Raw genomic sequence first — 72,089 nt, forward strand, 5'->3', positions numbered from 1 at the left:
CCAGATTTTTAGAATCATTTTGTTGATGGCGTTCCTAAAACCATAGATTGGAGTTATGTAAGAAAGATAAGAGATTTATTAGAATTGTTTAAGCTCAAAACCACTAACGCTTCTGTAACTAAACATGTAGGTTAACATGTTTTATAGTGAAATGATGGATATTTACAGGCATATAAGAAAAATGAAAGATACAGACCTTGAGAGTAAACTTATGGCGGAAAGGATGCAAGATAAGTTTGACAAATATTGGGGAACAAGTAACCGAGGTTTTAACTACATCCTCTACTTTGCCGCTATATTAGATCCTCGGTTGAAATTGCGTGTTATATCATTTGGCTTTAAGGAAGTATTTACGGCTGAAAATAGGAAGGATGAGACGGCTGATCAACTTAAAAAAAGGATCGAGAAATCAGTGAAATTAGTAACAGAAGAACTGGAGATATTGTTTAAGCACTATGAGTTAAATTGTGAAAGGCCAAGTTCGAGTCAGGTTTCACAAAGGGCAAGTAACGTTTCAGGTTCATCACATGGATCGAGTAGTTTTTTTGCTCAGTTTAAATCGGCTGGCGGTTCTACCTCGTATGAAACTAAAACAGAACTGCATAAGTACCTTGATGACATAGAGGAGCCAGATTATGAGGGATTTGATATTCTACAATGGTGGAAAGCTTCTTCTTCAAAATATCCTATTGTAGCGAAAATGGCGAAAGGTAAGTTTACGAGGTTACTAATATTTATTTTTTTCCAATTAAATTAATGTATCATCCATTATAACTTTTGTAGATATACTAGCTATCCCGGTTTCTAGTGTTGCTTCGGAGTCTGCTTTTAGTACGGGCGGAAGAGTTGTGGAACCATATAGAAGTTCTTTGGCCCCTTCGCTTGTCGAGGCATTAATATGCACAGAGGATTGGATTGGTGTGTCAAGTAAGAAGATAAATGATACGGAAATCCCAACAGACTTTGACGCTATCGGAAAAGGTAAGGTTACATACATTATGCACACCCTTTTGTATTCCATTACTTCGTTTATGTTGTTTTATTTATTGTTTATTATATGTATATTTTTTTTGTAGAAATTTGTGAGAAATCGGAACCATGTCACACGAATCCCGAGGTCGAATAATCGGTGGAAGGGGATGAATATTGAAAACATAAAGGCCATTTTTATTATTTTGGTTTGATTGTTTGTTTATTTGGATTTCAATGGATAGTACTATTGTTCTTTTATTACTTATGGTTTTGGTGAATTTGACTATAAAACATTAGAGTTGGTTAAATTTGCATTCGAATATGACTATATTTAATTAAATTTGCAGCCATCAGGTTATGAATTACCAGGGGTAATTTGGGGATTGAAGTCCTATTATTTCAGTTTGATGCTCCAATGGTTTCTAGTAATTTACTATTTTGATAGTAGTAGCCAAAGTTGCAGGTCAGCAATTGGCAAACTTGCTACACATCAATTGAAAAACATGTCACAGGGGTAAAGTGCAGCACTATGAGATTACTTCATGGCTTAGATACATTTGAACTTAAATAAATTAATCTCATGAATCAATTCACTTTTATTGTCAAAATGTTATCTTTGTTTAAGAAAACAATATTTGTTTATCACCATCGAACTTCGATCATTTTTTACTCTTCAAGTGTGTAGGCAAATACTTTTTAGCACCAGATTAATTTGTGTGTGAACTTCCAGTCCAACTTATAAGCTGCATTTTAATTTCCACTTTCGATATATTATCTATCTCACCGCTCGGTTTAAAATTCAAATATTAAAAAAGAACGAAAATATATATAGTTAACGATAATTTTGGAAAACCCAAAAAAATAAAAAAATCACACATTAATTTTAATATATTTTTAAAACAAGTAACTAAATATTGTTAATATATGGGTGGTAACATAACTAACCCTAAAAAAATCGGACACTCCTCCTGCATAAATTGCTATTTGCATAATTCATTCTAGTATTCTACAACCACATATTTGCAGAGAATTAAGGATTTGGAGAGATAATAAAGGTATGTTATATTAAATTCTAAACTGTTGTTTGTTTTAAGTAAATCTCTTGTTTGTTTTTCTTGTTGATGTTACGTAGATGGATCCATTGAATGCTAGAAAAAGATCAAGTTATAATGTTTGGACCGACTTTGAGAAGTTATTTGATGAGGACGGAACGCCTAAAGCAAGATGCAAGCATTGTTCTTCAGTTTTCAGGGCAGATGCGAAGAAGAACGGAATAGCTATGTTGATAAGACATCATAAAATATGTCCACTACGCCCGGGTAATCCAGAGATCAATTAATCGGCGGCTGCGGATGTCTTAAATAACACCTTTGATTGCTTACTTTTTATTGCATTAGTTGGATTGTTTTCTTGTTTCTTTAAGTTCAGTTTTAATGATTTTTAAAGTTTCATTGGTGAATTAGTTTCATTAGTTCATTGATATCCATTAGAAGTTCATTAAGACATTTCATCAAACAGTTGGCGGGCGTACTAAATCGAACAATAAATCAAGCCTATGATGATCAATTAAGCACCAAAATTGTGAAATCACATTGTACTAATCAAGTTTTAAGGAACAATCATGCACCAAATTAACCACACACTTCAAATTTTGCAAAAAATAATGGTCAAGCATGAAGATAAAATAAAAAAAAATTACCTGATAACAGATGTTTGTATGCATAATCATCTGGAGCTTGTAATTGACATGTATCCGGATCTTATTTGCTTCAGTAACACCATAATCAACAGCGCGTAGTGAAGCCAAGACACGGGTCGGTCTTGATTGCAAAGAACCGAGAGACCGTAGATGGTAAGAACCAATGCCCGATTATCCATGTCGGTCATACTTCGGTCTCTAAAATCCTTATATGTCGGTCTTCGGGTCGGTCCGGTCCTCTCACGGGTCGGGTTTCTTGCTTTGCACAGCCCTAAACGCAAGTGCAAAAACATGCTCGAGAACGCTCAATTTATTGAAAATTTTATTCTCAGTATCAAATATGTATAAATGAAATAATTTTGGTTATGAACCAATTTCTTAGAAGACTTCTCATACAGTAATAGTTCCGAGCTACACTATGAAAAAGATTTTGATAAGTTTGAGGGGCCTTCTCGACTTCACCATAATGACAACACATAAAAATATCACATTAACCCGTTCAATTTTGTGAGTGTTTTGCTTCACTTATGCGTGATTTAGTATGGAATTCGTGAGGAAGAAGAACAAGAGAATTGTCGATCAAAAACGAACCGATGTTTTATCTTAAGGGTGGTTTCATTATAGATATTCAAATTTAAAAAACGTTAATAAATAAACTCAAAAAATACTTATGAGTATGTCATGTGTGACATAAATAAATTTATTTTTCTATTGAATTTTTAATGAAGCAGGGCTGTTGTCACACCCCGATCAAAGGCGGCGGAACATGCTGGGGTGCAACCGATTGCCCAAATACACAAGACACTATTTAAAGTGACAATATTTAATTAACTCATTTTATTTCAACGTATCAATAAACAACACATCTCGTCCACACAAACAAGTTGTATACAAGTAGCAATTATATTGTTCGTTTTACTAATATCCTAATAGTCCTGGTAACGTTGTCGTCAAGTCCTCAAGTCAACAAAAGTCAAACCTGTAACATTTCATAAAATAAAGTTTGTCAACACAAAGGTTGGTGAGCAATTCATAAGTTTGAGCATATAAGTATATAGTAATAAAAAGCCACAAAACTTGTATACGAAACGATAAATAAAAGCAACAATATGGATAATATGAGATCGCTAACACATTAGCGACACCTGCCATAAGAGAATACCAGATGGTTCAGGATTTTTATATGAGGTCGTTAATAAGAATACATTAACGGCACCGTCTATAAATAGATTCGGATTTCATGAGGTCGTTAATAAGAATACATTAACGGCACCGTGCTATAAGAGAATACCAGATAGTTCATGGATTTATGAATCAACCTTTCAAAAGCGGTAAACACATAAGCATATAAGCATGTAAGCATAGAACACCAACTCGAGCAATTATTAAGTAAAGTATACAATCACGTTTGTGGATTTAAGATTCAAGTAAATAAAGCATTTAGTTTGATAAGTATGAAATGTCACCCCAAAACGAAAGATGAAAAAAGGGGTATGAAAGTACTCACCTCGACTGATGAATCGAGAAAACTAATAAGTGATCGACATAAGAAAGCTTGTAAACGAAACAAACGAATCCGACTTGAAAGCTAATTGAAAACGAATAAATAAAATACATTAATGAACTTGATCTTTAGTTGAAACTACATTTGAAATATTGAACGAGGAGGTTCGGTTGTAAATCGGATTACCGGTTAATTTGTTAATGATTAGGGACTCGTACTTAATTAATAATTTAAAATAAAATAATATTATTTTATTGGACTTTTAAATAAATTAATAATTTAAAATAAAATAATATTATTTTATTGGACTTTTAAATAACTAAACCAATATTAAATAGTAACGAGACGGGTTTTAAATCAAGAGTTCGTTTTATAAGAATGAATTGATATTAAAGCTTATAATAATATTATTAATTATAAAGATAGAAATGATAATAATAATAATGCTAAAAGATATGTTGGATATATATATATATATGATAATGATGTTAATAATAATAACAATAATTACTTTTAATAATACTAATATACAAGCGAATGTCATTTTTTTCCCCTATCGGTTGACTGGGCTTCCCCAGTGTCGTCATCGACCCGCTCCTGCACATCTCATCCTTAGTGAATAAAAAGGGGTGCTTGTGCTTCTTAAGTAGCATTTACTTACCTTCTTCATCGAAGGCTTCCATTGATAAGGAACTGTTCTATCTAATGTGGCATTATCACGTGTGGCAAGTGTTTCTGCCTCATCCCCACCCCGATGGCTATAGTCAAGCAGAAATGACTTATCTATTTAGTAGCTGAACCAAAGAGAAAGTAAGCCCCGCCGCTATCACTACAGCCTTTCTTAACCGGGCATAGGACCTCTTTCCTAATTCATCTACGGTCTTATCTTACAAGCACCAGAATGAGAGAAGGACTTCCTGGCTTGACTTTCTCACATAAAAACTTCATTAGTATAGATTTGTAGCCCGTTCTGGGTCTTTAACCGAAACTGGGACTAGGCATGGAAAAGCTCGATCAACGTCCTTCTCTCCCGAAATAATTACTATTAATAATACTAATATTAATAGTTGTAGAATAGAAAACTTGGTATTAATTATAATGTTGTTGATAAAAATAATAATGATAGTAAATAGTATTGATAGTAATAATGACATCATACTCGATGTTGGTTCAATTTCTAGACGAATTCACAAAAAAAATATAATAATATTGTTGTAAATAAATAAATGATAAAAGTATGATTTTAATAAATAATAATATGATCCTTATTAACAATAATAGCAACTTTAATAATAATAATAATAGTAATAATAATAAAAATCGTTAAAAAGAATGAGTTATATATATTTTAAAAGTTTTATACTAAATATACGACTTTTAACAATGGTAACACGAAATCGGTTTTAACTTGGGACTCGAACCCGGGTCTTGACGAGACGACTCATCAATCAAATTTCCGAAACACAATCCAATTCTATATTTTATATAACAAATTATAACTAAACTTTTCCCCAATTCAAAACGACCAAAAACCCATCCAACTTGTTTCAAAGAATATAACCCCACAATAAAACCGATTTTTGACCATTTAAATCTAAAAATTCGATATATGAAATTTAATAACACCAACACCCAAATTAATTTAGTGTTCACAAGTCATCGGAGATGTAGGCTGCCGGATATGAAGAACAGCGGGTCGCCGGAGTTGATTCCGGCCGCCGGAAAATGTAATAGAGAGAGAGAAGAGAGAGAGAGAGAGAGTCGGGAAGAGAGAGAAAGACGGAGAGAGTGAGAGAGATACGAGATAGAGAGAGAGACAGACGACGAGAGATAAAGAGAGAGAGAGTCACGGCGGCGATGGTGGTGCTCCGACCTCAGCGGCAGCGGCGGCGCACGGGTGATGGCGGCCGGAAAAACGAACACCGAGGGGAAGGGCTACGGGCTGCCGGAACAGGGAGAGAAAGAGGGTGATGGTGTCGGGTTGAGGTCCAGAAGGGGAGGAAGGTTAGTGGTGGTGCGTCGGAAGTCTGCCGGAAATCCGGGGTCGCCGGAAAACGGTAGGGGGTGGGGTGGCGGCTGAATGTGTAAGGATAGGGTTAGGGTTTTATACTTATACAGGTAGTTTATAAGATGTTACATTTTGGCCCCTCAAGTTTTGATCAATGTTTAATGTGAGTTTAAAAGTTTTCAAAGTTTATAATAACTTTGCCAAAACTCAATTTGAACCCTTTATGTGTTTCTTAACGACACTATAATGTGACAAACATCGTTTTATTTATGATCTAGTTCTAAAGTACTATTATATAATAATTAAATAAAGTTCTAAAAAAATGTTGGATCAGTTTTACAAAATAAGGTTTACAAAAACTAATACAACTCGAGACTCGAATTTGACGGATGTCACAGCTGCTGGCCCTAGGACCTCGCAACCGGGCGCTTGTTCTTTATCATAACAAACTAAAACAAGTGTTCACACTGCACATCCTTACCTTGCTTATTGTTTATTATGATACATTTTTTACCAATTAATCCAATTATACAAAAATACCAACATTAATAAGCAAACAAAGTAATTTTCTTCAAAGCTAAAAATGATATTTCCGGTGTCCATCGATGAAAACGTTTCATTTATGGGTTCACACGCATGATGATTTCAGATCCGTATCGTGTACGTGATCACCATAAGTTTTCGGGTGGATCGGTGTATGTCACGTCAGCTTGTCAATCCGTAAACACGACCCGTTTAATCACCGATTGACATGTGCTAATGATTTCACTTCTATAACTTTCTATTTCTAGTTTATACCATACACATTATTTATACTATATATAAAGAGAATCCCATGGGCAAAACTAATAGCAAACTTTTAAGAGTTTTACAACTCACAAAGCATATGGTACCTTAAAGATGGGCAAAATAGTATTTGTAAAATATCACGTTTTTTATAATTTTATTTAAATAGTTACAGTTTTACCCTTTAATTTTGGTTAACTTTTGTTAATTTGAATAATAGTTACACTTTTTCCTCTTATTCTAAACAAACTACCCCGGTGACTTTTAAACAACCATAACTTTTTCACACATTAATATTTTTTAATAACAATTACACCATAAAAACGAGCATTTTGTTCTCTTTAATTTGAGTATGGTCCTGTTATAGCTTATTAGTTTTAAAGCTAACATATTACGTGATTACCAGTTTGTACCAGCAATGAGTCGGGCGGGTTTGGCTGATGGATAATTTGGTTCGGGTCGGGATGAGTTCAGGTAAAAAACGGGCTTCATGTTAAAACTAAGTCGGAACGAGTTTCACGTCAAATCAAATTGTGTTAAAAACGGTTTATTTGAAATTACTTTACATTTCATCTTTGGTTCTTGATTTTTGTCACCGGTAACGCACGTTCAGGCATCCGTTATACGGATGATATTGTATATACATATCGGGTTGCCCACATTTAAGCATTGTGTGATGCGCTTACGGATACCGGTTACATGTCTGATGCCACGTTAAACGCATACCATCATCGGGTTACGCATGTACCAAGGTTACGAGCGTACTAACATTGGTCGCGTAGACCGCTGCATCGCGCGGGGACATGGGTTAATATTATTACATTATTACTTACGCCCACGTTCCTTTGATAAACAGGTGACCCGTAACGTAAAACCCCCAAATACCCAAATTACAGATCTCTCTGTTAGCCATGGAATCCTCTCAGACCACCGGCGGCAACGGTACTCTCAACCCCCAAACTACCGACGCTTCACCCGGCACATCCACCACGTCATCCTCCGACGATCCGAAACAAAACCTTAACCAAGTCATTAATTCCATCCAGAAAACCCTAGGAACCATACACCAGCTTTACCTCACTGTCTCATCCTTCAATGTCTCATCTCAATTACCTCTTCTCCAACGCCTGTAATAATAATATTATTATTCTATGTTTTAGGGTTTTGATATTGAAATTGTTAATTGTTAATTATATATATATGCAGAAACGCACTTGTTATGGAGATGGATAACATGGCCAAACTGTCTGAGAAGTGTAACATTCAGATTCCAATGGAAGTGTTAAAGTAATATTTTTAATTTTAAATTTATATTTAGAATTTATATATGTATCTTAATTTGTGTGTAATTGATTGAATTTGTAGCTTGATTGATGACGGAAAGAACCCGGATGAGTTTACGAGGGATGTTTTGAACAGTTGCATTGCGAAAAACCAGATTACCAAAGGCAAAACTGATGCCTTCAAGGTTTGCACAAAGCTAATTCTAGAAGTGTCGGTTTGGGGTGTTCGGTTATCGAATCGGACTCAAAAGGGTTCAAATTCGATTCAAAATGGAATTCGGGTTTTGAATATTTCGAGAGTAATCGAATTTGAGAATATTTGACTCGAAATTCGAAATCAAATTATGTATAGAAATAGAAATCAGTTACGCTGTATCAATAAATGTGTAAAATTGTATATGCGGAATTTAGTAATCGGCTTTAAGTTTATGTAGTTGATTTCTAGTTCATTTAGTTTGTTACTTCGTTAAATGTTTGGCATAGGTTATTCCCACACCATATAGCTTATTTGGACACCTCTATACGAGCCGTATAGGTGCAAAATTTTGTTCTTTTGTGTTAGAGAGTATCAGGTGTTTGAAGCCTATACGGCTCGTATAGGGGCTAAACGATCCGTAGAGACTGGAAAAGCTGCCATTCGTACATTAGTTAGTCATGTGAGGGCTATACGACTAGAATAGTCCCTATACGAACTGTATAGAGTTGTTAACACACCATGGGGTTGGTGTTAATATAACGAAGTGTTGGACTTGAAAAACTCGACATTCGATTTAATTCAGTTCTAGATTAATAATCGAATTCGAATCCAGCTTCAAAATTTCTAATCAAATTTGAATTCAGTGATTGAATTTCAAATCCAGCTTCAAGATTTTAAAATTTGAATAATTCGATTCGTTTAACATCGCTAGTTATATCTGTGTGTGTGCAACTGTGCATATGCCATATGTATGACTCATTGACTCACTGTTTAGTGTTTACATCCGTGCAGGCTTTGAGGAAGCACCTTCTGGAAGAACTTGAACAAGCGTTTCCTGATGAAGTTGAAGATTACAGGGAGATTCGTGCGGCTTCTGCAGCTGTAAGTTCTCTTACCTTTTGATTTTGTGTCACTGATTTGATCTCGTATTTACTTCTTGTGGTATAACTTATATTATATCTTTAGTACCATTTAATTTGTTTCCTGAAACTAGTATTGCAAGCATTGAAAACTTTCTTATTTTAGTGGATAGTTTATTAAGAAGTTAATTACTCGGATACGCTCTGTGGTTTACGTATATTGCACGTTTGCTCACCTTTTTAAAATTACAAATATGCACCCCCAATAGTTTGTAACGGGAAACATTGGTTCTCCCTAGCGTGGATGACCGTTAGTTTTTTTCAGTTAAGTGTGTGAAATGTCAATTTTACCATTAATACTAAAAAGCAAAAGAATTTAAAAAAATTAGAAATGTAATCTTTGTGCCAGACATCCGATCATATTCTCCGGCTATCTTTGGTTACCGGCCATATTCTCCTTAAAACCTTCTATTATTAATTCCATTAAACCTGTGACTGTTATTACTCACAAATCCATTTGAACTGAAACTTAGATATCTTATTTGGCTTATAATCTTGTGAACAATAGAATTTTTGGGTTAAAACCAACTTACCAAATTTGATGAACTTGGAATATGATAATCTTTATATTCCTTCCTGATTCAGCCTATCGAACATTGACACACTGCCACAATTGATTATTTCATATTCTAATTGCTGCAATACAAGTTTGAGGGTATGTATTAGGATGATATTCAATTCACAGCTGCATTTGTGGGGTTTTATACTTTTATAGTGTTTATCGACATAAGCTTGAAATGTGTTGTTTTGGCACGAAAGGTGTTGAAAAATTCATATGCTCTGTTCTATCGCTGGTGAAGAAGACCCTGTTTTTTCTGGCAGTCTCTAGTTTTTCTGAAGACGACCATAACCCCACGGTCCACACTATTTCATCTCTCTCTCTCTTCTCTGATCGGTAACTCAACCCTCACCACCACACTATTTTAACATCAGATCGAGAAGATTTATCCGATCAGTCCTCATCTTTCTACTTTCGATGAATCTTTGCTAAATGGGCGGCCGTTTTGTTGATCCGTTCCATCTCCGGCAATCCTACAACTTCACCTCCCTTCTCTGCATTAGAAGTCAACGTGTTGGGGTGGAGGGGCGGTGGATAAACGGAGAAAAGGCAAAATGGTTTTGCAAGTTCACCTCCATGTGGGCCCTGACATTATTAATTTAATATTTGTTTTTTTAAATAGGTGGTGCAATCTATGCAGTCGACAACATATATCGGTTATCGGCCCTTTGATAAATCATCATCATCATCATCATCATCGTACTCAGTATATCCCACCAATAGCAATGCTATGGTAGGGTCTGAGGAGGGTAAGATGTAGACAGCCTTACCTCTATCCCTATGGGATAGAGAGGCTGCTTCCAGTGAGACCCCCGGCTCGATAGTAGTTTTGCATCAAGCCTTGGACATAAGGCACATAGCACTCAATCATCGGGACACCGGCTGATTGGTGCATGTGCCCTTGTCTTTCGGCTATCAACGCCACCACATGATGCCTGATTAACCTTCCGCCACTTTTAACGTTATTTTCACGAGATTAGTAACGGCCCTTTGATAAATATCGACGCAAAATATGGGCTCCAATATTATCGGCTATATTGACCAATATTTGACCACTATTGAACCGATATATCACCGTTGTTTCCGATATCAGTGTTTAAAGTCTTAATTCTCAATTTTTAGTGTTTAATGTTAGTATTTTAAGTCTTAATAAGTTCCTACTTGCTACAATTGTTAGTGATTTGCAAGTTGTAAAAGGTTAGTTTGTTAATGGTAGGATAGTATACTAAATTGTTGGTGTTAAATTGCCATATATATAAATTCTGTATGATATTAAAATAAGTATTTCCCACCACGATGACCGATATCTCAAATATCGGTTCTTGACCGATATCCAAATTTTTTCCGCATTAACTGCATAGGGTGCAATTGTAATTTTATATCCACTTAACTGAAAAAATAAATGGTCATCCACGCTAGGTAGCGACAATGTTATCTGCAGCGTACTTATAATTTTAGATCGGTGGGGAGCAAACCCGCAACATGCGTAAACCACAAGGAGCATCCTAATAGTTAACTTTTTATTAAAAGAACTTGTTAACTGTTAAATGTTAATCAAGCACCCTTGACAAATTAAAGCATACTTTCTGACCTTAAACTGTTACAATATTCAGGAAACGATGCGCCTTGCACAAGCACAAAGCATGTTACCAAATGGAGATGTGAAGCTTAAACCTGAGATGTAGACTCAATGTTATAGTTATTGTTAAGCTGGATTGTGTAGTTATTAATATCTTGTTTTAAAACTATATAAACAGTCAGTTCAATAAAGCTTTTTAACTTCTATATGTCTAGTTTTGTAACCTTTATGTACAAGTTCTGTAACCTTTTACTTGTTCACCATGTAATTGGTATACTATTGGTTCCTTGAGTAAAAAAGACTACATTTGGCTGGGGCAGTTTTAGGCTATATATGACACATCAGACAAAACTCATTGCTGGTCTACAGTATAGATACTGGACCATTAGTAATGCCTGATCTAAATATTATCAACATGTTTTTAGTGCATTGACTATGGACAATATTGACCGACATGAGGTAGGTACCTGTAGAGGTGCACAAACCGGGAATTTTTAGAGTATGGTCAATAAAAGTTAAAACCGGACTGGGTTTCCGAGTATAGTCGGGTATTTGACCGGGTAAAGGTGGAACCAGTTCAGGTCGGGTGCGGTTCTGGGTACGGGTATGGGGAGAAACTCAAAACTAGGTCGTACCCACGGGTTGGGTACGGGTAGGAACCGGTTCCGGCTGCGGGTTGGGTAGAAACCGGTTCTGGGTCGGGTCCAGAACCGGGTATTTTGTGCACCTCTAGGTACCTGACGTTACAAACTTATTATAAATTGTTCCATTCTTGTACGATAAACTTTTACTGTTTTGATTTGTCTGTGTGACACGGTTTTTTCTGTTTAGTTAAATATTTTGAATATTTTACAAGATGAAATATTGGTCTCATTGCGCCTCTATATGGGCTTGTTAGTTGAATTATTCTGTGAACACTCTGATAAGTAAGTAGGGCTGTCAAAATCGCTCGTCACTTGAACTTGCTCGTCGCTTGCTTGGAAATTGTTCGGAAAATGTTCGCTCGATTGTAAACGAGTCACTCTGCTCGGTTCGGTTTGTAAATGAGCACAGGTCTGCTCAATTCGGTTCGGTTCGGCTCGTATATTTTTAATTTGTTCTATATATAATTATATATGAACAAATATATAAATATACAGACTACACATATAAAATACAGTATACAATTTTTTAAAACCTTTTAAAATTTTCTTATTTCGTCAATTTTATAGTTTATTAGTTCGATTCAAGATTTAGAATATTAAAAATTTGTTTACATGTTCATTATATTTCACTTTAAACTTTTTTTCTCCTTAAAAATTACATCTTATTTTACGTTTATCTAAAAACTGCTAATTTATTTACATAATATATTATTTACATCATTCTAACTTGTTTCTTATTAAAACTGAAAAAAATAAATAAATAATGTTCGATAGAAAAATGCTCGATTCGATTTTAGCTCATTTCGATTTTCTTGGTTTGAAGTTCAGCCCTTCGGTTCAGATGTAAAAGAGCCAAGCAACGAGCAACCCTCCGCTCGGTTCGGCTCGTGAACAACTCTACTGATAAGTGATAACATCAAAGAAGCATCAACTGAATTATTCTGTAAGCACTCTGATAGCATCAAAGATGCATTCATTTATGTGGTGGTGATATATACAAGTGTAAACTAACTACTTGTTTTTATGTTTTTATGTTTTACTCTGGAACCAAAAGTGAAACTACTCTACGATGTTTTTATGTTTTACTCTGGAAACAAAAGTGAAACTACTCTACTGCTTCTACAATATCCTTCCTTAATTAACCTCTTTAAAACTCCCACCACTTTTGCAAATCTGGCAATTGTTCTTCAATCTCCAACAAACTGTTTCCTTCTACAAAGTATGCGAAACCGTCACAAAACGGAACATTCATTTCTTGACCAAACATGTCGTCGGTCGAGTTAGTTAATCGATCATCCGACTCTTCGCCACTCGCACTGCTGCTACTTTTTTCTTGATGCTCTTTTGCTACATTTCTCAACACCTCCAACTGTTAATTAAAACAACAACATTAATTCATGTTCATTAGGATCGGTTTTGTAATTCAAAAGGGGTGGCAGCGCAGCCTGCCTGCCTATGTATTGTAATTGAATCCATTTTTTAGTTAAATGAAATATGTAACATTTATTAAATAAACCGAACCGAAAAAAACATTATACCTCACCTGATTAAGTAGTGCCTGATTCTCTTTCTTAAGCGACTCGGATTTCAACGCTAGTGTCTCATAATTATGTTTTAACGTGTTATACTCTTGCTCAATTTGCCTAGACTTCGACCTGGCTCGTTTATTCTGAAACCATATAGCCACTTGACGCGGATGAAGCCCGAGCTTATGTGCCAACTGATGTTTCATCCTTAACTCGGGTCTCGACTGTGTCTCAAACATGTACTCTAGGAAACTTATTTGTTTGTCGGTAAATCTCTTCCGACCCTCATTTCGGTTTTTCCTGATTTCGGATGCCAAATACATTATTATTATTATTCTCGGTCGAATAGGGATATGCGAGTATAATGGTAACTGGTGTATGATAATAAGATATATAATATATATAGTGAGTGTGAGGTTTTAGATGAAGCACAGGTGTACGCGTTGAATTTGACAAGAATCCTACCACTTTTGTCTTGTTACAAACTTACCATGCATTAACCGACTTGTACAATTACACGTTTTCGTTATGTCGATTCATGTCACACTCGCTAGAGTTAAAACTGATGTCCATTTGGTTTTGATATTTTATGGAAAGAGTTGTGTTGGAATAAAAGTACAAGTGTTTATAGCGTGAGTAATAAGTATTAAATAAGGGAAACATTTCAAAATAAGCGTTTATGAAAACATTTTTTAGGTTTTAAGTGTCATTTGCAAGAAATTTTCAAAATAGGTATTATAATCTAATCGTAAAGAGTAGTTTGTATAACCAATTAAAACTTGACACGTCTTTAAACTAAACGTAACGAGCAGATTTAGTAATCATTTACTCGTCACGATTAAATAAGTTTTATGCCTCGTAATCAACGCCCACGAGTAATCCAAAAGTTCTTTAGTCGCGACGAGTAGATTGTAAGGTTAAACTAGTCGCAACAAGTTAACTACTAATAAACTACTCGTGTAGGGAATGTAAACCAGGTAAACTAGTCGTCGCGAATAAATGACTTATGAATTACTCGTGGGCGTTGATTACGGGACATGAAATTTATTTAGTCGTGACGAGAAAATGATTAATGTACCTGCTCGTACGGTTAGTTTAAGGACACATGGCAGGTTTTAACTAGTTCTACAAACTACTCGTGTGTAATCATAAACTACTCGTTACGGCTTATTTATAATACTTGTTTTAAAAATTTCTTACAAATGACACATAAAACCTGAAAAACGTTTTCATAAACGCTTATTTTGAGAATTTTTCCTTTTATAGAAAGAGTTGTGTGAGAATAAAAGTACAAGTGATTATAGCGTGTGTAATAATAAGTATAAAATAATAATATTAATAAGTGGGAATTGGTAGGTAATGAGTGTGTGGGCCTGTGGCTTTTAAGATGATTGACTAAAAGAAAAAGAGGTGAAGAATGAAATGACACGTTTGTAGGTGGGGTGTGTTGGAAACGACAAAAGGGATAAGATACGATGTGCCAGATGGGCCAATTAGATGAAGACTAGTGTGTGGGAATTAGCTGATGTGTTACTTTGTGGTTTATTGTTTTTTAAGGAAAAACGTGTAAATAAAACTATGGACAGGTCTTTTTTTGAAATAGGTATAAACATAATAGGAGAGGCCACTTCATGGTTATGGATATGTATGGTGATGTATCATGGGCCCGGCCCATAGTAATTGGTTTGTATGTATGTAATTATGTATGCAGTGTTTTTTAAGTTGTTATGTAGAGTTTGTTAATGTTTTCTATTTGACTTAGACTAGGGGTAATGGGGCGCGGTGGATGGGGGTGGTTCAGGTGGCTGATCATGTGGATCGCGAACACCACTACACCCTTCATGTGATTAGGGGCGCGGACGAGGGGGTGGCCAGGACCGCGGGGCGGAAACTAGCCGTTGGCTAGTGTGGTTTTAAAAAAAGTAGTCGTTGGCTATTATTAACGTAAAAAAAAACGTTTTTTATTACAACCTCACTATAAATAACTACCCCATTTTATAACAATAACACACCATTCTCACTACATTTCTCTCTAATAATTTAAAAACCTCTCTAAGTTTCTCAAATTAAAAACCATGTCGGGCTCAGGTTACAGTAATATCAACACACAACCGGAGCCGGCCCCGCAGAACAATCCCACAAAGGTAAGGAGAAGAAAACCGGAGAAGCGGGATTGGTGAAGCTCGAGATACAATTTAACGAATTGTCAAGTAGCCTCCTCTCGATTGGTGAAGCTCGACATACAAAAAATCGGTTCAAGAGTTTGACATTTCTAGCCAAAGATTTTAGCCACCTACCGCTATCCGACAAAGCGATAATGGAGGAAGAAAATAATCTTATTCGGAAGAAATTGGCGGAAAAAAATAAAAAACGCTATTTTTATGTATTTTAAATTTATGTTTTTATTTTCCTTTTTTATTTATATTTTAATGAAGTATTTTAATTTATGTTTTTATTTTTCTTTTTTATTTATGTTTTAATGAAGTATTTTAATTTATATTTTTGTGTATAACAATAAAAAAAATTAAATCAAGCCCCGGATCACCTGGACCACTACACCCTCTGGGGCTTGGTTGAGAAGCTTGATCCAGGGCCATGTCATCGCCTACGTGTCGGGTTTTGATTGAATCACTTGGGCTCAATCAAGCCTCATTACCCTTAGCCTAAGAGCATGTGTTGGGCCAATGGCGAAGCTTGGACTAAGACATTGAAGGGGGGGCTCAAAATGTATACAAAAGATCATAAACAAGGGGGGCAGCTCAATTTTTGGCCGAAAAAAGTTAAATTTACACTACGTATAAAAGAATTCTGTTGAAAACTAGTAAATTTACACTATTGCATAAAAAATAGGGGGGCCAGGGCCACCCTGGCCCTACGTTAACTTCGCATCTGTGTTAGGCTACATACTGCCCCTGGCTACAAGTGGGCGATTTAAGATCAATGAATTAGATTTTTTCTCATCCTTCTTATTTTTGTTTTACTTTGTATTTTAATCTTATGTATGTGATGGTTGAGCCTGAAATATCTAATCCCAGAAGACGCTCAAATTTGATTACAAATAATGTAGAAAACAACTAACTATTAAGTGGCATGAAGAAAATCCGTTTAAAAAATGAAAACATGGTTGGGAATCAAGCTACTGTTGTTAAAAACATGTCTTGAGGATCAAGCTATTAAGAATGAATCTTTTGGTGTTTATAAGGAATCTGATTTTTATATATAGTTGATGATGTGGAAGTTGACATGGATGAAATTAAATCAACTTTTGACATGGGTGAAGTATCTTTTAAGAAGAATGATAATTTTTTTTTATGAGAACAGTATTGATGCTTTTATATATAACACAAACCGAACTACATCTGGATAATGGGTAAGCGAGCAACAAGCTGCGCCGCTATCCCCTTTTGAATCGCAAAACCTATTCTACTAAATATAAATCCTTGGTTTCTCGGGCTCTGCGAGTCACTGTGGACCACCTTCTGCACCCACTCCAAGAAGCGAACCGCCTCGGGAGCTAGGGATCCAAAAGTGTCGAAGGCAAATGGAATGAACACGTGCTGATTCTCCAAACACGATGTCTCATGCTTAGCAACCTTCCTACTCCGCTCTCAAAACCGCCTGTCCCGGTATAAAATGATAATATAAATAATGATGATGATTTAGATGACTCTGATAGTCAAAGACCCAAAGTGATTATGAAACACACTTTCCATATAAAAGAGTAGTAAAGAAGCTTGAAGAAACAATAAAAGGTGGCTGCAGTAGTCCCATTTTGTATTATACAAGCTTATTGTAACAAAAATGACATCAAATACTCTAGTAAACGGTACGGGTGTTTGAATCAGACTCGAATATGTTGAAATTCGAACCGAGTTTGGGTTTGGATTTTAGGTTATTCGGATCGAAGTTTCATTAGATTCAAAATTCTAATTTGAATGCAAATCGAATTCAGATCCTAGGTATCTCACATTGATTTGATTCGCGTAATCCACATTCGCAATCTATGTATGTCTCTCTATATACACACACTTATGGTTTATAGTTGGGCTTCAAAATTACTTAGAATTCAAAATAATACCCATGATGGTTTTATAGGCTAAAAAATGTTTGAATAACAGTGTTTTAAACTCTAACTTTAAAGTAATGATCCTTAAAGAATCATGGACACTATTTTGCATTATCCACGGTAACTACCAGACGTGGTTTAAAATTTCTAATATTGGATGATATTAAGAATACAATACTTGTAATAAAAAAACAAATGATGTATATAACGAGATTTTTCTCAAATTTATACATTTGAGATCATAGATTTTTTATTTTGTCTAATTCAATTTATACGAATATTACCAAATTCAAATAAGCTTATTCAAATCAGTTGTTTTTTTTCTTTTTTTTTTACAAGTTTTATTTAAATTGGAATTCGGTTTAAAATTTTTAAGTTTGAATAACTCGAATTCGACAAGATGAACACGTCTAGCACAAAGGCATGCAACTAATAGTAGAAGACAACTAGAGGATTTATGGACAAATTAAAAATATTTTGTCAAGCCACAAAAAATGAAAACAACAGTCAATTTTAGATTTTCTCTGACCATTAATAATAATAAATTAATCTATATATTTTTTTTCTTATGAAAATTAAATTCCTTTTGACATTGAGCAGTAGGAGCTAGTTACCCAAGATGGTTACTTGGTTAGTGGTTACTCTTGTTTTTAATACTTGTTATCGATCTAGAACCTAGACATTTGGGAACCTCAAGGGGTTTGGATTGAGGTAATTATGATAGGATTGGATCGGATGCGGTCAGATTGTTGACTCGTGAATCGATCACTATATATAGTTAATCCGTGACTTGCATTTGATTATACATGACACATATCCAAGCTATATATTTTCATATGGGAAAATTCCCATAATAGGCCATTTAAAAAACGTGTTTCCAAAATTATCCTCAGTAATTCAAGTTTTCAATTTTGTCCCTTTGTTATCTCGTCGCCGACGACATGATAGCGAACACCGACGATACGTTACTGAAACAAATAGGATAACGACACGTGTCCGGAATCTGGCCGGAATAGGTCGTCGACGATGCGTTAGTGGATAACACATCGCTGCTACCCTACGTTAGCAACATAACGCGACGACCTATTCCGGCCAGATTCCAGCCACGTGTCGTAATCCTATTGGTTTCAGTAACGCATCGTCGGTGTTCGCTATCATGTCGTCGGCGACGATATAACAAAGGGACATAGTTGAAAACTTGAATTATTGAGGATAATTTTGGAAACACGTTTTTTAAATGGGCTATTATAGGAATTTTCCCTTTTCATATTATTTCCTATAATTACGCTACCTCACATTCAAACAATTCTTCATTCTTGCACGAGATAAAAATACTGTTACACCCAAATTCAAATATGAAATATATACTATTGTCACATGCACTCAAAAACTATTGTTATCAATTGTCTTATATGATAGAGTTAGAAGTGCATGTCAAATGGCAATCAAGATTATTAGCCAAAAGCTAGGAACCAAAAGGTTCTAAACCTTCAAGGTTTACAATGTTTATTCAAAATCCCAAAAACTAACTATAACAAATAACCATACAACCTATTTAAGCTAAACAATTTAAACTTTAAATGGAAACTAGATAAATATAAAAATATAAAAAATAACAAGAAATAAAAGTAAATCTTCTTATTTATTTTCTTAATCTTTATCTTCAAACCATTCATGCATCATCATATATTATTTACATATCAATGTGATTTGTAAAATATGTCAATTATCATCATTCTTTATTTTTTTTTCAGTCTTAACATTTGTAGATTTTTGATGATTTGAGAAACATTAACATAAACAAACTTTGTTAAAGATGAATATTAAAAGACTTAAGGGTGTTTGGGGGAGCTTTTTAAATTGCTTTTTTTGTTTATTTGCTTTTTTGAAAAGCAAAAACAACTTTTGAAAAGTTTTATTTTGAAGCTTTTGGAGTTGCTTTACCAAACACATTTTGCTTTTTAACAAATAAATAACAAATAAGCAAACTTTAGAAGCTCATCCAAACACCCCCTTAAAATCTATTGGAGTACTATGAGAGGTTGTTGGAAGATGCAGTATGGGATGAAAGATGGATCGATAAGTTGAGTTTTGTTGATGATCCCGAAAACAATTTTAATAAGAAAACGGGGGAAATCAATAAATCGATAAAATGTGTATAGTTAATTATTTAAAATTATTTTTTTAAATTAACTAATTGGAAAATGGTTTAGGGATGAAGTATTCCCTCGACCCTTTGGGGTGGTGTTCACGGGTGTGGTGTACACTGTACAATATGATACGAGCACGAAAACTTCACATGAACGCAAACCGACCCGTCCATTCTTGACTTGACAAAACCAACAAAAAAGATTGTAATTTTTTTTAACTTTTTTTATCCATTATTGAATCAACCGATGATAAGCAGTTTTCTGTGCATCCAATGTTTGAGTTTTGTTGGATTAAATATAAAACTGTCTTTTGTCCATTCTTAGGCTGAGGGGTGTGGAGCGCGAGAAAGGGCGCAAGAGGCCAGCCGCTCGCGCACCGGGGCGCGAGCACCACACCACCGAGGCGCGAGAGGGGCGCGAAAGGGGCGCGAGCGAGGAAAAAGAGGCAGGCGCAAGGGGGTTCGCGGGACCTGTGGGGCGTAAATGGGCTTGGGAATGGTGAAAAGAGCCGTTGGAGTCTTAAAAATGAGCCGTTGGCTCTTTATTTAATAAAAAAAAAAAAATTTTTTACTCCTATATATTACCCATTTTATACAACACTTAACACAACTTCAAAAAAAAACCAAACTTACCTATTTCTTTATACAACACTTCCTATATATTACCCATTTCTTTCAAACTTTTTTAAAAAAACCTTTACAAAATCCTATATAATACCCCTAAATCAACCCATTTTTACCATATCAAACACAACTTCAATCTCCAAACTCATATATAATATCCCAAACTCCTATATAATACCCAAAAAAAATCCAAAAACAACCCAATTTTTTTTTTTAAAAATAATGTCGTCGTACTCGTCTGATTCCGACTCATCCGAAGAGGATGATTTGCTACTTCATGTAGGGGGAGTTTTGACCGCAACCGTGGTCAATCTCTTGCAAAATCAAGCCCATCAACCCCGACTCCCGAGGGTTAGAGCACCACCTCGTGATCGTGATCGATCGGGTGCTAACGATACTTTGATGAGGCATTATTTTAGCCCTCAACCGGTATACGCGGAGTCGGATTTTCGAACTCGTTTTCGAATGAGCAGGCAATTGTTCACGCGTATAGCGAGTGATTTAGAGGCACGGTATCCCTTTTTTCAACAAAGGGAGGATGCTAGGGGTCTTCCCGGTTTTACCCCTCTTCAAAAATGCACGGCTGCTATCCGTCAATTAGCGTACGGCATCTCGTCGGACGCTTTGGATGAGTATTTACAGATGTCGAAAAGGGTTGCACGTGAATCCCTTCATTTTTTCTGCCAAGGTAAAAAACATTAATTTTACTTTTTATTAAATATTTATTACATTTTGTAATATATATTGTACGTAGGAGTCATATCGACTTACGCTAGGAGATATCTGCGTAAACCTACAACGTATGACATCCAACGCATATATGAGGTGCACGCAGAAAAACATGGTTTTCCTGGGATGCTAGGTAGCATCGATTGTACGCATGTTGGATGGGCTATGTGTCCAACGGCCTGGTGAGGTCAGTTCCACCGTGGTGATCATGAAGGGCCGACCCTCATACTTGAGGCGGCGGTTTCACAGGATCTTTGGTTTTGGCATGCTTTTTTTGGTGTTGCTGGGTCAAATAACGACCTTAATGTTATCGATCAGTCACATTTGATCAACGACCTTATCGACGGGGTTGAACCACCTCAATCTTTTCTTGCAAATGAAGAACTCTTCAAGTACGGGTACTATCTGGTCGATGGTATTTACAACGAATGGGCTGTGTTAGTTCAAGCTTTTACAGATCCAGTCGCCGACAAACGGAAGTATTTTACGAAGAAGCAAGAGTCTGCTAGAAAATATATTGAAAGAGCTTTTGGAGCTATAAAAAAACAATATTATGTTCTGACGAACCCGATACGTTATTGGACTCGGGAGAGGATAATGGACGTCGTCTACACGTGTCTTATCCTACACAACATGACGTTAGAAGACGAGGGCAAAGCTATATGCCAAAACTACCAAGGTGACATTCCGCCACAACCGTCCACAATCAGTGATCAACAAAAACTTCATAACATAGCAAATATCAAGAGCCGTGAGATACACGGGGATCTTCGACATGAGTTGGTTGAACATTTGTGGGCGAGGCGACCAGATGATCTTGTATTAGATTAGTTTTATTATTAAATATTATTGTTTGTTTAATTTTTAGTATGTTTTTTTTATTATGAATTTTCAAAAAAATGTGTGTTTTTTTAAATAATTTTTGAGTTTTTTTAATAATACGTTTTTTTAATACATTTATAAAAAAAATAAAAAAAAAAACCGCTCGCGCCCCCTCTCGCGCCCCTCCACACCATGTCCCGGGGCGCGAGCACCACTACCAACACCCATCTTATCAAGTTTCTCTCTCTGCCACACGTCACAATATTATTGGCTGGCGCCCCCACTCGCGCCCCCCACACCCCTCAGCCTTAGGCTGAGGGGTGTGGGGGGCGCGAGAGGGGGCGTGAGTGGGGGCGCCAGCCAATAATATTGTGACGTGTGGCAGAGAGAGAAACTTGATAAGATGGGTGTTGGTAGTGGTGATAGCGCCCCGGGCCATGGTGTGGAGGGGCGCGAGAGGGGGTGCGCGAGCGGTTTATTTTTTTATAAATGTATTAAAAAAACGTATTATTAAAAAAACAAGAAATTATTTAAAAAAACACACATTAATTAAAAAAACACATTAATATATAAAAAAAAATTAAAGTACTAAAGAAAAACATTATTCTTATTATTCGGCTTCGTCTTCTTCGATCAACCTCTTCCGGATACGTTCCTTTTGTTTTTCCATCAGCATTTGGTCGACCGGATTTAGGTGGCTGAAGTCTCTTGCAAGGAAGTCCAAATCTCTCATTCTTTTTTTTTCCTTTTTGTCAATAGAGACCACCTCCATGGTTTTGTTGAATTTATTGAGGGATTCAACAAGATCGTTGATGTTTACGGCTTCCCCCTCAGCCGGTTTTTTCCCCCTGGCGTCCCTTCCCAATGGCCGCCTCCTCGGCGATGAAGACGTTTCCTCCCCCACAACGTTTAGGTCGAATCCAACCCGGCAATCCGACCCAGCGGAAGTGCTGTACGCTCCAGACGAACTAGTTTTAGTCCGTTTCGGCCCTACTTCCGCATCAAGGTCCGGCGCCACCAGCTCAACCCACTTGGAACACCTTCTCAACCTCTCCCACACCTTTACACCGTCCCACGTCTTCACCGTCCCATACCTCCGCAGGCACTCCTGCCTCCACTCTTCGACAGTGAAATTATAGACCGCCAAATCGTCACTGCCACTTGGTCTCATACGACCGGCGTTCCTGTTGAACAGATTAGTAAACAAGCCGACAAATTTTCTGATTTCGGTCCACCGACCCGAAATCATATCGGGGTTCCGCTCTGTACTCCCAACGAGCGAATAGAACGTCTCCCTAACCTTTGTCCAAAAGACCTTGCTCTTTTGGTAGTCGGCTGCAAAATGCATAAATAAATTTGTAAGTCATTTAACTTTTTTATTTAACTTTTTTTTAAAATCATTTTTAAAAACGTTAAAACAATTACCGCAACGCCGATCCTCAGAAATGGCTATCCAAGCCCGACACAGGGCTTCCTTCTCATCCGATGACCACGGAGTGATTTTCCGTTTCGCCCTTCCAGTCGAAGCCGAACCCGACCCGTCCATTGCAACTTGTTTTTTCCGGTGGACGCGTCTTCTTTGTCCCGCAGCTTCACCTTCTGGTTCTTGTGTCTCCGGAACTACAAAGTTAGGAGACGGTTGTATGTTGGATGGTTGAAAGCCGGATGGTTGTTGCGACCCCGAATAAAACATCGGTTGGTCCGGTGCCGACCATAAATCGTCGTAACTGTAATCTGATTCTAGGTTTGGGTACCAATTTCCAGCCATGTTTTTAAAAAAAGGTTTGGAAGATGGGGTGATTTTGGGTTTTGGGTGTGGTATGTGATATTGGTATGTGATATTGGTGTTGGTTTGGGTTTGATATAGGTTGAATAGAGAGAAAAATCGTGTTTGATTTTGTGTTGATATTGGTATGTTTATATAGAGTAGGAAAATTTTTTTTTTTAATAAAAAACCCACCCAACGGCTCTTTTCACGCATCCCAAGCCTCATTCACGCTCCCCCCAGCCGCTAGCTCACCCGCGCCTGCCTCTTTTTCCGCGCTCGCGCCCCTCTCGCGCCCCTATAGCGCCTCGGTGGTGTGGTCCTCGCGCCCCGGGGCGCGACCGCCTCGCCACTTGCGCCCTTTCTCGCGCTCCGCACCCCTCAGCCTTAGGGATGGAGCCAGGCCCATATCACATGAGATGAAACCTGTGCTACCTGCCTATACTATTACTAATTTACTATGCCTTCTCTATATTCACATATTAACTTCTCTGCCATAACGAGACTTCACATTTCTTGAGGAACAAACGGTCAATATTCCATTTTCACCACCCAACATGTCACATGCACCAATTCTATAGCGCCACATTTCTTGAAAACACCAAAATGTCTAATTAACTAATCATAGTAACTTAATATTCACTTAAGAGAAAATTCCTAAAATGACCCATTTATAAAATATGTTTCCAAGTTTATCCTCACTAATTCAAATTTCTAACTTTGTCCTTTTGGTATCTCGTCGCCAACGACATGATAGCGAACACCGACGATGCGTTACTGAAACAAATAGGATAACGACACGTGGCCTGAATCTGTGTTGACGATGCGTTATGTTGCTAACGTAGGGTAGCGACGATGTGTTATATTGCTAACGTAGGGTAGCGGCGATGCGTTATCACTAACGCATCGTGGAACCTTGTGTTGTCATAACAAGGTAGCAACAAAATAAGACATCGCCACTACCCTACGTTAGCAACATAACGCATCTTCAACCCTATGTTATACCCAACAAGTCGCCGACCATGCGATCTGGCCACGTGTCGTTATCCTATTTGTTTTAGTAACGCATCGTGTCGGTGTTCGCTATCATATCGTCGGCGACGAGATACCAAAGGAACAAAATTGGAAACTTGAATTAATGAGGATAAACTTAGAAACACATTCTATAAATTGGCTATTTTGGAAAATTTTCCCTTCACTTAATTTTTTACCAAATTAGATTGGGATGAAAACGTATTTGCCAAAATGAGTGATTTCAAAAGTATTTATTAAAATATGTAACTTTTTATAAATTGTGTTTCTCTCTCGTATTTATTGGCTTTGGATAAGAAAGATTTAAATTGTTTTTTGAGGCTAAAAAAGTCTCAATTAAGATAAAAATATTTTTTTATGAATCACGGTTTTATCACAAAATAAATAAAAAATAAAAATTGATGTTTTTTATAAGTTATAAAGTATATGTAACTTAAAAAAGGGTTTTTAAATAGAAATGTTTATTATCTTTATAAATATCTTTATTGTTTCTTTATAAGTACTGTTATAAATGTTTTTGTTATTCATTGAATATATATCGACGGCAATACAAATTTTTGCTTTTTTATTAATTTATCCGATATACTTTTTCCATTATGTATTCTCAAAATAATTCTTTTTCAAAATTACTGTAAACACGATGAGAATTTGTTTGGTATCAATTCGGATCGTTATGCCTTAGATACTTAGAAACACATTCTATAAATAAAGTCTTAATATGACTAAAAAGATATCGACACGGGTTTTATATCCATCGAGAAAACAATACAAACGAAGGTTGGTATTGTTGTTGTTCGGTCAAAGTCGGTTCCATTTGTTTGACACCGGCACATGTATAATTTACGATAAAATAAAATATTGTTCATAGTCAACAATATTTTAGAATTAATAACAAACCTCATATTCAAACTATTTTATATACAAAATCAAAATGGTTTATATTGATGGCGTAATTTCTTTCATCTATAATAAAATAACGTAATTATATAAAATTTTGAAATCTACATTTTGGTGTGTTCAAGTAATGGCCACATTGAAACAAAAAAACAAACGGGCAATAAGTTGCACCGCTATCCCTTTTAAATAGCAAAACCTAGTCTTTCAAAAACTATGTCCGCTGATCTTGATGTCATTATATTACTATGCATGACCCGTTAAATCGTCGGCGCCGTCTCTATTTTTTAGGCGTCTAACGCGATTTGTTTTAACTTCATACGAGAACTTTTTCACTTCTAACGAGATTTTTTCTGGCTTCTAATGAGAATTTTTTGGATTCTGACGAGATTTATTTTTGGGTTCAGACAAAAATATTCTTGACTTCCGAAAATATTTTTTGTTGTTTCCGACGAGTTTTTTTAGCTTCCTATTATAGTTTTTGAACATGTGTCAGAATTTGGTTGGTTAAAATAAACATTTTCAAATAATAATAATGAACATTTTCAAAACCATTGTGTTTGACCATTCAGTTACACATTTCGTCATTTTCCATAAAAATAATAATAATAATAAATACGTTACATTTTCAAATAACCGTTGTTTTCTTGAGCCGTAAAATATGATTCTTTTTGTTTTAATCCCGTGACATCACTTAACCACCACCATGCCTATATATCATCACCCCAGTCACACCACACTGTCTCATTCACATGACCCAACCACAATGGTTCACTCCTACTTCTGGTTCACCATTTTCTCCTTAACATTGTCTTCTTTCACTTCTGCTTTAACTTCCCAACAATACTCGGATGCACTCACCAAAGCAATATTATTCTTCCAAGGCCAACGATCTGGCAAGTTACCGAATAACAATCGTGCCAAATGGCGCGCTGGTTCGGCCTTGCATGATGGTTCTTCTGCCAATGAATGTGCCTAGCTTAATACAGAGTTGATTTCTTTTGAAAACCACTTTGAGTTTTAAGAACTCGAAAGAAATCAACAAGACATTTTTTTTGAATTTTTTTTACATATATGTAATATATGTAGGTTACATGTACGTAGAAAAATTACTAACATTTTTTATGCACCTGGTCGACTTTTTATACAGATGTAACGGATGTTTAAATTAATGTAATCACTGTATATTTTTTTTTGGTTTGTAATTTTGTATAGGTGGACTTGGTTGGTGGTTACTATGATGCAGGGGATAATGTGAAATTTGGGTTGCCTATGGCGTTCACTACTACAATGCTGGCATGGAGTGTTATTGAATTTGGTGATCATATGAAATCGGAATTAGCGAATGCACAAGCCGCGGTTCGGTGGGGATCTGATTATCTTGTGAAAGCGGCCACGGCCACCCAGGGTACCTTATATGTCCAGGTGTGAATATTGATCACCATTTTGTTACATGTAGACTGTAGAGTGTAAATGAGTTGAGTCGAGCCAGGGTGGGTTGGGCTTGGTTTCTTTTGTTTTAACTAACTGAAATGTTGGGCTTGAGCTCGGCCCATCAAAAGCTCGAGTTAACCTGTTTATTTAAAGTATCTTTTATAAATAGTGAGAGGTATAAGAACAAAAGTTAATAATGTGTATTGCATAATCTATAAAATACTGATTTATATAGTTTTTGTATATTGAATTTGGGTTATGATTTTGTGATACATATTAAAATTTTAGATATATTGTTTTTGCACACTCTCATCAAACTGCAACTAAAAGTTACATCAAATACAAATATCTAGGGCCATTTTTTTAGAATCGTAAAATAATTGACAAAATTGGTTGAGTAATTGAGTTTAAACATTAAAAACATTTTTTTTTCCCAAAAAGATGTATATATAAATTAGAAAAAATAAAAATTCGGGGTGTTGACCACCCGGCCCTGCCTCATAGCCGGTTCTAAAAAAGATCTAAACTTGTATATATAAACAAGCGAGACTAACGAGCCGATTTCAAACGAGCTTCAAATAAGCTGCAAACATTTTCAACAACCCTACTTGAATGCGTGTAACAGTATCACATTTGTTAGGCCGACTCAAGGGGGAAAGAGAGAAAGTAATGGTTTTGGGGCCCCATATTTAAAAAAAATATATTATATGTAGCTATTTTAGGCTTTGTCATTGTTAATGACGATTAAGTTTGTGGTCTATAATTAAAGGTACACAAAAAGAAATTTCGTTTACAAATTACAATATATTAATGAAACGGGCCCTAATTTTATTATCTGCTTTGAGCTCTCAAAAACTCGGATAACTACTCAAATAACATGTTTTAGATTTGTACTTAATTCAAACAGGTGGGTGAACCTTACTCCGATCATCGTTGCTGGGAAAGGCCAGAAGACATGGACACACAACGTAACGTATACAAGGTGTCGGCTCAAAACCCGGGGTCTGATGTGTCTGCAGAGACTGCAGCCGCACTAGCTGCCACGTCAATTGTGTTTCGTGACTCTGATCCTTCTTATTCGCATAATATTAACTAATGTAATGAAATGTACCAGGTATTTGATTTGGCAAACAAGTATAGAGGCTCTTATAGTGACTCACTTGGCTCTGTTGTCTACCCATTTTACTGCTCATACTCTGGATACAATGTAAGATGACTCGTGACGTGATAAAAAAACAAACAGTCTTCTTTTTGAACGAATAAATTGACTATATCACCTTGAAAACTTCAAATTATTAAGATAGCTGTTTGACTATATTTTCTTTTCAAATTATTAAAAAGAGGCGCACTCGAATATTAAAGGTAGTTTAAACGCCAAATATCTTTTTAATAAGTTGTATTTTTTACATATAATTATATAAGCTTTTTTTATTATTATTTTACAAATAAATTAGTTTGTCAAACTAACTATTTTATTTTTCCATTAACTTTTTTATATTACTTAGTTTTATTCTTCAAACAATGCTATGTTTTTTTAAGTAATGCTTCTATGTTACTTATTTTTAATTTAAAATTATGCTATTATAATAACCACGTTATTATAAAATAAGTTTAAATAGAAGAAAAATCTATTTTAATGACCATAGAGTTGTAGTATGGTCCCGTGGTGTAAAAGGAGTCGGGCCCGACTAGTCTTGAGCTCGGCTTGCTTGGAATTACCCGAGGTGTAGTAATTTAAAAGACCGTTCACTTAGTCGATAACCAGGGCCGGCTCCAAAATGATGAATTTTTTTTGGGCCAAAGACAAACATTTATTTGGGCCTAAAGTAAAATGAACATTTTTTTTGGGTTTAAACAATTTAATTTGAAGTGGGCTTACTTAGTTATGATTTGAGTTGTGTATAAAAATAAACATAAAAATGTCTCAAGTCTCAAATAAGACTAGAATCCACAACTTCTTGATTAGATGCCATACCTCTTTGCCACTAGACCAAATTAGTGGTTATGAAATTATGTTGAAACATTGATTATACATAACTTTTTTTTCATAAAAATACATAAGTTTTTTTTATTTTCGGGCCTAGCGGGGTGTCGGGCCTGTGGACGTCGACTACCCAGCCACACCCCTAGGCCGGCCTTGTCGATAACTCGATATTAAGTTATTGACCGTTAAGATGGCTATTTTGGTGATTTTCTTCTTGAAATGAATTTAGGATGAATTATTATGAGGAGCGGCATGGATCCACAGAGCTTCACAGGACCCTTCATACATGTCCTACATTCAATCTAACGATCACATGATGGGTTCAGACGACGACGATTTCTCCTTCAGTTGGGACGATAAACGCGCCGGGACCAAATTCTTCTCGCCAAGAACTTCATCGAAAACAAACTAGACCAGTTTCAGTTATACAAACAACACTCAGACAACTACATTTGTTCTCTAATTCCCGGAGCCCCAAATTCGCAAGCTCGATACACTCCAGGCGGGTTGTTTTATAAACAAGGTGAAAGCAACCTTCAATATGTCACCACATCCTCCTTTTTATTACTAACATACGCCAAGTATCTCGAGTCAAATGGTGGTCAAGCGTCTGTGGGGGGTCAATGGTGACGTCTGAGACGCTTGTAGTACAAGCAAAGAATCAGATTGATTATATATTGGGTGATAATCCGATGAAAATGTTGTATATGGTTGGATTTGGGGACAAGTACCCGACACGCATCGGTGCCCTCAGTTCGTGATCATCCTGGTCGAATATGGTGTGATGCAGGGCATCAGTATTTTAGTTCTGGGTCGCCTAACCCGAATGTGCATGTTGGAGCGATCGTGGGAGGGCCGGATAGTAATGATAAGTATGGAGATGACCGGAGTAATTATAGTGAGTCCGAGCCGGCTACTTATATTAATGCGCCGTTTGTTGGCGCTGTGGCCTTCTTCGCCAGACAATAAGTTCAGGTTTGAATGTTTGATGTTTATTGTTAACCATTGGATGTTTGAGGATTATGAAATGTTAGTAATGACATGTATGATCCCATGTTCTTGGGTAGTTAAGGTTTTGCATTAGCAACTAATGAATGTGTTGGTATATTAAAACACTATGTTATAAACCCGTGTATTTCACGGGGTAGGCTACGACAAATTTGAAATTAACAAAAATCAATTATGCTTAGCATATTTTGGCAAGAAGAAACCATAAAAAAAGGATCAGGTAACACAAGTAAAAGCTGATATACATAAATAAAAACCAAATGATAACATGAATAAGTAATATCCCTAGCTAATGAGATCTATAGCCAATTCTCTCAATAATTCAAGAATCTTTTCTCATACATATTTTCAAGTTTGGTCATTAACTGTAAAATACTTGTAGGTGAGAGTTCTACGTGTTCACGTAACAAGATGTTAACATAACATGGAGGCCTGCCCTGAGAATAACGCATATCCAAATAAACTTTGTTTTATTATAACTTATTATAATAGTAGATGACATAATTATCCACAGTTTGTCAATGCAATAGTGTATCAATAATAATAATAATAATATTATTATACTAGGTGATCCAGGCCCGACCCTTGGGAGAGTGAGGAGGGCGACGGGGCCCAATCTTCTAAGAAGCCCATAATTGTTAAAAAAATAAAATTTACATTATATATATACTAGACGGATGCCCGCGCGATGCAGGGGGTGTTTGACCCTATTAATCACGTAATAAATATGAATGTTTATAGTTCGGTTAAAACCTTGAAATCCTTTAAACCGGTCATTGGTTTGGCTTATTTTTTTATTTTTTATTTTTTTTTTACTTTCGGTTAGTTGGTCGGTTTCAAATATTTCAAAACGTAGTGAACGATTGGTTCGCGGTTTATACTGGTAACCGACCATATGACACCAGACCAGATTGTAAAAGTTAAATGCATTTTAATCTTTTTTTTATAATTAATTATTAGATATGTTTAGTTATATATATTAGATATAGTTAAAATGTAATTGAACATAAATCTTTTTATTACAAATAACTTGGCTATACAACTTTAAATTAACCTAATTGCAATATGATTTTTTTTGTGATATTTGTTGTTATCATTTCGCGTCCTAGATATTCCATTAATATTTACCATTTATGTGGCTAAAATTATCATTCTTTATTTCTGATCCTTTCAAGTATCATATTATGTTGATGGTTAGTTATAATTGATGGTACATTTAAATTAATAATTATTTTAAACTAAATTTATTATTAAAGTTTAAACTGTGAAACCAAACTGGAACCAAGCCATTGGTAACGATTCGGTTTCAACTTTCAATGGTTGAGTTTGGTTTTGGACGACAAAAAATCAGTATTAACGGTTGGGCTCACAAGTTTAACTTAAAACCATCAAAACCGACACTAAACACCCATACGTAACATATTAATTTATTTAAATTGGAAAAAATTATAATAATATCATATTCAAATTAAAGAGAATAAAATGCTCGTTTTTATGATGTATTTTTTTTATAAAAATACTAACGTATGAAAAGGCTATAGTCGTTTAAAAATCATGGGTGAGAAGTTAGTTTAAAGTTTAAATTAAAAACATAATATGGTTAAAGATGATGGACCAAACTTATAAGTTGAATGAATTGTGTTTAAAAGACAAGTTTACCTTTACTAACACATGTACCTTATGTATTAGCAATTGTAAATTGCTTAAAATCAAGTGTCTTAATTTGCCTTTGTTTGATGTATTATATATAGTATAGATATATAATATAATTTTAACACAACTATTAAAAAATTGAATCTTTGTTGAATGGAAAGTAACCTAGACTATAAAAACAATGCTCATGGGTTCAATTCCCCCCAATTATTTGTTTGATTTAGGCCTTTTAAAAGATATCCTTACTTGTAAATTATCAAATGCATAATTGAAAAATACGATTTTAAGGGCCCATTTTTTTACTCGCCCCGGGTTCCAAAACTTTAAGGATTCTCGGAAACAATCCTGAGGTGATCAACCGAAATGTTGTGTTTTTTCACATTATGCGTTTGTTTCATGTGTCATTTAACTATGTAACAATATTTCTCTCCACAACTACAATCAATTATAATGTTAATGCAAGTGGCTCATATCAGAAACAACCAAGAGAATAAGTACATGATATATTAAAATGGCTACATCTTATAACTCAATAACTAAACTAGAAAGGATTCAGATGGCGGCCGGTTCGGTTAGCTGATCATCACCTTAGCCACCTTCTTAAATGGGTAGTCGAACAAGGCGAAATTTCGCCACCGTTGGTACTGCTATCAGCATAATACCATTGTTGTCCCATGCCCACATGACCAACTTGGACACTCTTAAAACTTGGACTCCTAAGGTTATGACCATAATCATAATAATCATTTCCATTATTGTCACATGGGTCTTGGACCGGGTACGCGAGTCTTTTCTTGACCGACCCCACCCGGTCCCTCTCGGGTGTTGGGGGTCTTTGTCTAGGTGTGCTTTGTGAACGTATTTTCGCTTTAGCTGACTCGGTTGCAGCCATGTAGTTGGGTACACTCATATCATTTGAACAAGTGCTGTAACGAAACATGGACCCCGTGACACGTGGGGTTGATCGTAAGCTTTGTACATTCGCGTTCAAGTAGCTTCGTTCCTCTTTTGAACAGCGAGGGCTTGCGGACCGGATATGTGATGTTCTAGTCTTGATTGGAGACGGAGTGTAACTTGATCTTCGACTTGGCGAGTTGGGGATGTAGTGTGAAGCATGGTATGGTGGTTTGTAATTAACACCGGTACCTGAGCGGGAACTTGGTCTTGAAGTGTCGATTTCGACAGTTTTTATAGAGTCTCTTCTGTCAAACGAAGCCCTGCTGGCTCTTTGGTGTTCCCATTGCTTTGCTTCCAGCCATCGGTCTAACCAGCTAGCGGTTTCTTCAAGCTCTTTTTCGTCCATGGTAGACGGGTTTCGGCTAGACATCTATAAGTTGATACAGGCCGGCATAATTTGATTAGTTTAACAAATTAGAGTTCAAAGATTTTGATGATCAGGAACAAATAACTCAAGTAATGAAAGTATTCTTTTGTTTTTTTTTTGTTTAATCTATATAATAATATAATAAAAAGATCAAATTACAATAAAAAAACATATATACTGGGATATACTTGATAATAAAAAGATGCGTGAAAAAAACTAGCAATAATCTGTTTAAATAAGCGAAAATAACGGATGTTATAAACTTATATATACTTGATAATGTTGTCAAGTCAGGTTTCAAGTACAACTTGACGATAAAAAATCAAGTACGCACCTTTCGGCTATGCAATATAGCATCAAGCTCTTCAAGATTGTGCGGTCGATCGCTCCAATCATCTGGGATGCAACTTCCGTTTCTCGACTGAATGTACATTGTATACATATGTGATTAATGGTTAGATGACTCAAAAATATTTGAACGTAAACTATGATTTTATAAAGGATGATTACAAGTAAAACATAATCAAATCATATTTCACAATTACTTTACATTAATAGTATAATTTTAATAAACAATAAAACTATTTCCGAGTCTCCAATGTAAGCATCGATGGCTACATTGGAGCTCATGTTCATCCAATGGATGGAAATGATTTGTGCCCATGTTTATTTTCGTTTTTTTTATTAATCTAGGATGCATCATTGTCATACACCCGTGTGTGTTGTTAACTTTTGTACCATGATAATTTAATTTTAAAATATTTTAAATGTATTATGTAGTGATCCTGTAAAATAAATACATAATGGTTTTATTTTAAAAACATTAGTTTATAAATTTTACACTATTTTTATTCCTTTGTATAATACTTTACCTATATAAGTTATTTTACCGACAAAGTATTTGTTTTATATAAATGGTTCGATTTCTTAAAATACATTTTTATTATAAAACACATTTTTTAAAGGCTTCGTACAATAGCAATGATGATGTGGAAACATTTGTAAGCATATATGTAGGATTTGAATAAAAAAATGGATGTATTTTAAGGAAGAATATATGAAAAACTGATTTATGCTAGTTCGGTAGATACGTTTGTGATATATATGTTTTATCCGGTTGACGCATTGCACTTGCCATAGACTTTCTTTCTCTTACGTCTTGAAGGTATTTTGACTCCCAACAGGTTGCGTTCTCAAACATGACTGACTTACGACTTTCATCGTGTGAGAGCCTTGATCGCTGATCATGCACCCGTGATTGCACCCGAAGAAGTGCTTGCATACATCTTAAAGTGACGGTTGCTTGCTTTCTCACATTTTGACCTCTAATCACAGCTTGAAGCATCACTATCCCTTTCAATGCTCGTAGGGCTCTTCTTGCCTTCAATCAAAATTAACCACATTTTCAACACATAATTATATTTTCAAGCTTATGTTTCTCAAGTGACTTTGTTTATTACTTCAAATGTACAATATTTGCATAACAACAAAGTTATAAGAAAAAAACAAAGATCGAGGTGTAAAAGAATAATAATCATTCCAATAGCTACCGACCAAATGTCAGTGCCGTCACGTTACGAATTTTTTAAAATATTATTATATGAAGTTGTTAACGTTATAGAATTGTTCCTTTGGTTATTGTGCACAAACCACATGGTTGCAATATGGATTAAATCCCATGTTACTTACTACTTAGTGATATTATTGTTTCATTATGAACATTATTATTTGCAATCAGGATATATTGTTATCTTATCTTAAAATAAAATACTTTCATTATGATAACTTGTGCACTGTCACATGAGTTTCTGCACCATGTACCCTCTACAACATGTACTAGGGAGGTTTTACTAAAGCTTAGTACACTTTATTTTCAAGAGAAATGCCTTGCATGCACCTTTAGTTATCATATTAATTATTCAAACATATATTATATTAGGCGCGTAAGATATATACGCACGGCCGTAGACCACATACGGGCGTGTACCATGGCATTCACTGCCTTATACAGCCGTATACTATCATATTCATTGTTTGCGATACATGCTCGTATACTAACAAAAATGGTAATCTTTATGTGCCCATATACCATAAAATTAAATCACATCACATCAATAGAGGGTGTGTAGTGTGTAGTGTGCCATCATACAAAATAATTTCATTTTTTCATTTCATAGTTTAGCATTTATGATTTAAATTTAACATAAACATAACTATTTACTCAATGTGGATAATATATGAGTGTTGTAGTCATAAGATAGATGAAACTATCTGTACGGAAGCATAAACTTAGTCATTCATCTAGTTTTCACCAAAACCGAAAACAAGTACGGATGACAAAGAAAATAAGAATTTAGTTACATAACAAGCATAACATTTCAGGGTATATTAATTATAAGGGTAGTCTCAAACGCTGTTAAATATTAAATTAAAAAAAACGTTTATATAAACCAAGAAATTACCAAGTAACCACGGAAAGACGTTTGAATGAGAATGGCTGCAAAATGATGCTTCACAGAAGTGGAAGAAGGCCTGCTAGCAGTAAGCCGAATAATTTCGGCTGCTGCATGGGCGGTGGTGGCCGCAGCTTCAGCCGCTTTAACGGCAGCTGCGGCCACCGAAACGGCATGCTTTTCCTCCTTTGCAGCCAATTCAACCGCATGCTTAGGTTGAGAAACAACATCATGTGTTTGTTGTTGTACTTGTACAACAACTGATGATTTTCTAAACAACCATCTTTTCTTAATTTCTTTTTTATTATCAGGATCTTGTTCTTGTGTTTTGGTGGATTTGTGAGGACTAAAGGCTTTCTTGACTGCTGAGAACCATGAAGCACTCAATTTTTTCTTTCCCATTGGGATGAAAAGAAAAGATATGAAGATGGGGATAGTTAGAGATATTGTAGTGTATTTAAGTGAAGAGTAACAATAACAATATATTAATGTGTTGGATGGTGCCAATGAGGTTTGCATCATGTACCCACTCCACTAATGGTTAAGTAAGAATCCAAAGCCCATAGCCATGAGGGTACATTATAATTTAATAAAAACAATCCAATATGAGACCACAAAATCAGACCTCACCCACTGACTCATTTCACGTGGTCATGTACAACACCCAATGATATACTCGATGCCCAATGGCTCTGTGGGTCTGGGTCATATACTCTCTTTCTCTCTCTCTCTCATCGTTACTAGTTAGGGATTTGACTTGGTCAAATGTTGTGGTTTGGTGATACATGGTCATGGGTTGGGGTTTTCAAGATGCTGACACGAATCAAACTGATGATACCTATGCCACTCCAATCCAACTAGAAACCATCCATCTTGTGTTTGATACCTCTTTGGTATACAAGGATAGTTGGTATTAAAAAGAGTAGATTACAAATATTGTCATGAAATTTTAAAGATTGTTATTTGTTTCTAAAATTGATGTGATTCCTACTTTATATTTGCATATTACATTCTTTCCACTAACTAGCATTAATTTATTCTGTTAAATCTTATTATGTGTCTACCTTGTATACGAGGACATTTTCGTCATTTCACTTTTTGTATGAACTTGTGTAAATAATTCAAGATTTGGATCTCATCATTTTATTAAATAATTTCATCTTTTGTCATTACATCTTTTCACCACCACATGTTACCACCGTTCTAAACTTGGTAACTTTAGAAGTTGAGGGACCATTTGGTCAGTAAACCAAAGTTAAAATTCGGGGTCTAGAGTGAATTAAGAAGCCTTTGTTGGTGGCAGACCGACATCTATATCCTTAACCGTCCTCCAAGCATCTGGATGACTTAATTAAAGCAATTAATGACATCCTGATAACCAATCGTAAGTTTGAAACGTGCTTGATGACTTAGCATCGTGACCCAGCTAGAGATTTTCTGACACACAAGAAATCGACAAGTGTCGATGATATAGTTTTTAGGATAGTGACGAACCGCCACCAATTCCTTAGCAATCATCCAAGGGTTAGTGAATCCAATTACAAAGTAGGGAGGGAGGAAAAAATATTTACCAAAATGGGTTATTTGAAAAGTATTTACCAAAATGGGTTTTTAATGAAATTTGTTTATCTCACTTCTAATCTTATTGGGTAATTGGTTAAATAAATTATATTTAATAAACTAAAAGAAACGGGCCTTTAAGGGACCATGTTGGGTGCAATTTGGATGAATGGGTGATGTTCAGACCATGTAAGAACTGAAAGGTGAAGTTGTTATGACCCAAAACTCGTAGCAGTAGTAGTAAAACAGGCCTTTAAGGGATGAACGAAAACGAGTATATATAGCTGAAAGACATGAAAACCAAATTCGAATCGCATTCGGAAGGGGTCGATTCGATTCGTTTAAAAGGTCGATTCAATTTGTTAAAAAAGGGTCGATTCGATTCGTTTAAAGAATGGTCGATTCGATTCGTTTAAAAACCCTTTGGACCCTACTAGGGGTTGCCGCCCCTAGGACCCCGCTGTCAGGGGCACTGCCCCCGGACCCCCATTCGTTAGGGGTTTCAGTAACTAGAAATATGATATGGTTAAGAGTAGCTAAGTGATGTTTATAATTGTTAAACAGTTAGTCGTGCGCATCTAAGGAGAGATGTTACAGCTTAACCCCAGCCAGGGGCTCTGCCTATTGGACCCTGCTAGGGGCTGCCGCCCCTAGGACATTGTTGCCAGGGGTGCTTCCCCCGAACCCCCATTCGTCAGAGATATCACTAACCTAGAAATATGATCTAGTTAATAGTAGTTAAGTGATGTTTATAATTGTTAAACATTTAGCCGTGCGTAGCTTAGAAGATGTGTTACAGTGTACTTCAAGAGAAACAATATCCAGGTGAGTTTCTTGCCTCATTTCTCTGCTATGTTTTCGGTACTTTGTGCATACTCCTATATTGTTAGTTAATATACTTACCATAAGTGATAAGTGTATGCTATGTGAATGTTTAACGAATGGTAATGAATGATGTAGTAAAGGTTAAAAGTATATGTGTAATTATATGAATGATAAAATGAAAAAATGTATGTATGAATGTATGGTTTTATGGATGCATGGATGGCAAGGACCAGAGCCTAATAATATTTGAGAGAGAAACCCGAATAATATTTGAGACAGAAATGACCAGACTCTAATAATATCTGAGATAGACGAGATCAAACCCTAAAAATATCTGAGATAGACGAGATCATACCCTAATTTGGTATAACGTTTTTTACATTTTTGGTATGCATTATTATCATTGACCAACTCACTTCAACAAAATAAAAACAAAAATCACTTTTACAAATTTAGTTAATTAATACCAGCCTCCAAATGTCCATTCTTGTTGAGTCAACGAGAAAAGTATGATTTTTTTTCTACAAAAAGTAAACATAATACATGTTAGAAATATGATCAAATACATTTTATTCTTAACATGAAAATGGTAAGAATCAATTTGTTGTTATGATAAGGTTTATTTTTATAGGTGTTTGCTGCTATTTTTTGTTCGTATTTTCTAATTTTCGATTATGAGACGCTATAAGTATTTGTTTATTTATATTTTGTTGTTATTATTAGATGTTTTCTTTTGTTGTTATAAGTATTTGCTGTTATATGTTGTTATTGTTTTGTTCTTGATTTTGATTTTTTTGTTGTGATTTTTAGGTTCTTTTCTTTGTTATTATAAGCCATTGTTTATGTAGATTGGTATTGTTTCTTACGTTTGCATTTTTAAATAAATTCGCATTATTTCCTACGTACTCATGTTAAGATCCAAATGTACATGAACCTTCCCCATACATATTATATTATTAAAATTTCGCTAATTCGGCCGAAATATGGTTTTTTTCTCGCCGGCTCATTTAAAAAAATAAATTTACCCATTTAAAATATATTAAAAATATATTATTTTCATTTAAAGTTGATGAAAAATAAAATTCAAAATAAAAAATAAATTACAAAAATGTATTTCAAATTCAAATTAATAAGAAGCTTTCGAGTTTAATAAAAAATAAATACCATTTAAAATTCATTTTCGTTCTTTGGATTTCATACTTTTGCCACTTCAGTATAAAGTTTAAAATTTTATCAATTTAGTTTTCATAATTTTAAACATTAGCCAATTACGTCCCCTCCGTCTAACGGCATCCAACTGTGTCGTTAGTTTAAGGGTAGTTTTGTCATTCTCATTTTTATTTTGAGTTAATGGTCATATTCGTCCATGTGGTTTGATATTTTTGCTACATCAGTTCAAAGTTTGAAATTTTGTCAATTTAATGTTTAGTTTAATTTAGTTTTTATTTTCAATTTTCTTAATCCCTTAAAGCATAATCCAAGCACAAAACCATCGAGCATCGACTAAAACAGATATGCATTTACTCAATTCTCACTTACAACACTTTGAGGGAACATGTGTGGCTCAATGAAGGAATACCGAGATCTTTGTGATCTCTAGTTCGATCATGAGGACATTCGGGTTTTACTACCAATGACTTTTAGGCGGGTAGGTTTTCCCCGAAACTAGTGAAGACTTGGAGGCGCTTAAGGGCTCCGTACAGCTGGGTTGGGCCTGCTGGCGGTGGCCTTTAGATGTTGGGTCCATTAATACCCAGTACCTAGGCATTTTGATGTTTGTTGATGATTTAGAAAAAAAAAATAAAATATAAAGTCATAATAACCATTTAATATGGAGGAGGGTGAGAAATTTAATGCCACCTTGGCGAGATAATATATTATGTTCTCATTAAAGCAGGAATCTGTATAAAAATTAAACAGAAAAAGTCAATCTAACTATCTATATAATTGGATACCATAAAATCCTAGGTGTCGCTCTCAGGTTATTCCCCCATTCTTTAGAGCCACCAGATTTCTTGATTTATAAATGGAGGTTTCTCATGCATTTGACCCGAATTCGTGAGTATGGGTCTCACCAAACCCGGATAGTCTTTAAATGGGTTATAACATCTCATTTATTTGTAAAACTGTTTCATAATCAAACAATAATTTTTGCGGGTCATGGGTCTCACCAAATCCGGATAACCTTAAACGGGTTATAACATCTCATTTATTTGTGAAATGACCCCTCAATCATCAAAGAATAACTTACACGGGTTATGGGTCTTACCAAACTCTAATAGCCTTCAAATGGATTATAAGATCTCATTTATTGATAAACACTTTCATCATCAAACCCTAATTTAATTTTTCTGCTTTGCATTTTCTCCGTTGCCGGTCTATCATCTCCATCGTCGGTTAACTTCCGATACTACCCACCATCGTCAACTACATCAACACCCTTTTTTCACTAGAAAAATATTTGTGTTCATGTTTGTACATTTTAAAAAACTATTATGCTCATGTTTGTTTGTTAAAAATCTAAAAACCTAAACATATCAACTGATAAAACTCAAACGTTAAAACATATAATAACAACTAATATATATGTATTAAATTAAAACAAAAATACGTTAAAAAATAAAATAAATCATCATAAAATAGCAAAACGATTAAAAACAAAACTTTAAATAAACTCCCGTAATACGGGAGGATCAAACTATTGTTTATATATATGAACAGCCTAGATCAAATGTTCTTATCGGTATATTATCCCTTATTATCAATTATTAAAATCAATTAATTTTGCAACTATTTAGAAAATGACTATGTGCATATGTAAAATATAAAAAAAATTAAAAAAAATTGCCCATTAAACAATAATTGGCATAAAAGTTAAGCCTCATGATTCATGAACCGTCAAACCAAATTGTAATTGAAATAGTTTAAAGCTCATGTTTCATATTTTTAAGTATGTTAAGATTGATAGAATCTTCTCCACCAACGAGCAAGTACGTTGTCAATTTTTTGGACCGAAAAGAGGGTTTTATTGTTTTTACTTTTATATCAAAGTCAAACAATTTGCCGTTGGAGCAATTATACAATCAGTACTAGTAGCTAGGTTATTAAACAATGACGGATCTAAAAGAAAATTTGAAAGACATAGCGGGTTATGAAAGTTTAGGCTACCCTCAACTATAGCTAGATCCGCCCAATGCTATGTAGTTTGATTATATTAAAATCAAGTCTATTTACTGCCTTCTTATTTTATGCATGTAAGTAGCAGTAATCCGACTTCAATTGGTTTGAATCAGGGGCGGATCTACGTATTCGATTGTGGGTTCACGGGAACCCACTGAGTTTCGGATTTTACATAGAATACCTATATAAAATATAAAAGTGAACTCATATATAAATTGTGAGTGAACTCTTAAACACAGTGTTACTATGGTGTAGTGGTAAACTCCTTACATTCTTGTATTGAATACTTGGGTTCAATTCCCTCTTATAGTAACCTTTATTTGTTTATTTGGTTCTTTTTTATATAAACTTATATAAATATATTTTCATCATTGGCAATATATACCCTACTAAAGTAAATTATGACCCTTTATATTTTTTAATTAATAAAGTATCAGCTTAATAACAAAAATCAGCATTTTAACCAGTAAAATTATCCGATGAAACGCACCGCAAAGCCAAGTAGTTACGATACTAAGAGATATTTTGTGTTTTTTTTTAATTTATAATAAGGATGTTTTTTTGTTATTGTGTGTTTTTGTTATGTGGTAACCCTTAACCGACCCAACCCGAATTGTCGAACCGATTCGAACTGTTGAGCTAACCTGAACAGTGAACCCACTGAAAAAAATTTCTAGATCCGCCCATGGTTTGAATCCATGTTACGGTATAACCTGATACGAAGTTAATCAAAGAAATGACACTCATATCCTTAAAACATGTCATTTCTTGTAAATTCGTCAACGTGAACAAAAGTATAAATTAACCTTCAAATAATACAAACTGTCCCAAACAATATACTTTATTAAAATTATTTTTTTGACACTAATAAAAGAAAATATGTAGAAAATAATAAATATAAAAATTATTTGTAAAAAATAATAATAAATTGTTTTTTTTTATTAAATCGACTTTGAAGAGGAAGGGGTTAAAGCATAAATCAAATGGCCAGATAGGGTTTATCCATTTTTCTCTTAAATAATTAGCTGACAGAATATATTAACTGACTAAACCAATTAAAGATTAATTTTATTAATAGTTAATAAATCAATTAATTTTAATGTGCAATACTTAAATTATGAGCTTAGGAAGTATATTAACAAAGTAAAAATTTATTAAATCTATGCCCGGTATGTGGTGAACTTGAAGAGTCGGTAGAGCATATCTTTATTTCTTGCGGTTTAGCCCAATCTCTATGGTGTGTGATATCACAATGGTGCAAAATGCCCGAGTTTTTCTTATTTAGTTTTCGGGATTTGTTGGAGGTTCATAAATATTTGAGGTTATCTAGTAGCAAAGCAAACGTTCTTCAAGCGGTTTGTTTGATTGCGACGTGGTGTTTGTGGAAGAAGAGGAATGAGCTTGTTTATAGTAGGGTGCCGATTCAACTTTCGGGTTTAGTTCAAGAAATAAAAGTCTTGGGCTTTCTTTGGGTTAAAAATAGAGGAAAGATGAGGAGTCTAACTTGGGAGGATCGGTGTCGTTTTAAAGTGTAGTTCTTGTTTTTGGGTGTTTATGTAGGTGGTTTGTTTTTAGTGTTTGTATCTCTTCTAGCTTCTTGCTAGGCATTAATATACTTTATTTGTTGGTCGTTCAAAAAAAATTATTAATTAGTTATAATCGGTATTATTTAGTAGTTATTTATTATCAAAAATTTATCGTGATCTGGTTTTTATATATTAATTTACTATCAATCTCATATTCTCATGTAAACACCAATCATCGCTATACTTTTGTTTTTGTTTTTGTTTTTGTTTTTGTTTTGTGTTTAAATTATATGTACTGTAAATAAAGCTGTGATGTATTCTTGGTTATCAGTAAACCAAAATACATTAGTTATTAGGTTCAACACTTCAACCTAGTCAAATATAATGTGGCCACATATTTGTTACGAAACAACTATCAAGCCAAATCACATTTCTTTTTCTTATTGACGGCAAGCACAACAGGAAAAAAGAAAAAATAAATTAAAATAATAAGTTATGCAGAATAATTAAATTATGTATATTCCATTGGTTACATGTTTGCATGGCCTGTGGCCTAATATTTCATATTTATAATCCTTAAAATAGGGATACAAATCTCCTCCCACAAAATTGTAAAGATATTCCATGCACATGTGACAATCTTTAAATAATATTAGATATACTTTAGTTAGTTATGTTCAAACACCAAGCATGTCACATTATAAGGTGATTGAATTTACCATATATGATGCACCCCAAACACTAAATCATATATAATGTTATTGTATCGAGTATATATTACATCGTATGTGTCCTTAAAACATATAAATTTAAACCACCAACTTACATTACTAAACAAATGAGTATTACTTAACAAAAATTACTGACGAATCTCATGAGATATCAAGCAATGAGCTAGCTAAGCTCCAAATATCTTTCTTGTTGGGCCGAGAAAAAGTTGTCTCGTTATTATCAAGGGAGACACACGGCTTCTCGTCAGACTGCCCGTAGCAAGAGAAATGTTTAGTTTCCTCCATTTGGTCCTCAAGCTGGGAAGCAACAAACTTGTCTACCTCTGTCCAATTACACCGATCATAATCGTCATAGACGGAATCATACTTCTTGACACTAGAACACTGATCAAAAGTGGTTGTGCTTATTATAGGAGATGTAGTCATTGTGGGACTGTCAAGTCCAGGTAGGCGAACAACGTCCTCCATGGGGTTCATGATCAATTGTTGCATCACACCATGGGCGGTGGTGAAACTTTCCGTTTCTTGCTTGCAAGATCTACCATCCATGTACACGAGTAATTGTTCAAGAACATTATCTTTGTTTGATGATTGCAACTGTGCTCTTGTGTCCATCGAGCCAGATAATGATCTGTCACGAATCTCAATGGTTTTGTGGTAGTTTTTCTTCTTGAACACACGACATACCACCCACCCGTCTTCATGTGTCCAACCACAGGAGTTAGAAGCCTGGATCAATACAAATTAATGCTTGTTGGTCATAAGTATGCAAACATGTATTGTAATCAAATCAATGTAACAATGCGACGCAAAGCTCCTACCCCCACCCCTCAACGAACATAGTACACGCATTAGAAAATCACCATAAATGTCATTTTAATCAAGAAAATTAACAAATTAGCCATTGACTTTAGTTTTATCAAAAAGTTCATCGTGTAGACACAACCATTTTGTCAAACCCAACACCATGTTAAGATAGGTATATAGAAGTCTTGTGTCACACAAGCACAAGATCCTCTTAATGCATTGTGTTTAAAAGTTAAACTTCATATCATATTTGGTTCTCATTAAGTAAATTGGAAGTGTCCCTTGGTGTGGTGGTAATTTGCCTCCCTTATATTATAGAGACGGAAATGTTTAAATTATGCAAGGTGCATGTATAGGTGGTTTATATGAGTATTAAGGAGTATACTAGTTGCAGTTAGAAAAAAAGAAGTAAAGTGAAGCAGCAATATGTTCTTTAATAAATATGGCATCTCAAAACTTACATTTGAATCTTGGATGGGAATGGTAATATCATCAAGTCGATATTCATGCATAATCCAATCAGATTTTTGTCCATGAGGCGCTCTCCCTTTGTAAAACACGAGTGTCTTTCTCATGCCAATTCTTTGATCGCTACTATGTATAACCTTATCCCGTCCAGTGGCTTTCCAGAAACCAGCAGTAGTGGCACGATTTGTTCGGGTCCCGGTAGGATATTTCTTATCTTTATGACTAAAAAAGTACCAATCGTTTTGCGGGTAATTGGACCCTATATTGCATTTCTCTACAAGACGAATAAAATTCATAACTTCTTTTAGAAAACAATTATGAAAATGTTGATCATGATCGAATTCGAATGATTATACCTTGGATGTCCCATGGTTCAAGCTTATTAAGATCAACCTCTTGAATAACATCAAGATCAATCTTTTCGCAAGCAACTTTCTTCCTTAAGTAATAATGAAGAAGCTCTTCTTCCGTCGGGTGGAACCGAAACCCTGGAGGCACTTTGGACTGACCATTGACATTCATAGATAAACTCATTTCTTCTTTTAAGGGAATATTATATCAAAGTAAACTATCAAAATATGTAATTGTTTAGCTCATGTGCATAAGCTTGGTTGTAAGGACATGTATTTATATATGAAAAGCGATGTGATAATAGCATGACAACCACCACTAGATTGAAGCTGGTATTTAATATCATTCATACTATAAACGACGAATAATTAATTTTTTATATAAGTCTTGTTAATACACTTTTAGTGACAAGCTAGTAGGGTTGATATTCTCTAGATCGAAAACAACAAATTACCTAAGCACAACAACAACGACGATGTGATCAACAGCACATATAAAAGAAAACAGTAAATGTGTTGGTGTTGGGAGATATTGGGGGTCCCAGTAGATATATATGTAGGGCATGTGTACGAATGCGAGCAGAAGACATGCTTCCATCTTGACAATGACTTTCAACCTTAAATATCTCAGTAAACATGAGATATATATATAGGGATATATATATATATATATATATATATATATGGAAAAGATCTAATATTGCCTTAACGTAAAATACGTATGCAAATCCGTTTTTCATGAATCGATGCATGAAATCAGATCCAGACATCTCGGAATCGTCAATACATATTCAATCAATCATTAGTTCACCGAAAAAAACAGTTTTGGATGGTTAATCGATCAATTTTTCACTTTTTTCACAAAGACCGTTTTTGAGCGTTTTTTTAGCGTTTTAGGTTTTTGGCTGAGCGTTTTCTGAGCGTTTTAGGTTTTTGTCTTTTAGCGTCTCGCGTACCTACCGTACGTTGAGGCATTAGCGTACAATAATTGCACCCTATATATATGTGTGTGTGTATGAATACTAAGACAATTAACGTCAAAAGTAAAAAAATATAATTACTTTGAAGATGATGATGAGGAATGATGATGAGTGAAGAAATTAAATTTCCAACTTTCATCATTCAAGTAACAACTATGAACGACGGCAGATTACACGATCGAACTTTACAACTTTTTACCACTAATTCCGTTCCCAATTAAATCATCAACAGTTGACATTTCATTGTCGAGCTTGTACTTTAGTCAAACATCGTGGTGATAAGATGAAAGGATAGAGTTGGTGAGGGGTAGAAAAAGATTAATTTCAAGTACTGTCGCAAACACATGAGTTGGTTAAAGATTTAATACGATCATTTAAGAGGATATGCCTTCTCGGTTTGAGACTTGTTCGAGTTACACTAGTCGATCTTTGATAGGTCGTCGTCGGACCTGTCAAAGAGAAAGAGAAACGTGTTCCTAATCACATTAAACTAGCTAGTTAGGGTAAGAAGGGTGTCGACCACGAAGAGTTTATGGGCGGTGTGTAAATTCAATCGATTATCAATTATGAAGCTTGCATGTAGTCGTATAGACCAAATATAATTTTAGTTTTGAAATACTAACAAGGGTTCTCACGTTTAATGGAAATAAATAACACATTGCAATATAAAAGAGTTGTGTTGTAAACAATGTTTATGAACAAATCACACCCGGGTTTCAAGTTATGAGCTATTAAAGTTAAAACATAATTATAGATTCAAGTTTCTATAAACCGATTCGAATAACTAGGTCTTGATGAGCTAACTTCAATTCAAGAGAATCAACAATCATTTACCGAAGGTAATTGGTGCAAGAAAACCTTCACTAGATGATATGAACAATTGCACGTAATATAGAAGCAAAACTACTAATCAAACCCTAATACAAATTGATAACATAGCAATCACAAATGTCATAAATGCAAGAAAATATTCAACAAGATGAGTTCGTGACAATACAAGACACTCAATCTATACAATTAATCAAACGGTTACAAGGAATTGCTTCTCAAATAATTGTTAATCATGAAATAAACCCTAAAACTTACAACTCTCCAACTGGGAATAATTGAATGAAAATTAGCCACTCATGGTGATGAATTTCATCTTTAAAGTCTTTGATTTCGGGTTCCAATTTTCAATAAGTGCCAAGTTACGACTCCAATAATGTAGGAAGCCTCTATATTGTCCCAAAACTCTGTAATTTCGAATAGGAGTTGAAACCCCCGAATTAATTATGATCAAATCGTCAGTTTCAGTTAGCATCGCACTCCAAACAGGCCCTCGGTGTCGGAGACGTCGGTATTGGCGTCCTAGACATTGCCCACAAGCCAAGATGCCAAGTAGCTTTGGAATACGCTACAACACGACGTGATCAAGACGTCGGGACTTTCTTTCCTTTTGTTTTGCATCCGCTTCGATGCCTTGCCATGTCTCACCTCTCGAGATCTTGACAATACTTTATCAAAAGCTCCAAAACACACTCTTTAATGCTTAATGACATGAAATAATTAAACATAAATGAAGTATCAAAATTCATGCTAAATATAAACAAAAACATACAAAATAAGCAATTTAAATACAATAAATGCAACCGACCATCACATCCCCATGCTTATCATTTGCTTGTGCTCAACCAAACTCTAATGCACACATTCACCTCTATCATAGGTAAGTTAATTATTATCATTAATGTTAGAAAAGTATAATGTCATACCTGATTCCCAATACTTATACTTTCTAGGTTGACAACCCAACAAATACATTTTGTGATGCTTTAAAACATCAAGGTCGCCTAAACGAGGGACTCTATTTCCAGATGGAGCATACATGCTCATACCCCTCACAGATATATCACTCCTCCTAGATTTATATCATGACTAGCAAAAAGTGTGTTACTATATCTCTACCCTTAAAACCAATTATGAGACAAAAAGTAATAAGCTTGTCTGCCGGTCATATCTTCGCCCATTAACACGCCAGTATGCACAAAGAGTAACGGGTTTTGCTAAGGCTAGGGCTTGAGTGGGGAATATGAATCATTTAGTAACTAAGGTGGATGAAACCTAGTTTATTTAGACCAAAATAACAAACAAACTAGCAAATACAATGACTTTTATTTACAACCAACTGAATATCATATATAGCTACACTACTACAAAACTGCAATTTAGAAGCGATTCATTTTTTGTATTTAAAGCGGTTAACAGCAAAAACCGCTTGAAACCTGCTCAAAATTATATAAAAAATTTAAATCACATAAAAGTTTCATGTTAAATGCGGTTTCCATGTTTCACCGCTTCAAACCCATTTAATTTCAAAATACCAACGAAACGACTGCATGTGCTTCTCCTTCTCGATAAGGATATTTTCTTCCTTTCAATTTTAATACCAACTAATTCACATGTCTTCTCCAATCCATTCAATTCACACGTCTTCTCCAAATATTTTTAAGACATTCTAATTTAACACGTTTATGGATGTATGAAAAACATTGATTTTATTTGACTTATTATACATTGTGTAGGGGTGTAAACGAGCTTAGTCGAGTCCGAGTTTGACTCGTTTTGACTTACGAGCGCCCTAGCTCAAACGAGCTGAGTCGAGCCCAAGCTCGGCTCATTTTAACTTACAAGAGCTCGGGCTCGAGCTCGAGCTTGGATTGTTTTGAATTTTTTTTAACTTGAGTTCAACTCATTTAACGAGCCTACGCTCAGCTCAAGCTCGTGTAGTACCTTAAACGAGCTAAAGCTCTGCTCGAGCTCGTAAACCAACTCGTTTAAGGTACGTTCATTAATGAAAACTTGTTCGGCTCGCTTAGTATTCCTAGATCTGTATCAGGGCCGGCCCATAGGGGTGGCGGGGTGGTCGACGGCCACAGGCCCGACACCCCGTTAGGCCCGAAATTTTGTTTTTTAAATTATATTTGTTTTTATTAAAAACAATATGTATATTTAATGTTTAAACTCAATTACATGACCACTAGTTTGGTCTGGTAGCACAGGGGTATTACTCTCAACCAAAGGTTACGAGTTCTAGTTTTATTTGAGACATTTTTAATCCTATTTTTATACAATTTTTTTACACAACCTAAATTATAATCAAGTAAACCCATATAAAAATTTAATTGTTTAAACCAACAAAATACGCCTTTTAAATTAAGGCCCAAATAAAATTTTGCCTTCGGCCCATAACTTTTTTTGCTTTCTCGGAGCCGGGTCTGATCTGTATATACATGGTAAAAACGAATCAAAGGAAATGATTCTCGTTGAAATTCGTTAACGTTTGATAGTTTAATAATAGCATAAAGAACCGGTTTTGTATATTGATCAAACGCACCCTTAAAACACGTTGGTTAAGCGTTTAGTTGATTAGGGTTTGTAGGCGCTGGGAATACGAGTTCAATGATAACCAATTTGGGTTGTTTCATCGCGAAATGAGGGTTAATTGCAGGTCTGATGAATTTTGACTGTTTCTGTTCTTATCGATTTTGACTTTGACCCTAGAGCCAAATATCTAGATAAGAACATATATTCATTCGTTATGAATAGCGAATGACTGGTCATTCGTTAAGCAATCATAATGAATGAGGGTGCATGCTTAACGAATGAGCCCCCATTCGTCATGCAGAAGTCACGAATGACTAAGGTCATTCGTTATTCATTCATTCGTCATGTTGAGATAACGAATCAAGCCATTCGTTATAAGGCACACTCGTGTGTTCCTATAATGAATGAACCTTCCATTCGTCTCCAAGAAAGCACAAATGGCCTTGGTCATTCGTCATACACTCATTCATCTCAGATCAAGCCATTCACTATTATAGATGGAAACATTCGTCATAGCGAATATAGATGGAACCATTCGCTATTATAGATGGAACCCCGCTGCTAGGGGCGCTGCCCCCGAACCCCCGTTCGTTGAAGGTTATAATAAACTAGAATTACGATATGGGTAGTGATAGTTAATTGATACGTGTAATTGTTATACAGTTAGACGTGCCCAGTTAAAAGAAAGGAGTTACCATTAACTCTAAGAGGAACCGAGTTCAAGTGAGTTTCTAGCCTCATTTCCTTGTTATGTTTTCGGGGCTGTTTGCATACTCAATGTGAATGTTAATACACTTAACTTAAGTGGTAAGTGTATGCTATATATGATATATGTGATAGAATGTATGAATGTAATGAACGAATGCTTGTCGGTACGTGAACAATCTTCGTATATTGCACGTATCGTTAAGGAGTATGATTGTTAGATGAATAATGTGAAGAATGCCTAAAGTGTTCGTATGCTACGATGTAATTATCGTAGATGTGAGGTATGTGTAAGCAGGTACATGAATGGTATGTGAGATCTACGTTTGGCATAGTAAGTTAGGATGACAAATCCTTCTAAACTTCTTTTGGACCTAGACTCGATATGTGATAGCGTAAATAAGGACCGTAAACCTTATTAGCGTTCCTTATACGGATATTATATAATTGAGTATGCGTTCCTTCTATGGGGTACCTTCAATGGACAATAAATATGGTTCCTTTTATGGATCAGGGAGCTTAGAATAAAAAAACGGATGTCGAAAAGTGGTTTAAAATAATTTGCATAAGTCATGTGTTGCTGACGTATTTTATAAATTGTTTTACAGGAAACCACTAACCAAATGCATTGAACATTTACGGTCCAATCCGGTTTCATATAGTCGGGTTTTGGTATAAATTGCAAACCAAATCGATCGCTATAGTTTGAAAATGTTGAAACTGGCCGAAAGTTAAAGAAAAACAAACCGTAAAATTAAACCAATGACCGATTGATATGGTTTCAAACGAGCTATAATACCCAAAACCGTATAATTAAACCGATGAACGATTTATATGATTTCAAACGAGCTATAATACCCATAATTGTTGTGTGACTATCAATGTCTGCTTTCATTGTATGGCGCCGAAAACCGCCAAGTAAATGATAATAATTACATCATCTAATTTCATTTCCCGCCAATGTCTTCTGCTTCTCTGTTCCCCTAACCCGCCATTGTCTTCATCTCCACAAAGCCAACCCTAAACGAACCGTGCCATCAATTTCATCTTCACTGGCCAAACCCTGCCATCGATTTGAAGCATTTTCTCCGAACTTCAAGAAAAGGTAACTATTGGAGATTTTTATTTATATTATTTATTTAATTGTAGATTAAAAAACTCCGAGTCATCCCACCAATTAGCGAGTGACTCGAGAAAGGGCCCGGGTCATAGTGCATCAAGGCACAATGATAACGTCTCGCCTTATATACCATCCTCGCCTCAAGACAACCAATTTAACAATATTGATTATTTGTATGACGTTAATATGACAATAATGAATTTGTCAACACTCTTGTAATCATTTCACTTTAGTAATATATGGGGGTGCAAACGAGCCGAGCCGCTCATGCTCGGATCAATAAAAAGCTCGAAACAGAGCCGCGCTTTATTAGAGCTCGAGTCTTGTATGGGAAGCCCGTTTACATGACCTAGTCGAGCTCTAGCCAAGCTTTGGCCCGGTTAAGTAATTACACGACCTCGTTTCAATTTGTTCTCAAAATATATAAAAATAATTAAAATCGTGTATAAATATATTAGTAAATAACAAGCGAGTCAAGCTACAACTTGAAACAAGTTAAGCTCGTTTACACACACATATGTGTGTGTGTGTGTTTATATTATAACAACTTGTTTGTTGTTTTAGTGAGCCAATCTGGAAGTTGATCGAGTTCAACCGCTTCCTACGTTCGCTTGTAATGTAAGTTTTTATTTTATTTTATATTTATTTGTACAATGTACCGGTATTATTTTATTTTTATCTGTACACTGTATAGTAGGTTTGTTTTGCGCTTAATTTGAGCTCACAAGTCGGGTTTGTTATTCAGGCTTGTGTTGTGTTGTTCGGGTTTTATTAATAATTATTAAAATAGTAGGTGGAATAATGGCAGATAAAATAAGGCTGAGGGGTGTGGGGGGCTCTAACGGGGGCGCGAGTGGGGGCTCCAGCCAATAATATTGTGACGTGTGGCAGAGAGAGAAACTGGATAAGATGGGTGTTGGAGCCCCCGCTGGAGCCCCTGGCCCTGGTGTGGAGGGGCGCGAGCAGGGGCTCCAGCGGATTTTTTTTTATTTTTTTATAAATATATTCAAAAAACGTATTATTAAAAAAAACTCATAAATTATTAAAAAAAACACACATTAAAAAAAAAACATTAATATCTAAAAATAAAATAAAAATTAAAGTACTAAAAAAACATTATTCTTATTCTTCGGCTTGGTCTTCTTCGATCAACCTCTTTCGGATACGTTCCTTTTGCTTTTCCATCAGCATTTGATCGACCGGATTTAGGTTACTGAAGTCTCTTGTAAGGAAGTCAAAATCTCTCATTCGACTTTTTTCCTTTTTGTCATTAGAGACCACCTCCATGGTTTTGTTGAATTTATTGAGGGATTCAACAAGATCGACGATGTTTTCGGCTCCCCCCTCAGCCGGTTTTTTCCCCTTGGCGTCCCGTCCCAATGGCCGCCTCCTCGGCGGTGAAGACGTTTCCTCCTCCGCAATGTTTAGGTCGAATCCAACGCGGCAATCCGACGCGGCAGAAGTGCTATACGCGGTGAAGACGTTTCCTCCCCCGCAATGGGTTGATTTTGGGTTTTTTTTGAAGTTGTGGTAATTATTTTATGTGATATTGGGTGTGGTATGTGATATTGGGTGTGGTAAGGTTTATATAGAGGAAAAACTTTTTTTTTTTAATAAAATTAAAGAGCCCAACGGCTCTTTTCTTCATCCCAACGGCTCCTTCACGCATTCCCAAGCCACCTTTACGCCATTTTCCTCCCGCTACTGGCCTTGCGCCCGCCTTGGTTCCCGTGCTCGCGCCCCTCTCGCGCCTCGGTGGTGTGGTGCTCGCGCCCCGGGGCGCGAGCGGATGGGCTCTCGCGCCCCCGCTGAAGCCCCACACCCCTCAGCCTAAATTTGTAAAACAATGCCAGCTAAAAAGAATTTCAAAGTTTGAAGCGGTTTTGACAAAGAAACCGCTTTAAATTATGCACCGCTTTAAACTCAAGGGAAATTCCAAAACCGCTTCAAAGTGACCAAAAAATCCATTAACAGCGAGCTCCATAAAAACGGTTAAAAACCGCTTCAAACTCACCATATTACCGCTTCTAAGCTAACATATTTGTAGTAGTGCTATTGATTTTTTTTATTGTGCTTTTTTTTTCCTTTCACTTTTACAAACTATTTATTGAATACAATACGTAAGGAAAAAAACAAAGACACGTGCACATTTTGCAATATGATCTACGCACTAACTATATACAACTCTAGCGTACTGGGTTTCATCTCACATGGTTTATATAAAAAACGCACGCTAACATGGCTTGTAATGTAAAGGTCAACAAACGAAAAGGAAAAAGGCTCAAGATGGCTCCTAAAGGATAATGTAGGATAGGGAGTTTATATTTGGGTAAGGCTTAAATGTAAGGGTTTTCTGTTGTCTCAGTTTTCCATGCGGGTGGTGGTATAAAGATCTCGACAGACATGCATAGGACAAACATTTTATAATTTTTCGAAACATAATGGTACACTCAAATAACATCTTGCATTTTGTGTATATATAAAAAGATTGCTGCATTTTCACTCTCTGTCACTCACAACACCTAGGCATGTAAGCAATCCGAACGTTCAGTCAACTATTTGTGAATCGTTCAGTGGGAAGTTCGTATGTGTTCGTTTATTTAATAAAGGAACGAACATGAACATATGTTCTGTTCGTTCATTTATGTTCATGAACATTCGTTTATGTCTGTTTATGTATTAATAGAATATAATTAAATATTATTTGGATGAGTCATCTACTTAAAAGTTTTATATTTGATAAATTGTATTCATTTAAGTGTTTTCATTTATGTCCGTTTATGTTTGTTTGTGTTCATTTATGTTCGTTTATCTTTGTTCAATTATGTTCGTTTAGATTGTAAATAAACGAACATAAACGAACACACATGCTTATTTTTTTAAATAAATCAACATGAACATGAATTTTGTTCGATTAAGTGTTCGTGTCCATCTAAAGTTAAATGAACGAACAAGAACATGCCCTTGTTCGTGTTTGTTCGATTCGTTTACAGGTTATCATTATCCACATTGTTGAATACATAGGTCTCAATCTCTAGGCTTTATCGATTTTATTTGTGTTTTCGTGAACACATTCAACAAACACGAAATCCCATTTGGTAAGTGCTAGTGAACCGTTTGTGAACACATTTTTCGTGTTCGTTCTATTCATTTATAGTCCTAACAACACGTAAACCACCCACCACATTATATAAAGTTAAAAAAAAAAACCTCACAAAAAATGGAGAGAGAATGTGAATGCTTATAAAAATAAAAGTTTAATCATGCACTTAAAATCTTAAATATGTATATCCGTTTAATCTACTGTAACGCACGGATAAACACAAGTGTTTTTTTAATAACGTTCAGAACTACCCCCATTAATACCATAGTGAGCCTTTTAAGATAGGATGTCAACGTAGGGACGAGCGGTACTGTATCAGTACCGAAAATCCCGATCCTGAATTTCGCTAATTCTTGTTACCGGTACCTAAATATTCGGTTTGATACCGGTACTGGTACCGAAGGTAATAATCGGGAAATACCGGTACCGTACCGTACCGATCCCGAAACTTAAAACTTTGGTAGTCGGTACCAAATCGGTACCGATTTTGCTCATCCCTATGTCAATGTTCAGGATTTTTTTTTGTTAATGAACCGGACGTACGGTCGTCCGTTCGGCGGAAAACTCGTTTATGTTCATCCGTTTAATAAACAAACTAGACATGAATAAAAAAATTTCGTTCGGTAAGCTTAGTGGACGAACACGGACGAAGGTCGTGTTCGTGAACGTTCGGTAACGTCCGTCCGATTATTATGTTAAGTGTTAAATATTTTTCGATGTCATATAGTGTACTTCTGAAATTTATGCTTGTTTGTCCATTATTGTTCATTACTATTTGTTTTAGTGTCTATGTGTTCGTTGTGCATTATTGTCCGTTAGTGTTCCTTTGTTCATTAGTGTCTGTTAGCGTCCGTTTACAATACTAACGAACGAACAAAAATGGACACAGACAAAGTCAATTCCATAATGAATGGCCACATGCACAAATTTTCTTTCGGTGGAGTGTGTGTGAACCATTCATTTGTCCGACAAGGCTTAACGGACAAACATGAACAAGGTCTTGTCCGATTTAGTTCGGTCCGCTTACAGTCCTGACCACCCATACTGATTTTGATACTCCAAGCATAACTCGTCCAAGATCACTATCAAGAAGGAACACATCACTATGGGAAAACCACCTTAAGTCGGGTTTGAACTTGAGATAATAAAATCTCAAATCTTAACCATTACTTCATGTCATTGGACCATAAAGTAGAGATTAACATTAGTGTTTTAACTTCAAGTCTACATTATTGTAACACAAGGACTGATATGGATTGGATTTCGGCCAAAAGGCCCATTTATGCTTTGAAAGGGCCTATAGCCAATTTGCCCGTTAAATAAATGTATCCATAGTTTTAATCCATACTTCCACATGCTAGCACCTATCAACCAGCTTCAGCCCTAGGTCGAAGGTTAACAAGCCTACTTGACTTCACTCGTTTGTTCTTCAAGATCTGGAATTTTAGTTCGAGCACGATTAATAAAAAACTAGAGCTAATTTGTGTAACATACAATTAAATTTCATATTTAAGTAAAAATGTAATTAATATTAAGGTGACCTTTTAGTAAGCAGCACGAGCTGCAAGTGCTTCCGTTAATGCTCCATATCTATGTATCATGACTTTTGCCTTAAAAGATGACCCGGTCCTTTTTACTCATGACATTCCAAATGAATGAGTAGATGGGGGTGATGGATAAAGATAAAACGCGGGATGAAATTATGATGGAAACTAAACTAGTTGAGCATTCTGAAAGTTTTGATGATTTTGCATCATGTAGTTCATGAGTTGGAAGGATGGATAAGCGGTATGTTATATTGACCAAAACCCATCGGCAGGGGCGGACCCACATGGTAATGATGGTTTAGTGATAACTCGTTTCCCTTACATCCTAAAGGTTGTTGGTTCTATTCTTGTTGCACTCCGGTTTTCCTTTCTCTGTTACCATTTTTATCATAAGTCTATTCTTGTTGCACTCCAGTTTTTCTTTCTCTGTTGCCATTTTTATTCTTTTATTTTAATCTTTTAAATTCTACCCAATAGTACTTAATACTAAGAGCACATACATCGGGCTACATATCCCAAAATTTGAGTCTATGTGACACCAAGCAAACTTGGAGAGACTTAAAATCAACAATTATGGAGCTTGGAAATTTGTGACGGGTTTGTTTTTTCAAGACAAAATGGCAAAACAGGTCCTTTATGTTTTCATGGTTTTTCAATAGTCGTCCTTTAGCAAACTTGATGACACAAGACGTATTTCATATTTCAAATTCTGTTCATGTTACGTCCTTTGGTACTAACCCAGTTAATTTTTCTTGTTAAATCTGGCCATGTGCCGTGCACATGAGGGTAATATTGTAATTTAATAGTTTATTTAATCATTAAAACTAATAAAATAAAAATTATATACAACACATACCCTCTCTCTCTTCTTTCTCTCTCTACTCCCTTTCTCTCCCTTTCCTATAAACATACACATATACAGATCTGAAATTCATCGCCGGACCGCCACCACTTGCAACCACCACCACCCGACCACCAGCTCAAACTCGCCACCGGACTTTGCAACTGCTGATTTCCAGACCACCACTGTCCGCCCTCTATTCTTTCTCTCTTTACACCACAAAACCACCACCAACCAAACAACCAACGCCACCTCCACAACTTCCGTCACCACACCAGACCAACAACGGTCATCGACGTCACCACCGTCAACCCCGAAAAAGATGGCGGCACCTAAATAAGTTCGTTCGGCGGAAATCGCTATCCGGAACTCGATACCTGGAAAGTCGAAAATGCTTGTGCAAGTCTCAATCTGTCATTCCCCTAAACTATCAGGTCTTGATTTTGTTGTTTTTCACCGGAAAATGCCGACGGAAGGTCGGGGCCCTAGTTCTTGGCCGGAATTGCGTCCCTCAATTGGTTGCCGGAGAATATGACCACGCCGGAATTACGGGAGTTTCGTATCTTATCCTCCACTGCCACAAAATTCATCCAAACGCCGACCGGAACCACCTCACTATTTTTGTACCTCTTCTGTTTACCTTTAAAATGATGATGATGGAGGCTGATAGTGATGGTGGGTGGTGGGTGCACTGGTGTCTGGTTGTGTTGTTTATGAATACTTGGGGGATAAAGATGAGGGTTAAAAGGAGAAGTATGTTTATTTATTTAAAGACCAAAGGTTTAAATAATTAGCAAATAACCTATGAGGGGTAAAAAGACTAAATTGCCTTCACATGAGGTGCACATGATTGGATTTAACGAGAAAAATTAACCCCCGTTAGTGAAAAGGACGAATCGTGAAAGATTTTTTAACATGAAGGATGTTTTCTGTCATTAAGTTTGCTAAAGGACGACTACTGAAAAACCATGAAAACATAAAGAACGAGTTTTGTCATTTTGTCTTTTTTCAAACCTGCACAGTGTGGACCCCACATCTTTTATACACAAACTATATGTACATATACATATATATACATATTTAATATGTTTTTAATAGGTTTGTGAAGGTTTGTTGTTGAGGAATAGAGTAAGGGTTTTTAAGAAAAGTTTGGAATTTGATGTGACGATAATGTGTCGGTTTGTATGAGTTTGTTTTTATGATGCTCCAACAGTTAGGTTTTAACTTTTAAAAAATATGGAATATCTTATAGAATAACCTCATGGCCTAATACCCATGAACAGACAATGTTGCACAACCTAAGCCCAAACATACATACACGCATCAGCATCACAACCTTCAACTATTGATTCGTCAGTCACCGACATCCTCCACCGTAGCCGGATCGCCGCCCTCTCAGCTCTTATCCTTAGATCCTTCGTCTCTATTTTAGTCTTTTACAAGCTACAAAAGGTAATTTTAGGGCTAACTGATTTATTTAATATGGTACTTGTATTTTTGTATCGGTCGAATATGTAATCGTTCAATTTTAAAATATGAAAAGTCATTGGGAATCACTTTAAAAATTTAAGGTTTTTTTCCTCGTTTTGAATGTCATCGTATTTTGTGTGTTTCCAATGATTAATGATCATATTTCTTTTTAGTATGATACTTTTTTATTATGTTTATCGCCTTGACCTGATCCAAGCAACAACCAACCCAAAAGATCTAAACACTGTAAAAATGAGACCCCATTAGATAAAATTCTTAGGTCCATCACTGCACATCGATGCATTCTAATTAGCTCGGTTTATTTGGGATAGTTTGTTTGGACTTCAGTTAGGATGACATCTTTGAACAATTGTTGAAAAGGATTGCCAGCATCCATTTTTTAATCAAAGTATTTTTTTATTTTTTTTTAGGGAAAAGGGGTATTGAGATGAGATGAAATGACTTGAATGAAAGTGTGTAGGTTGAGTTAAATTGTTTAAATGAAAGTGGGTGTAGATTTTTAAGTTTAAAGATTTTCATTTTTATATTTTTAAATTCCATTAAGAGCATTCCCAGTCTATTTCATATATTTTTTCCTATAATTTAGCTAAAAAACATAATTTCATATATTATCCATCATTTTTCAAAATATTTCCACATTCTATTCCCTATTCATATCCATAAATTAATTCTTTATTATTTTTTTCTCTTTTATCTTGTTATATAATAAATGGTGATTGGGAGATATGTGTTATATTATATAGTATGGATTGAAAGTGAGTCCCTATATTTAGGTTTTTACTTTATTTGCCATATAACTCATCTATATAACAGGGAATGGATTGGAGAGGTGATTTTGATGGTTTTCTTAAAATTTACCCTAAATTATATGGGTTTGACAACTTTAAAGAATGGGTTGAGAATGCTCTTATCAGTCAGTTTTTGGGGGAAAAAAAGAGTTGATTTTTTATGTTTTAAATTAAAAGTTGAAATATTCGTTTAAATGGGCCCACTTTTCGTCCGCCATTCGTTTGCAGAGCTGGACACCAAGGCCGGATTTCATGTCCATGACTCGGCTTGGTCTTCCATGCCGGCTCATCCAAACACCTTCACACATTTCGTGTTGAAGGTGCTCTTAGTAAGATAGTCGGAGATCATTAAGGCAATAACCTAGTACATTAATGTATAAAAAATATTATCCATAAGTATTTTATTGTAGTCATATTGTTTTATTCACAAAAATTCCTTAATTTATTCATGTTTTGGCACACGATCTTTGTATTGTTGTGGCAGAAAGGAGTTGGTTGAAGTGTGGTCGGCGGTGGCTTATGGGAACAGGTGACCGACACAGCATGTCAAATTGCATTTCCGCCTCTTTCACACGGTTAAAGATAAAGTTAAAACATTATTATTATACATGCATAATTAATTAAAAAATGGCAATTAGGGCTTTTGCTATTTTACTTGTATACGTAACATTTAACATATGTTTGGCAAAAGTAGCTAGTGGTTGAAAGCTAGTGGCTAAAAGTTGGTAGCTATAGCTGGTAGTTGTAGGTGTTTTAGATATATTTAGGTGTTTGATAGAGTAGCTGAAACTTTTAATAAAATGTATAAATTGAACAAAATAGACATAACTAAAATAAATAATACTAACGGTATATATCCTGTAACGTTATTTAAATAATTTTAAATACTAAAAACTTGTAACTTTTTTAAACGTTACTAATAGGAGCTTCAAGTTTTTCTCCTAACTTAAAATAAGCTCATTCAACCAAACAGGACTTTTTATCGAGTTAAAACTTGAAGATATAAGCTCTAAAAGCTTCATACCCTACATGTTGAAGTTAAAAATCACGATTTATTAAATATTATAGTTTACTTTCTTTTTGTAACTTTTAAATGGCACATGTAAGATAGAGTTACAATTTTTTTTATTGATTATCAAGACATTAACAGGAATTGTAAAATAAAAACAAATATAAAAAAAATAAGAAGAAATATTAACTAGCTATATATCAAACACAATAAAAGTAAATCATTGGTGTTATCTGGTAATTTAGTATATAATCATAAGCCGGGTCATACAACTTTGAAGAAAATCAAACGTAGTTGCTACAACAAAAGGAAAAGAAATTGTGTACGTACGTTAATTGATATTAATTAATATGTTGTTCACTATACTTACATCTCTAACACAACATCTTTCTTTGAACCATTTCTGCTACTGCAAAGACTCCATTGATCCGACAACGCAGCCGACGACGAATTACACGACACCCCGCTCTCGTTCCCACACTTCGCGACGATCCTAACGTTCTCAATCAACTCCTGAGTCCTCCCTTCTTGTGACAAAATCTCCAAAAGCTGTTCCGGACTAATAACCAACTTCACTTTCCAAAAACCACTTCCACTATTCCTGACTCTCGAAGAATTCGCGTCCACGTAGGATCTTTTAAACATGCGACGGCTGTCAAACGACATCCTGTAAGGAGCCGCAGTGTTTGCTGGAAGACTGTTGGATCTGATATGGCCAAGTTTTGTTCCACGGGTTTTGTCTAGGGGGAGGAGGTAATAAGAGTTCCCCACCAGGAGAACCTCGTGGTGGGGAATGGGTTTCCAAAACAGATCAGTTCCCCGGAACAGGGCGTGTCCAGGGAACTCATCAGTGATGGTTTCTGCTGAGACGGGGGCATAGAACTCCATGATGCCCCCGGCAGAGTTGATGACTTTGATTATGCGATCGTTTTCGGAGGGGCCTCCGAAGAGACAATTGCCCATGATGAATATATGGTTGATGATGTTTGGGATGATGAATTGATATGAGATATGAGAATTGATGAAATTTGGGATGGAAGGAGGGTAATGATGAAAAAGGAGGGAAAGTGAAAGGTGATAGTCGTCGGTGGGATGCTTCTTTAAGCTTTCTTTCTTTGCATCCCGACCATTCCCATAAAGAATGTAACGCAACTATCACCAATTGTGTTATATATATATATATATATATATATATATATATATATATATATATATATATGGTATTAATTATTATTTATATATACATGATCATATCAGAATAATACGCGTGTATATATATAGTTATTGGATCATTTCGGAAGTTTTTTACAACGAAAAGTGCGAGAAATGAAGGTGTAACTCAATTAATCCATAATTTCACTCCATTTCTTCACTTCATTTCTTATGTGTAGTTGTGTTGTGTAGGTGCGTTTGTACATGTGTATGTACGTATGTTTGTATATGTGTATTTATGTTTGTATGTGTGTAGGTACGTAGGTTTCAATGTGGCTCGGACATTTGTATGTGTATAGGTAGGTTTAAACGTGTATTAAGACATAAATACAACCAACCTACATTCATGTAGGTAACATCATAAGCAAGGGAGTAAAAAATTAGGGATTAATGGAGTTACACATTCACTTCTCGCATTTCTCGCTGTAATATCACTTCTCGCAAGATCCATCCCATATATATATATATATATATATATATATATATATACACACACACACAGTGGCGGATCCAAGAATTTTTTTCGGGTGGTGCACTACTTTAGATGTTTCAATTTCATAAAGTCGGGTAAAAAATTTCCGGGTCGGTTTGAGGTTCGGGTCGGTTCGATGGTTCGGGAAAAAGTTCATTACATAACAAAAATACGATAAAATAATAAAAGAAACTAACAAAAACTAACAAACTAACAAATTAAAACCAACAATCTAACAAACTAAAACTAAATTTAGCAAATAACTTAACAATTAACTAGTTAACACTTAACAATTAAGAACAGTTAACATTTAACAATGAATCATGAATGTAAACTTACCTTCAAAGTGGGAGGATAAGAGGTTTCGAGTAAGAGTAGGCAATGGCAGGAGGACGGGGACGGCTGAGTGGCAGACAGAGACGAGGTTGACGGCGTTCCGCGATGGTAGGAGTGACGGGGACGAGTGGCTGACCTGACGGTGTGAGGCTGCCGGCGGTCAGGGGTTGAAGAGGTTCAGGGACTAGGGACTGGGGCGGACTGTGGAGGCTGGAGAGGGGCTCTAATTGTGGACTGGCTATGTTTGAAACCCTAACTGATGTTTGGGTAAGTTATTAAAAAAAAAAGAAAAAAAAAGTTTCAAAACCGGAATCGAACCTGCGACCTCTGGGTTACAAAACCAACATGTTACCATCTAGACAAGTGCTTCAAAAGTTTATAAAGTGGTTTCTTTCTAATTTATAAGGTGGTTCCTTTATTATGTTCTATATACAACTACACTATTATTTCAAACCTCGGGTGGTTTTGAGGAACCACCCGTTAACACCGTAAATCCACCCCTATATATACCTATATATATATATATTCATGGGATTCTTGTATTTTCTTTTACCTTTTAGCATGCACGTTAATAGGTATAATGATTACTTAAAGTTAACCACTAAACACACAAATATTTATAATAATTACAGTAATTAAGTTATAAAAAATAAAAGATTGTAATAATAGTTACTCCATATAAAAGTTAATGTACTAATAATTACTCTAGTTATATATATTTCACATGATAAAAGTCATTTGTATGTAATTCAAACTCATAAGTATATAATTACGATTGAATTTATTTTAATACAACATTTAATATGGATAAACGAATATATACATTAACACATTATACACTTTATGAAGTTACACAAAACTAAAAATAGATAATGGAGATATAAAAAAGTATATTTGAGATGCATGTGAATCTAAAATCAAATGATAGAATCAGAGGTACGCGTGTATCATTTGATCATTGTATGTTATTGTGTAATATTATTGGATGTTGTCATGTTGATACACCAAGTCGCGTATGCATTACTATATCTATAGAAGTGTTCAAAACATGATTATAAAGATGTAGCACATAAAAAAATGACTACTTTATACCCTTTTCATTAAATAGAAGAGACGTCATAGTTGCATCTCTAGGAGTGAATGAGTGATATATATATATATATATATATATATATCACTCATTCACTCCTAGAGATGCAACTATGACCATATATTTGTTTTGTGAAAGTTGTTTAATTCTTTATTAATCCGATTTAGGTTAGAGTTGAAGTATATAAGTCGAGCATGCTTAGAGCTAAGCTTGAGACATGCTTTTTGATGGAATTAAAAAAGTTTCAGTTTGCGCTTTATTGTTTTTTTTAATTGTTTAATTTGTGTATGACTTTAATATTTTTTTTATGCGTTTAGGTATAGCTTTTTTTAATTTAGGTATAGCTTTATATTCTTTAGTTATTTTTATCAAAATATTTATTATAATAGTAATAATAATAATAATAATAATAATAATAATAATAATAATAATAAATATTATCTAATCTTTAATATACTTCTTAAGAAACTATAAACAACATGCATACTGAAGAAACACAAATCCACCCCTCAAGGTCTAACACGTTAGTCCGAGGGTAATGGTTAAGTATTCTACACGATGGGTTATAAAACCTTCTTGGCGCAGACAAGTATATCCTGCAAAATAGAACACCGTGAGCTCGTTACTAGGAATGGGGGGGGGGGATTCTCTCGTAACCACCCTCCGGCGTGAGAATCAGTATTTGATAATACGAGAGGGTATAACTTGATAGTGATAGTGAGAGTGAGTATATCCTTTACCATTTGGAGGTTTACTGGTATTTATAGCCGGAGGAGAGTGTGACCAACCACGTTGTCAGGTTCTCCACCAATAATATTCCTCACTCGTGCGGTCGTGGTGGTTGGTGGAAGTTGGTGGGCATCATGGCCTTTTGACAAGGATTTGATTGTATTGTTTGTACTATCCTTTATGTGTTGTCCAATCCCCATTGGTTTGGTGTTTATCCCTATGTGGGTTCCCATCTTTTTGTCCCATGCTGGTGGGACCTTTGCATTACCATTCCCGAGGTGTCAGAAAAAGCTATATTGGACTCCATTCTTCGCGCTATGCACTACGCCTTGCGTTAGTGGCTTCCTGGCGCCTAGTGTTCCGCCCGACGTATGCAATTAGTGTCATACTTAGCCAAATGGTGGGTTTCATACCCTACCTCTACAAGTCCCCCTAGTCCATAGTCGCCCTTACTTCAAGAAGTGGAGGCTATGGACTTATCATGGGCTTTTGGCTTTCACCTTCTTTCTTTGTTGGTTTGGTTTATTTTCGTGGGTATTTCCACATATTGGACGGGTGACTTCATTAGTCGTAACCGTTGGTTGACGGTTGATTCATGTTGAGTCGTCCCGTTTCGTAGTCTACATTGGCGGGTGATTTATACTTAAATCATTCTGTGATGTCGCCTATTTCTACGAGTGATTTATCTTAAATCATCCCATTTTGTCGCCTGATTTGGCGGGTGATTTATCTTAAATCATTCATTGATGACGCCTATTTTGGCGGGTGATTTATCTTTAAATCATTCCATGATGTCGCCTATTTTAGCGAGTGATTTCTTAAATCATTCCATGATTGCGCCTATTTTGGTGGGTGATTTATCTTTAAATCATTCCATGATGTCGCCTATTTTGGCGAGTGATTTCTTAAATCATTCCATGATTGCGCCTATTTCGACGGGTGATTTATAATCATCCCATGATTGCGCCTATTTTGGCGGGTGATTTTTATTTAATCATCCCATGATTGCGCCTATTTTGGCGGGTGATTTATCTTAAATCATTCCACGATTGCGCCTATTTTGGCGAGTGATTTATATTTAATCATCCCATGTTGGCGCTTATTTTTGGCGTAACCTTTTCTGCCAACACTTACCGTTTTTGTTTCCCTTTATGTGGATGACGTGTAGTTTGGCGTTGGTAAGTGAATTAAATGCAATTCAGTAAAACGACTGCTGGACGTGACAGTTTGACGAAGGTTGCTCTGCCCTGCAGACTTTCTGCCTGTGTCAGGCGAGTGGGCGAGAATCCTGGTGACGCGCCCAGCTGTAGTGCATACCCTCTGTCACGTTATTATCGTGGTGCTTTCCGATTGGGCCACGTGTTAAATATCCCTTTTGTACCCCTGTCCCTTATTAATTGCGATTAGTATAAATAGGGGGAGGTTACACCGCCTTAAGCACCATTTCTCATCGTTTTCTTCTTCTCTCATTTCTTCTTATTGTCTTCTTTATTTTCATGGTTGAGTCTTCCCAAACCTCCAAGACTAAGAAGAATAATTCTATGGAGTTCGTCGGTTGTCGTATGTCAACCAAGGACTTCAACAATATTGTCAGGGTGTACAATCTTGGCCCTCAATATGAGCCCGAGTTGCCTGCCCCTGGCAGACTGCTCGAGAGGCTCCTACCGGCAAGATTGCCGTGTATCGGGAGTATTTCTTTTTGTGCAATTTTCGTTTGCCCCTTACCCGATTTCTGGTGGATGTTCTAGGTGTTTTTGTAGCCAGATTCATCCGTTCGGAATGGCTCGTCTTCGCCATTTTGAATATACCTGTCATTGTCTCGGTATTACTCCGACGGCTGATAGGTTATCGGCTTTTTATCAGTGGCGTTTTGCCCAGGGATGGTATAACTTGCACACCCGCCCTGGTGCAAAGGCCATTGCTCTGGATGCACTACCCAGTTTGCATGAGTGGAAGAGTGTGTTCTTCTACGTCTCCGCTCGTGTGGTGCCACATCCCATGTTTTTCACGGATGTGAAAGAGCTTCCTGAGCCGAAAGTGGTTCCTTATTCCGGTTCAGACTGGTTCACCACTTTGCAGGCTAGCCTGTCTTCGCTCCGTCATTATTCGGAGCACGCGTTGGTGTTATTCGGCATGAGTCGTATCTGGGATGATGCGGCTTTCGTACCGGTCATCTTAATGGCGATCAAGGTTAGTATTTATTTTTATTGTTATTATATATATATATATATATATTTGATATCATAACTTGTTTTTCTTCAGAGGTGGATGACCGCATGCTCCTCCTACAACCTGCAGCTAAGGGCGTTAAGATGCAGGGGCGAAGGGAGTTAGGTCCCCGTGAAGAGCCGATCCTTACTCAGACCGCTCGAAACTTTGTGTTTCCTCTTCCTCTGGGGCGATCACCTGCCTCGCGGCCGCTGCCACCTCCTAGCTCTGTTACCCTTCAGAGTGGTAAGTTCTTCAACTGTTTCCACCGTTTGCTTTGTTTATTTTACTAACGTTTCATTCTCCTTTTCAGGTAGACGATCTAACGTTGTGCGCCTTCCTAAGTGCAGTGGTAGGGGCGCACAACGCAGTGGTGGGGAGACGGTTGCGTTTCCGATAGACGCCGCCGCAAGAGACACCGTGGATGATGATGACGATGTCGTCGAGGCCTCTGCCGTTCCCTTTGGGGTTCCGGTGTCGTCGTCGGTTTCATTGCTTGAAGCACTCGGTGTGAGTGCCAGCGTGGCGTCTTCCCCAACCACCTCCGTCCAGGTTTCTGTTGGCTTCTCCTCGCCGACAGATTCACAGCCTGTGGTTGCTGTGTCTGCGCTAACCACATCGGTTGCCACTCCCATTTTGGTGGCGACTGATGTGTTTTCTGCAGCTGCAGCTTCTGGAACCGTTGTGGATACGAGTTTCGTATATACCGGTCCATATTCTTCCTCTTCCTCCTCAGCGGGTGGGGCGTTCACTGTTCCACACCATTTGGATCCCACCCCTGTGATTAATGAAGATGATGAAGAAGTCTTCCGCGCCGTCAAAAACCTCGTCTTCGCGGTTTTGTCAAGCGTGGTCTTGTTAAATCGTCAGGTATATGTTTTTCTACTCTTTCTTTTGATCAAACTTAGACCTTCTCTGAAATCATTTGTTTATTTCAGGTTTGATGGCAATTTCTTCATCGACTGTTTCTCCTGCAACTTCTGACGTTACATCTTCTCTGGCGTCTCTTTTTGCCAGTTTGCCGATGATGACAAGTGTTGGCAGCTTGTCAGAGGCTGGGCCAACTGTACAGATGCTGAGTTTGCCAATGATGGCGGGTGTGGTTGGCCCGTCTGAGGCCGAGACCATTGTGACGACTGTTCGTGCTTCAACTGGGTCAATTCCAGTTGTCTCGCTGCCGGCGTCGTCTGTGCAACCAATGAAGGCGATTGTGGATGAATCGCCTAAGGTTAGTCTTGAATCAGCGGGTCTCTTTGTCGCTGATTTTTTGAAATCAAGACAGTCCTCACCGGATAAGACTTTAATTCTTGATGGTGATGAGGCTGTGCCGTTGCCTCCTTTTCTCCTTGGTGCGACGGTGCAGGGTAAAATTTTTCGAAATCCCAGGCAGGTAGCAGCGGTGGGTTCAGCGGATGTTTGAGTGGGGGTGTACTGGATGTGGATATGGACCCCCGGGACTCCATGGAGGCGAGCCAAGTTCCCCCCCCCCCCCCGCTGGAAGGTTAATTGTGGGGCCAATTTTGAGGATCCCGCTACCTGTTCCGAGTTTTTGGAGTATGCCGTTCCTCCCGGTGAGCGCATTGCTCGTAAGATCCAGCCCCGAGGCACTTTGTACTCCGATGCTGCTTTTCACCAAGTCCAGGCCTTTTCTTGTTTTGCGGAGTTGCTACGCGCAAACCGTGCCTTTCATGAGGACAAAATCGATGCCGGTGTTCGAATGAGAGAGATGGAGCAGTTGGTGAAAGACGCCGAGGCCGGCGCCTGGAAAGCGGGTAAAGAATCGTCTGATCATCGCCAAGCTTTAAGCGATGTTGAAGCGAAATGGCTAAGGCTGAGGTAGACCTGGCGGAGTCTGCCCGCGACCGCGCTGCCCGCTATAAAGAGTTTGAGGTTGCGTGCAAGAAGTCAAACGCTGATCTTGCGGACGCACGCAGCCGCGCTGTTGCTGCCAAGGAGGCTTCCGCTCGACTCGAGAGTGAAAACGCTGACCTTCGCAAGTGTATTGAAGAGTTGGAGACGGAAGCCGCGGTGAGGAAGGCGGATGCTGGTAAGTTGGCTGATACGCTGGCTTCTAATGAGGAGGCCATTAAGGTTTTGATCTCTGAGCTTGCTGCTGTAACATCACGGGAATTTTGGGCCAAAAATGACAACTCTCTAAAGTTAAGGGACTAATCCTGCCAAATTCAAACTCCAAAGTTAAAAATGAAAAATCTGTTTTCTTCTCCTATCGCGCTACGCGATGGGGACAAGGGACAAGCCATCGCGTATCGCGATGGGGCTTGGTCAAACCTTCTGGAAGGTCAACAGCGATATGCGATCGCTGGTTGGACCTACGTCATCGCGTATCGCGATGACGTGTCAGACACCTCTGGCACAAGACTGCCACGCGTCCACATGTGGAACACCTCTCTCCACGTGTCCCGACACGTGGCACATCATCCGCCACGTGTTAACACGTGGCACACCGTCTACCACGTAGCAACACGTGGCAGACCTACGTTGTGACTGTGCGTAGCTACATCGCGCTACGCGATGGGTGACTAGGAGCCTATCGCGTATCGCGATAGGATCCAAGATTTTGCCTATAAATAGCAGGTTCGGGGTCTTCATAATTCACACCAAAATCCAGCATACAATCATCTCTCTACTCTCTCACTACACCTCGAAATTCGTGCCAACGATCCACCTCGAAAACCGTGCCCCGATTCCTCGATAAACGTGCCATACCTCGATATTCGTACCATTCCCAGACAACGTTCCGATCAAGAAGGTGATCCCGTACCGACGTCCCGACGATCATCTCGAAGTGCGTGCCGTTAAAAGTTGGTGTATCGAGAAGCGTGCCGAAGTGAAGTGGCGATCAAAGCGAGTCTTGAAAAGACTAAGCGGCGTAGAAGTGCTGCTCGAGTATCTAGGAAATATTAAGCCGAGGAAAGGTAAGGCTTACTACCCGACTAAAATAATAATAAAATATTCTAAAAGGCTTAATGCCCAAAGTCGGAATTATACTCGATGTTTATGAAAAGAAATTATATAACAAAGAAAAGAAAAGAAAAAGGAAATTTAAAAAATGTAAGTATATATATGTGTGTGTATGATTATATATATATACATAGTTCTTGTTATAATTATTATTTAAGTATAATGTGTATTCTTAAATAATAAAGAAAAGAATACGTTTCTTAAAGAAGAAGAAACGTCGGGTTTTTTATAATAAACTAAAGGTTTATAAATATTGCTTTTAAAACTAAAGGTTTTAAAGTAAAAGAAATGAACTAAATGTTCATCGAGATAATAAGACTAAAGGTCTTAAGCCGGATTGTATATCCGTCTAATAAAAGTTATACTCGTACTATAGGTGTGAGATAGCAAGAAAGATTACGCAAGGGCGGTGTTGAAACCGATCCCGATCAAAGGTGAATACGCCCCACTTTTACAAACTTGTTTTCAAATAAATAAACGTGTTATGTGTAAAACTTTACATGAGACTAAGTGTCTCTAAAAACATTATGAATAAGAGTAAAAGACTAGCCCTCAAGCTGTAGTATACGTTTGTATGGATCCTTACATATGTGGTAAAATGCGGTGGGCACATCGCACCACGCCTGGTCACGACCTCCAACCACGATGGGTCCGAACAAAAGTATGTTCGAGTGAGAATGACCTTGTGTATATTTATGGTACCTAAGTATGTCGGGACGCTGTGGTGTCTTGCTGGGGTGACCCAGGTAGAGGCTTGAATTTATAATGATATTTATTTAACTTTGTTATTCCTAAGCCAAGATGGGCCGAGGCACGCGTAACCCTCAAGGGGTAACAAAGTAAAAGAAAATGTTTTCGCGTCAGCATATTCACCAGCATTCGTTGCTGACGTATTTTTATAACATTTTGCAGGTAACCAAGATTAGAGCTAAAGGACGAAGGCTCAAGAATTCGATGGCTCGGATAAATTTTAAATGTTAATATAACTAAATGGTGGTTTTGTAAACCTAAAACAAGTAAACACAAATGGAACTCGTTTCCATCTTTTGTAATGTAAATATTATATAACTTTGATCCCTATGTTTTATAAAGTCTTCCGCTAATTAACCGTAACTATGATATATTTATAAATATGGTACCAACTATTGAGTCACAAGCCTAGGCCTAAGATGGGGGCGTGACCAGGTTGGTATCAGAGCCATCGATCTTAGCGAATTGGGTATCATAAAACTATACCCAAGCTTCGATCCAAGCATAGGAAAATATTTTACTTGTTTATTTGAATAGGGATAAGATTGGCCGGTAACCTTTTCTTTCCCTCTTTATATTCTAAACCACCCATTAAAGATGTCGTATGAGAAGTTAATGGAGAATTATGATCGTGAAGCAAGAAGAGCAAGGAAATAATATAAGTTCCCAAAAGACGTCATGGATGAAGATTACTTTGAGGCCTTCTTTAGCCGAGACCAATACGTTGAACGTCCCAAACCGGTGTACTTCCCCGGGACTGAACAATGCCCAATCAAACTACCCGATAGTCCGCCACCACAAAGAATCGAACCCTAAAGACACTCGAGCTATCATCCACCCTCAATGCCTATGTATCAACCAGCATACCCCTCAGAAATTCCCGCCTACCAACCACCAAAAGTACCACAATACTTCCAACCGGATATTTTCTAAATGCACACCCATCCTATACCTTCCTTTCAAACCGACCCATAAAGGAAGAAACAAAATCACCATCCTTCGATTGGATGCAGTGCCACTCCGACCAGCGAAGGGGCATACTGGAAGCTCTACCGCTCATGAAGTCAACTCACAACCCAACAATGGCGAAGGATCATCCCGCAAACCAAGAATGAGGGTGACGATGCCTTATGAGAGTTTCAAGATACCCGCGATGATCAACGAAGCCACTCAGTATAGGGAAGAGGAGGATCCCGAAGAAGAGGATCCTATGGAAGAAACCAAACCGGAAGAAGAGCATCCCGACGACTCAAAGGAGATATCAACATCCATTGATGGATCACTCACTTCCAACAACCCAAGTTACGGTTCTGTCAATCCGTATGTTCAGTATCTTGAGCAGCTAAGGAACCAAGCTTCATCAAGCTTCCCGCCATTTCAAGGAAGGATCCCTTCAATTCAAGAACAAGCTAATGAGATTCGTGAGCAAAATCAAGCCGCCGAGACATACCTCTACCTTGCAGCTGATCAGACTTACGTCCCGTATCATGAACCGAGAAACCACTTCGAGATGGTGACGCTGGGTTACTGTGACCCACCGCCACAATACGGATACCCCGACGTCATTCCACAATCGTACGAGGAACACCCTGATCGCGCATTGCACGGGACGGATGACTGGAAGAAGAAGATAGCTGAGGAAAGGAAAAAGAAGAAGAAGATAGGAGAGAAGCTTCTTCACAAATGCAACAAACTGACAAGGGTTGTCAAGAAATTTCTGAAGCACTGAAATGATGGTGGTAATGGTGTGTTTCAAGAGAAGAAGCGTGTGTGTGCTCAAATATATGTGTGTAATGTAGTTTGTTTGTAATGTGTTGTATGGATAAGAAAATATATATACATCGGATATGAATGTATATATATAAGTGTGTGTTGTAATAATTCTTGTATATACCGTGTATGGTATATACAAATGATGAAATAAATGTGTGTTTAATAAAGAAATTAGATAAATTTCAGATATAAAAGAATAGAAAGAATAAGATAAATGTCTCTACAAAGTAATAACGTTGAGGTTTCCCGAAAAGAATCCGAGAAACAAAAAGAAAAAGGAAAAGGACCAGAAAAAGAACAAGAAGATCCAATTCCCAAAAAAATTTATGGATCGAATTCAAAAGATGATTAAAGACACTGTTAGGGAAGAATCCATGGCTAGGTCCCAATCTCGTCAAACGAAACATTCTCACTCTCACTAGGTTAATCCGTCCCGAAAGTCTGTTTCCAAACCCCGTTCTAGACCCTCGCACGTAGATGAGAGTGTACATGAATCAAACGCCGATGGAGGTGTTCGTCAAGAACTT

General features: G+C 36.4%; 4 protein-coding genes and 2 pseudogenes across 7 annotated transcripts; 2 read left to right on the top strand and 4 right to left on the bottom strand.

The window, feature by feature from the left end:
- Window positions 1-7,811: 7,811 nt before the first annotated feature.
- On the top strand, window positions 7,812-11,740 carry LOC143591328 (mediator of RNA polymerase II transcription subunit 10b-like). The gene is made up of 5 exons (XM_077071566.1): window positions 7,812-8,098; window positions 8,176-8,256; window positions 8,335-8,437; window positions 9,241-9,330; window positions 11,541-11,740. The coding sequence occupies exons 1-5, from the start codon at window positions 7,881-7,883 to the stop codon at window positions 11,610-11,612; spliced, it is 564 nt and encodes a 187-aa protein (XP_076927681.1). The 5' UTR covers window positions 7,812-7,880; the 3' UTR covers window positions 11,613-11,740.
- Window positions 11,741-13,110: 1,370 nt separating this feature from the next.
- On the bottom strand, window positions 13,111-14,049 carry LOC143591329 (homeobox-leucine zipper protein HOX6-like). 2 transcript variants are annotated; one of them, XM_077071568.1, is made up of 3 exons: window positions 13,694-14,049; window positions 13,294-13,519; window positions 13,111-13,209 (listed from the first exon to the last, which is right to left on the bottom strand). In XM_077071568.1, exons 1-2 carry the CDS (start codon window positions 13,997-13,999, stop codon window positions 13,298-13,300), a joined length of 528 nt encoding a protein of 175 aa, XP_076927683.1. In that variant the 5' UTR covers window positions 14,000-14,049; the 3' UTR covers window positions 13,111-13,209; window positions 13,294-13,297. The 2 variants fall into 2 exon arrangements, with proteins under 2 accessions (XP_076927683.1, XP_076927682.1); XM_077071567.1 differs by lacking the exon at window positions 13,111-13,209 and adding an exon at window positions 13,223-13,255.
- A 12,316-nt stretch (window positions 14,050-26,365) lies between these two features.
- On the top strand, window positions 26,366-30,144 carry LOC143591334 (endoglucanase 1-like; annotated as a pseudogene). The gene is made up of 4 exons (XR_013145645.1): window positions 26,366-26,718; window positions 26,973-27,182; window positions 28,099-28,398; window positions 29,405-30,144. The product of XR_013145645.1 is annotated as an endoglucanase 1-like (transcript).
- Window positions 30,145-32,204: 2,060 nt separating this feature from the next.
- LOC143591330 (protein IQ-DOMAIN 18-like) lies at window positions 32,205-36,487 on the bottom strand. Its single transcript, XM_077071569.1, has 4 exons — window positions 35,623-36,487; window positions 34,290-34,541; window positions 33,495-33,581; window positions 32,205-33,163 (listed from the first exon to the last, which is right to left on the bottom strand). The coding sequence occupies exons 1-4, from the start codon at window positions 36,133-36,135 to the stop codon at window positions 32,420-32,422; spliced, it is 1,596 nt and encodes a 531-aa protein (XP_076927684.1). The 5' UTR covers window positions 36,136-36,487; the 3' UTR covers window positions 32,205-32,419.
- A 6,837-nt stretch (window positions 36,488-43,324) lies between these two features.
- On the bottom strand, window positions 43,325-45,286 carry LOC143591331 (NAC domain-containing protein 43 pseudogene; annotated as a pseudogene). Its single transcript, XR_013145644.1, has 3 exons — window positions 45,067-45,286; window positions 44,704-44,984; window positions 43,325-44,164 (listed from the first exon to the last, which is right to left on the bottom strand). The product of XR_013145644.1 is annotated as an NAC domain-containing protein 43 pseudogene (transcript).
- Window positions 45,287-60,253: 14,967 nt separating this feature from the next.
- LOC143591332 (uncharacterized) lies at window positions 60,254-60,979 on the bottom strand. Its single transcript, XM_077071570.1, has one exon. It carries the CDS (start codon window positions 60,971-60,973, stop codon window positions 60,377-60,379), a length of 597 nt encoding a protein of 198 aa, XP_076927685.1. The 5' UTR covers window positions 60,974-60,979; the 3' UTR covers window positions 60,254-60,376.
- Between the last annotated feature and the right edge of the window lie 11,110 nt (window positions 60,980-72,089).

The sequence above is a fragment of the Bidens hawaiensis genome, unplaced genomic scaffold (genome assembly GCF_021521415.1).
Source record: "Bidens hawaiensis isolate Kalapana, Puna unplaced genomic scaffold, B.hawaiensis_p1.1 tig00039577_1, whole genome shotgun sequence".
Taxonomy (NCBI): domain Eukaryota; kingdom Viridiplantae; phylum Streptophyta; class Magnoliopsida; order Asterales; family Asteraceae; genus Bidens; species Bidens hawaiensis.

Bases quoted from the DNA above. Each gene is read 5' to 3' on its own strand.
- LOC143591329 (XM_077071568.1), bottom strand. From the start codon at position 13,999: ATGTATTTGGCATCCGAAATCAGGAAAAACCGAAATGAGGGTCGGAAG. The intron at 13,520-13,693 runs GTGAGGTATAAT...TTTAATTAACAG, and splicing joins ATCAGGCACTACTTAATCAG to TTGGAGGTGTTGAGAAATGT.
- LOC143591332 (XM_077071570.1), bottom strand. From the start codon at position 60,973: ATGGGCAATTGTCTCTTCGGAGGCCCCTCCGAAAACGATCGCATAATC.
- LOC143591330 (XM_077071569.1), bottom strand. From the start codon at position 36,135: ATGATGCAAACCTCATTGGCACCATCCAACACATTAATATATTGTTAT. The intron at 34,542-35,622 runs GTAATTTCTTGG...TTTTGATTGAAG, and splicing joins CGTCTTTCCGTGGTTACTTG to GCAAGAAGAGCCCTACGAGC. The intron at 33,582-34,289 runs GCAATGCGTCAA...ATGTACATTCAG, and splicing joins AAAGAAAGTCTATGGCAAGT to TCGAGAAACGGAAGTTGCAT.
- LOC143591328 (XM_077071566.1), top strand. From the start codon at position 7,881: ATGGAATCCTCTCAGACCACCGGCGGCAACGGTACTCTCAACCCCCAA. The intron at 8,257-8,334 runs GTAATATTTTTA...TTGAATTTGTAG, and splicing joins ATTCCAATGGAAGTGTTAAA to CTTGATTGATGACGGAAAGA. The intron at 9,331-11,540 runs GTAAGTTCTCTT...TACAATATTCAG, and splicing joins TTCGTGCGGCTTCTGCAGCT to GAAACGATGCGCCTTGCACA.